This window comes from Hibiscus syriacus, unplaced genomic scaffold, assembly GCF_006381635.1.
Source record: "Hibiscus syriacus cultivar Baekdansim isolate YM2019G1 unplaced genomic scaffold, ASM638163v2 tig00110561_pilon, whole genome shotgun sequence".
NCBI classification, from domain to species: Eukaryota; Viridiplantae; Streptophyta; class Magnoliopsida; order Malvales; family Malvaceae; genus Hibiscus; species Hibiscus syriacus.
Genome location: NW_024062782.1, coordinates 245,942 through 297,668, shown reverse-complemented (window position 1 = coordinate 297,668; position 51,727 = coordinate 245,942). Strand labels below are relative to the sequence as shown.

The 51,727-nt window shown below is 34.4% G+C and overlaps 3 protein-coding genes and 1 pseudogene across 5 annotated transcripts; 1 reads left to right on the top strand and 3 right to left on the bottom strand.

Annotated features, from left to right (window-relative positions):
• The first annotated feature begins 7,317 nt into the window (after positions 1–7,317).
• LOC120132354 (protein BTR1-like) lies at positions 7,318–10,010 on the top strand. 2 transcript variants are annotated; one of them, XM_039149134.1, is made up of 8 exons: positions 7,318–7,470; positions 7,751–7,989; positions 8,062–8,168; positions 8,462–8,655; positions 8,996–9,057; positions 9,346–9,441; positions 9,521–9,582; positions 9,696–10,010. In XM_039149134.1, exons 1-8 carry the CDS (start codon positions 7,386–7,388, stop codon positions 9,808–9,810), a joined length of 960 nt encoding a protein of 319 aa, XP_039005065.1. In that variant the 5' UTR covers positions 7,318–7,385; the 3' UTR covers positions 9,811–10,010. The 2 variants fall into 2 exon arrangements, with proteins under 2 accessions (XP_039005065.1, XP_039005064.1); XM_039149133.1 differs by having other exon boundaries at positions 7,319–7,470; positions 8,933–9,057.
• Positions 10,011–10,847: 837 nt separating this feature from the next.
• Positions 10,848–16,628, bottom strand: LOC120132350 (annotated as a pseudogene).
• A 3,262-nt stretch (positions 16,629–19,890) lies between these two features.
• LOC120132353 (NAC domain containing protein 50-like) lies at positions 19,891–23,295 on the bottom strand. The gene is made up of 4 exons (XM_039149132.1): positions 22,926–23,295; positions 22,428–22,705; positions 21,492–21,725; positions 19,891–20,638 (listed from the first exon to the last, which is right to left on the bottom strand). The coding sequence occupies exons 1-4, from the start codon at positions 23,149–23,151 to the stop codon at positions 20,036–20,038; spliced, it is 1,341 nt and encodes a 446-aa protein (XP_039005063.1). The 5' UTR covers positions 23,152–23,295; the 3' UTR covers positions 19,891–20,035.
• Positions 23,296–44,042: 20,747 nt separating this feature from the next.
• On the bottom strand, positions 44,043–45,559 carry LOC120132339. Of its 2 annotated transcripts, none has more exons than XM_039149122.1 (2): positions 45,352–45,559; positions 44,043–45,253 (listed from the first exon to the last, which is right to left on the bottom strand). In XM_039149122.1, the coding sequence occupies exons 1-2, from the start codon at positions 45,400–45,402 to the stop codon at positions 44,603–44,605; spliced, it is 702 nt and encodes a 233-aa protein (XP_039005053.1). In that variant the 5' UTR covers positions 45,403–45,559; the 3' UTR covers positions 44,043–44,602. The 2 variants fall into 2 exon arrangements, with proteins under 2 accessions (XP_039005053.1, XP_039005052.1); XM_039149121.1 differs by having other exon boundaries at positions 44,043–45,262; positions 45,352–45,548.
• Between the last annotated feature and the right edge of the window lie 6,168 nt (positions 45,560–51,727).

Sequence of the window (51,727 nt, the reverse complement as noted above, 5' to 3'; positions counted from 1 at the left end):
CGAGGACACTTGAGTTACTTAACGACGCTAGCGTGTTTGTGTAAGGATTATCTAGATAATTCCAAATGAGTTATTAGGTACTCTAATGCTTGTTGGATGTTGTGCCGATGCTAAGTGATCCGGACACGTCCTGATTACTCTAGAGGAGTAGACTAGTTGGGTAAAGTGTCGATGCTTAGTGACCCGGACTCAACCCAATTATTAGGGAGTAGTTGATACTGTGTGACCTAGGTCTTTCTTAAGTGTTGTAGTAAGTAAAGAGGAGTGTGAGTTCTGTAAGGCTAAGTGACCCCAAACTACACCATGATATTTACTTATTGCTTGAGTGTTTTCGATTATTCATGACCATATTGTATCATGCTTGCATGTTGGATGCATGTAGTGTAGTTGGGTTATTTATGTCACACTGAGCTTGTGAGCTCAGTGTATGAAATGTGTTTCTGTGTACAGGTCCTTAGGTGATAGTTCGAGGAGTACGTCTCTGATTCAGAGCTTTCTAGACTTAGTCACTATCATAGTATGTCTCGAGTATTTAGTGGGCATGTACTATCATAGTCCCTTATATGTATTTGAGTCGAAAACTCTGTATTTTGTTATTATCATATTTTGGAGACTTATGTTAAGAGCTCCCCTGTGTTAAACTACTATTATTTTGTCAGTATATGGTACTTGATGATATATATTATTGTGCTTTGGATAAATGTTTTTAAAAAAATGGTTGATCATTTAGGTGGTTTCTTGTGACATCATAGTCCATCGACTTACGTGTCGGATCGAATTAGGGTGTTACACTCAAATTGGAAATTGTGCTGGAGTACAAAAATGATCGTGTCGTAAAAGGTGCATGCCAATTTCACATGTTATTTTGGACATTTCTACAGTGTGTTAATGCATTTCGATACTGTAAACCGATGGTTCAGATCGATAGCAGTTGGTTGTACGATGGATACACACAAATAATATTATTGGTAATGGCATAGGACAATAATAGGAAAATAATTCCATCGTATTCACAATAGTTGAAAGAGAAGATATAGACTTTTGGGAGTTCTTCTTTTAGCACTCGCACATATATGTTCTATCACATGTTTTGTGGGAGTGTCCTGCTAGGATATGTCTTATTTCTGACATAGGAGCAGGGATCAGATACACAATCGAGCATATGAGACTATTTTGGTTGCCTCTATATATTTATCACCGGTTACTGTTTACGCTATATTATCGCAAATTATTTGCAAAAATTTAGGAACGAAGATGAACGTCTAATGTACATCTTTCAATTTATTTGGATTCAGATATCTTGTCATTTATTATTTATAATTAACTATTGCATTTTCAATGAGTAGGCCACTCGTATTCCACAAATAAGGTTAACGAGCTATTTGAAGAACTGAGACACATGAATCGAGAAGGCTACAACTACCTTGCTAAAATCCCGAGTGTGATGGGGCAGATAATATTATCACATGACAACGAACTTGGCTGAGGCAATCAATTCATCACTGAAGGGAGTGTGACATTTGCCTATCATTTATGTTATCAAAGTGACATATTATTGTTTGGCAACCATGTTTGTAAATTTGGGAAAACAAGCAAATGAGTGAATTACAGGTGGTCACAGAATCCACCCATAACTCCATAGAAAATTGCAAACCTTTCTGCAACACTGAAACGTGATTAGTGTGACATGCTGCCTCTCACGAACAAAATCAATTCCGTGTTTTTGAATATTTGAGGCCATTCGAAGGCATACAACGTAACACATACGTCAATATACGAGATAGAACATGCCATTGTGGAGTATTCCAAACATTCAAATATCCATGTCCACATGTCATTGTCGTTTTTTCTTCTGTACGGATTGATTATGTGCAGTTCGTTGATCACGTGTATTTACTGGAAATTGTATTCAATGTGTATCGGTACGAGTTTCCTCTGATTGGAAATGAAAGGAATTTGGATCCGATTGATGATAAAGTAAAATCCCTTTATTTTATTTCTATGGAGACATGTTATTTAATTAGGGGAATAAAATCATTTAAAATCATTAAATTACTTATTAGCAAAGAGAATGACGCGTGTCACCATTTAATTTATAGAATAAAATTAATTAAAATACATCACTTAATTACTAATAAGAAGAGAAAAAGGTAACGTGGAAATTAAAAAAAATCATGTGATCATCATTTATTTTTTAACTTGTATGATTTTGAAAATAAAATAAAAGTTAAATAATCAAAATCAAAAATGAAATAATAAGTGGGTGACTAGATATATAGTTTATTTTGTTTAATTATTTTTATGTTAAAGTACACAAATGTCCTTCAATTATAAGATGTTGTTTTGTTGAGTCTCTGACTATTAAAAGTTACAAAATGGTATCTCGACTACAAGATGATGCTTTGTTGAGTCACTCGACTATTAAAAGTTATAAAATGATCATCCGATAATTCATTATGTTTCAAACTTGTCATTTCCCTTTAAAAAGTTGGCAGTCATCCGAGTTGAACATTAACATGCTGACTAAGATATGATAGTCGTTTGAGATTATATGATTAGATTTTATAATATTCCAGTCATGTCAAGTTCAGACTACCGTCAAATTTTTAACAGAAAAAAGATGAATTTAGAACATAATAAATAGTCGGATAACTATTTTATAACTTTTAATAGTTAAAGAACTCAATAAAACAAGACATATGTTGGAGGGATCATTTTAACTCAATACACACTAATCATCGTTTGAAAAATCAAGACTGAATGGATACGAGCGCTGTGCCGGAGGATGGAGTAGAACATGCCTCGGGTATCAACATTGATAAACAATTAATAGAAGTTGATTCAAATGTTATTATCAAGTTTGACTTCCAATGATAAAACTATACTTTTTTCTTATTTGAGTGCTTAAATTATTTTTTGATCAATTTATGCATCTAATGTTATAAACGTTACAATTTTAAGCGTCTTGATTGTAGCAGTCGTTAATTTTTTTTGTTAAATGACATATGTGATATTTATATAATTTTACAATTTTAATTTAAAATAAAAAAACTTAAAATTATATTTTTAAAAATCCAAACGTTTCTTAAATATTATAAAAACTTTGAAAACTTTAATTCCTCAATTCCTCAATTCCTATGCACACGTCGATCGATTTCATTTATCATCGTTGCCATCGATCAAACTTCCACCTAACGATAAGGTAAACTTGAAGAACCTAGAAACCTGATGTCTCCGACAAAGAAAATGGTGAACTCAAACACCAAAAATTACGACACCCAGATGATCTAACGGTGCGCACGACAACAGGGGCAAAGACGAACGACAAGGGAGATGCCAAGGGTGGCGGAGGCGAAAACAGTAATGTCCTACAATGGAGATGGTAAGGTTAAGGTTAGAGGTTTTAGGAATTTTTTTATTTTTCTTTGTTAATTTTAAAATTTTAAGGTTTTTAAAAAATATAATAATATTTTTAAGTTTGTTAAGATAATTTATTAAAATTATCTAAATGTGACCTTTGTTAATTAACGGACATTTTAACGGTCGTTACCGTCGACACACTTAAAATAGTAACATTTGTAACGTTAGACACCTGAAATGACTGAAAAAACAATATCATTTCATCACTTATTTTTGTATTAAGTCTAAATGTTTTAATATTTTTCTTACAATTTTAGTTTACTGGTATACATTAGTACAAAGCTGTTATTCTTAGGGTGTGCAAAAATACTTGACTCGGTTGACTCAATCCGTCGGCCCGAACCTAAAAAACCATGTAATTTTCTAAAAAAATTTACCGGCAGGGTCGGGCCCGGGTCACAAAATTGAATTTTTTCGGGTACCCGAGTACCCAGTTAGGGATTTTTTTTATAAAATAATATTATATTATTATAAATTTAATTATTAATAATATTATATAGCATTCCATAAAAACTATAGTATATATATAAAAATGTAATATAAAAATCACATGAAAAGTGTATACATATAACATTCCATAAAAACTATATAAGCAACTAAAAAACTTATCATATTTGAACAAATAAAAGAAAACTCATCATATGGGTCATCAATGCGTATATACATGGGTTATATATTTTAATTGTATCATAGTGTTAAAAAAATATATACTTATAAATTATTTTTATAATAATATTTATGAATTACAAATTTATATGGTATATATGCACCTTATGTTTCTACCATACAAAAGGCACCATATAGTCTTAGTCTATATTTTTACGTTTTATTTATATTATGGATTGTTAGATTTTATATTTCAAACTTTTAAATTTTATGCTTAGAAGTTGGACAATGTAATTCGAAGTTTCGAACATTTAAATTTTTGTGTGTGTTTTAATTAATAATTTGAACCAGGTACCCGAAATACGGGTCGGGACTCGGGCCAAGAAATCAATTACCAAAGATCTAGATATCCGGTACTTCGAGTACCCGAAAACCCGGATACTCGGATTTGCACACCCCTAGTTATTCTTACATTTTTATAGATATAATAAAAAAATATTCTCAACGTTTTCTTTTTATAAATAATCACTTTATTCATTGAATATTTTAGCCATAATATTTCAATTATCAGTCAAAACAATCCATGTTGAATGGAAACTATAAGTTGACTAACAATCAACACATGTTGTTGATGTGGGATTTTCACACGTGTTTAATTTCTTACGTGCACATCCACGCCATCACTTTAGATAACATAACACATTTCCTATCATTACTTTAAAAGATATAATATATACCACATCATCGCTTTAGATAATTTTACACATGTCACGTTAACAATTAAATACATGTGAAAATATCATGTCAATAATATATATTAATCATTAGTCAATTATCGACTTCCATCCAATATGGTTAGAGAATATGTTCTTTTTCTTTGTCCTCATTATATGTTTTATTATATATCAAAAGTATTTAATGATTATGTGATTGTCTTTTGATTAAATTAAATATATAATTATGTAAATTGAAATTAGATCATTATTGATATAATATATTTATTTTATAATTCCATGCGTAAATTCATTAGGTTATATAGACTATTATTACACCACCCAAGGACTAGAGAAAGTCATATGATCCCAAGATAATATTGGGAAAGCCCTACAAAGATAATGTTCACTAAATATATGTCTAATCTATCATCTTTTTTCAATGACAACCTAATACTTTTTCAAATTTAATTTCATCAAATGATTTGTTCTTATCAAATGACACTTTGCATCTCATTTAGTGTAGGTATTTAAAATTTGAATTTTCTTCGATTAGTTTATTTATTTTATTGATAATACCTATCCTGAAATTTTTCGTACTCACTCTAAAATTTGAGTGTTATTCGATTAGTTACTTATTTTACATATAGTGTCCACTCTCAAATTTTATTTGTACCTATCCCATTAAAAAATTTTATGTTGTTAACATAAGTGTATCTACTCTAAGAAATATTTCTAGATCCGCTACTAATCTCATATGATATTATTTAAACTTTGACTACTGTTGATTTTTTTAATTAAATTTTTAAAATTTTGACTCATTGTTATTTAAAATTTATTATTAATAAAAATATAAAAAATATATTTTAAAAACTTTAAATGAAGTAGTTTTCAATTATATATTTTATAAAATTTAGTTATTTAAAATAACTATGGTTAAATTTTAAAAACTTTGACTTTTTAAAAGTCAACAAGGGACACATTTAATGGGATCGTAGGAGTAATTTTTTGCAGTCCTTCGTGTAATAAATTAGTTAAAATTAATCATTCGAATCATTTTGTGAATTTAAATTAAAACTAAATTTTATTAATTGGATTCAAATATATTTTTAAATTGGATCAAATTAAAAATTAAGTAGGTTGTATTTTCTTTTCCTAGTACATATTAAAATGACATAGAGATGTACTTGTGGGCTGACTTTGTAGATCTCTTCAATTTCACCAACAGCCAATTAAATAAGGGTTTTCTCGCTTTAATTTTTAAAACATAGGGTAAATTATGTATTTAATTAGTTGACTATTCACACGATTCAGTTTTGGTCACTTAATTATTATAATTTTTTAAAATCATACCCAACATTGCATCTTGATTTTATTTTGGTCACCCATTGTTAAAAAATAAAGGTGACCAAAATGAAACCAAAACAGTGAATTATCAAAACGAAACCAAAACGTGACGATATAATTTAAAAAAAATAGTTGAATGACTTAAACGGGACAATGCGAATAGATGGATGACTAAATATGTATTTTACCCATAAAATAACTATACAGGATAAATTATACGGTTCCTCACTCTACTTTACTCTCCCTCCTATTTTGTTCACCGAACTTTCAATTTTTGTAATTTGCTCATTGAACTTTACAGATTGAATCAATTTGCTCACTATGTCGTTAACTTTTTAACTGTGTTATGATGTGGCATAGGAATCAAAACGATGCCATTTTGAAAAACTCAAATATATTATAAAACAAAGTCATTTTGGTGAGTAAAATATGAGATAGAGTAAAGTTAAATGACTCATGGTGTAATTTAGCTTATTTCCTTCTCTTCTCTCTTTTCTCTCCGTCGACCACCACGTCATTTTCATTCCAGTCACCGTCGACCGCAATAGATGGTGGTCGTTCGGTCCCAAAATTGGATGGGTCGGCTCGTCTCGATTCCCTAAGTCCGGATCTAGTGATTTTTTCACCGGAAAATGTCCCAAAACATATGAATTTTGACTGAAACGTTTATATTTCATCACTTTCAATCTCAAATTCGTGGACTTTGGAGCAACTTCTGACAAAATGGAGGTCGGATTCAAACTCACGACGTCAAGGCAAGGCGACCCATCCCATTTTAGGATCAAATGACCATCATATACGGTTGTCAACGGTGGTCAGTGGTGGTATCCGGTGACGTCATCAACCATTAGAGAGAAAACAGGGGAGTGAGCAAAATGATTTAATTTGTAAAATTTAGTAAGCAAATTAGAAAAATTAAAAGTTTAGTGAGAAAAATAGGAGATACAGTAAAGTAGAGTGAGCAACGTTGTAATTTACCCATACAACAAAATAAAATAAACTCGAACGATCCTGACTCGGCCAGTGAACGATATAACGAAAAAGAAACCTTCAGCTCTCAAGAGTATCATACCGAAGAAGAAGAAGAAGAAAACGCTATGAACTGAAAAGTAAAAACTAGAAACCAAATTTTGTATAAAAAAGGTACTGATCTCAGCGTTTTTTTCACATTGTATTAATTAGAGGAATCTTTTGATTATTTTTCATAAGCTCAGCGTTTTTTTTGGTATATTGATTTGCTTTCTGTAATGTTATTGATTTTTTGTTTTGATTTAGGTCTACAAGAGGAGAGAAGTAAGAATGGAGTCGACGGAGTCTTCTTACGTGTCATCACCGGAGGCGGCGAGGAAGAGATCATTGACACCCCCTAGATCGCTGACTTCCGGTAATTCCTGATCTGATCTTCCAATTTCTCCGTCGAAGCTTTTCATTCTCTGCTTTTGACTTAACGACAATAATCTTAATGTCATTCCTGTTTATAATATAATGATTCATGTGTGAAATTGTTTGAATCTGGATATTTTATGTTTCTAATGTAATGATTAACGTGTGAGATTGGTCTAATGGTTGAACATTTTATGTTTGCTTCCGAAATTCCTCATCAAGAACGAAATCAAGATCTCAGAGCTAAGTCATTAATTCTTTTCTTGCTCTTCTTATGTCAGAAAATGGGGAGAAACTTACATATATTAGATTTCTTGTCTCCAATGCCGCGGCTGGTTCTGTAATTGGAAAGGGTGGCTCAACAATTACTGATTTCCAGTCAAAATCGGGAGCTCGAATTCAGTTGTCACGCAATTATGAATTTTTCCCGGGAACATCGGACAGGATCATTATGGTCTCTGGAACAGTTGATGAAATACTCAAAGTTACGGAACTTATCCTTGCGAAATTATTGAATGAGGTGACCTTTATGATAACTTTTAACTCTATTTTTTTTTTAAATTGTTACATATGTATGTTTTCTCTTTGTCAGCTCAATCTTGAAGATAATGATGATACTGAACCAAGAACAAAGGTGAGGCTAATTGTTCCCAATAGCTCTTGTGGCAGCATAATTGGGAAAGGAGGGGCTACCATAAAGTAAGAAGTCTACATGGATACTCTGATTTTTTTTTATCGATATGATTTGAAAATTCACCTATGAAATAATGTTTCTTTTGCATCTTGTAAGAAGAGCTCATAACGTCCTTGCTGTCTTGAAAGAAAACTATCATTATTAACGTGTTATTTTGTGCTAATGCATCCGAGGAAGTGAGAATATATTACCCACACACAAAAATGATTGTTTTATGTGGTGTGCAGTGTTATTGCCCCCTTATTCGAGCATTCAACTGATATTGAAATTCCTTTTTTTTATTTATGCCTTTCCGTAGGACATTTATTGTGGATTCCCAAGCTGGCATTAAGATATCTCCACAGGATAACAATTTTTACGGCTTGAATGATAGGCTAGTGACACTGACAGGCACTCTAGATGAGCAGATGCGAGCAATTGAATTGGTTCTGTCTAAGCTTAGTGAAGATCCTCACTACTCACAGGCTATAAATGCTCCATTTTCATATGCAGGTGTGTTTTTTTATTTGGCCACCGAGTCTAAAGAGACTTCTACCCTGCATTACTTGTCTCTGCTTCATGAGCACCACTATTGCTTTCTATATCACGCCTTATCATGCTGCCTCCTTAACAGTTATATCTTAATCCTGTTATGAAATTTTCAGTTCTTGATGATCATGTGTTCTTTGAGAAATATCCTTAATGAGCAATTGGCATTAATCTTGGTATTATTCCTTTCTGTAATCATTACTGTATACTAAAGTAAGGTTTCTTTAACTTGAAATTTTAGGTGTTTTCTTCTCTGGTTTTCATGGTATTCCATATGCATATGTGCTTCCTTCCGCTGCAACAGCGACTTACAATTCAATGAGCTATCCACCAAATGGGACTGGAGGGAAGTTTCCGAATCAAAAGGTTCACCTCTTTCTATTGTGCTTTATCTATTTATGTGTGTGGTAACTGACGCTATTTACTCTGTTTACTGCTGAGAGAAACTACATTAATTTGTTTTATTTTGACTTCTAAATGGTTATATAAGACGGGCCTATGCTCTTTTTCGTTACTGTTCACGGACACATTTCTTTTGTATTGCAGTATTTGTGGTCTTATAATCATTTTGATATCTTCCTAAATCCTTATTATTTTTGAATTAAATTGAATAATGTATCGTGCTTGATCCAAGTCTTTCATATGTCTGTCCAGGAGGATCGTAGCAACTCTATCACTATTGGTGTTTCAGATGGCCATATCGGGCTGGTTCTTGGTCGTGGTGGAAGGAATATCATGGAAATTAGTCAGGTTTATAAGTGATAAAACACATACCATTTGGTTAATTTATTTTACTTATATTCCAAAGTTGAGCGCTTTGTCATTGCAGGTAAGTGGGGCGAGGATAAAAATATCGGACAGAGGCGACTTCATGTCTGGAACAACAGATAGGTATATAACAATCCCACTCTATCGTTCTGTTACCTAAGCAGTAAGTTAACGACGTGATTTTTCTTTATTTCTTTTCTTAAAAGCCATATCTATCTTTTATTTACCTTTGGCAGGAAAGTGACAATCACCGGATCCCAGAGAGCAGTCCGTCAAGCTGAGTCCATGATAATGCAGAAGGTGGCTAACGCCACTCAGAGGAATTGTGACTTAGTTTTCCGGCTATCCTAACCATTCTTGTCGAGTCTGTTGATAGAACTGCTTACAACTTCCTCATATAGTTTTGACTAGAAACATATCCTCATGAGATGACAAAGTCAACAACATTGACGCTAGCAGCAAGAACGGGAAATTTTTATCAAGCAGAGCTCTTATTAGGTACTCTTCGGAATACAGAGACTACATTTATTGATTTTTTTTTTCTTTTAAGGGAAAAAGGATGTTGGAATAGATTGTCGTAGCTCGACTGAGAATTCAAATTAGCATTATGTGATTTGGTTAAATAAATTGTAACGGGTGTTTGTAGTTACCTTGTGGTATATTATCTATGTTGCTTATGCTTTCAGTAAAACATCTGAATAATTATAGTTTTGAGAGGAACCCTTTTTGTAAACCACACCGATTTCCAATCTATTGATTGGTTAATTCAGATCGGACACTATAAGGGTCCATTATGGAGATTGGGAGTAACCCTCCCAACCTAGTTGCTCCATTCACAATGACCAACTGATACTTGCTTAAGAGATCTAATGTTCCATCTCACTAGACTAACTAGTTGTTGGTAGAAGATACCTTTTTATGACATTAAATATATGCAAATTTGAGTTTGATCGAATTCCTGTAGTGAGTTGGATGATGGTGATGTTGAATGAGGGAAAGTAGGGATGGAATGGATGATGGTGATGTTGATTGAGTAAAGTAGGGATGGAAATGGACAGTGTCAGATTATTATTTTTTGATAATAAGGAAGACCTCATTAAAAACCCCCTTCATATCCGTCAAGCAACAGGGACTTAAAGGAAATTGGAAGGAGGAAAAGAGTGCCTTAGAAATTTTATTGCATAAGAAACAAGTACAATAAGATTACAAGAACGCCAAAATCATTGCCCCCCGCAACACTGCGCAGAGATGCACTGCAATTAAGCATAAGAATTACCTTACATAAAACAACCTTCTAATAAGACTCAACCTGTAACACACTTAAACATAAACCTAAGTTGTCAAAACTTCCCTAGAAACAAGACAACAAAAAAATAAATCCCCTCCACTTAACCAATCCCTAGTTTAGCGAATTTATCTGCTTCCCAATTAACTACTCTCACCACATGACGCACAATGACACCTTTATCTACCACAATCTCTGCAATATCTTTTACTAAGGATAGGAACATCGGGGTGGAACTTAATGTATTTTTTATCCAATCGAATGCCACAAGACTATCTGTTTCCAAAATAAGCCTTTGGTTTGTCGACAACCCTAAATCCATAAACAAATTCAAGCCTCTTTTTACCGCCATCAACTCTGTCATAATAGGAGGCCCGGATCCAATACTTTCAGAGAACAAACCCATTATCACTCCTTTCTCATCTTTAATCATCCCACCAATGCCACCCTTCGACCACCACTTATCCATCGCGCTGTCAACATTCGCTTTAACAAATCCTGACGGAGGAGGAGACCAAGTAACTGGCTTTAAAGTCCTCTTAGCAGAGCACATCGCACGATCAGCTAACGCAAGGTCCCCCACAAGGCTATCAAAGGAAACCATTAGATTTGGAAACTTCGAAGAAAACCAAGCTGTTGCTCGGTATCTCGATAGAAAAGATAGCATAACACAATCCAATTTCTTATTATTAAAAACAATATCATTTCTCATTTTCCAAATCAACCATAAAACAGCTCTTGGGGTGAACCCCAAACCCTTAATTTAGGTACAAGATATGCCCAAACAGATAAAAAAAGCATAGGACACTCTGGAATTGCAAAGGAAACCTCCCACCGATGCAAAAAGCTAGTTCATAACCCCCAAGACATATTGCAAGAGAAGAAAAGATGGGAAACCATTTCTTGAGCCAACCCACAGAATAGACATAATGTGTCTTCTATATCTTGCACCCTATATTTTATTAACTCTACTTTGACAGCAATCTTCTTGTGCACCACTTGCCAAACAAAAGATTCGACTCGAGGAGGAGCCACAACAACCCAAACGTTTCTTTCCCACTTAAAACAATCAACAACTCTACTAAGAAAAATTTTAAGGCAAGATTTCACTGAAAAACACCTATCTCCTTCTCCTGTCCATCCTAAACTATCATCAATTAAAGGCATATGATTGAAGTTATACAACAAAGCCATAAGCTCATTCCATTGCAACATCTCCCAATCAGCTAAGTGTCTTCTCATGGCAATATCCCAAAAACAGCCTGACGAGTTAGCAGTCCTGAACTCGGATCTAGAAAATATTCAGATTAGGGTATCTTCACCAATTGGCATTTGAATATTTGATTTGTTGAATGAATTGAGTTTCTAAGTTTCTAAATGAGTTTAAATTAAAATTAAGTTGGGCTTGGGTGTTACTTATGAGTATTGCATTATAGGGTAAAATTTGGAGTAGATGAATAGAGCTTGAACGAGTAAAGTTATGTTTTTGTTCATTTGCTTATTTTTTAAGGTGTTCATGTTTGGTTTATGTTCGTTTAAAGTTTCAGTATTCTGTTTGTGTTTGTTTATTTATTTTTGAAGGTGTTCATGTTCGTTCGTTTAACTTTCGTGAACATGTTTATTTAACATTCACAAACATGTTCGTTTAATGTTGAGAATCAACACCAGCTTTTTATCATTTTCTTTGTCGGCCAAAGAAAAATAGTGAAATTACATCACTAGTCTTTAATTTTATTAGGCTTCACAGTTTGAACTTCAATGTTCACTTTATGTTCTATTTAGTCTCTACTTTCACCAATATTTAAAATATTAAAAAAATAAAAGGAAAATAGAAACCGAGTACATGAGTTTCTAAACGAGCCGAGAAATGAGTCGATAACGAGCCGAACATATTCTTATTCATGTTCGTTCTTTTATTAAATGAACATAAAAATTTTATTTATATTTGTTTGTTTAATTTAATAAAAAAAACATAAATAGATATTGTGCAAACGATTCACGAACAGTTTGTCAAATACTCTAACTCCTCATATTTAAATTTTTTATCAATTGATAAAATGTATAAATTTTATAGACTGAAACTATTACATCAAATTATGCTATCGTTTCATCTAACATGTTAATAATATTTTAATCAAATTATACCTTACTATGTATTGTGTTATAGAATGCTATTTTATTCGGGTTTTTAATTCAAAAAAATCATAATCGATTATCTGTTTAAACCAAAATCTTCGTACGTTTTAAACTTGTTTATTCTAACTTAAAATTTAAAAGGTAAAGTCATTTGAGTAATACTTTATTAAGTCTATCGACTATTAAAAAATTACAAATTTATCTTTTGACTATAGAATATTACTTTATTAAATTCATTGACTATTGAAATGATTTTTCGACTAGTAAAAGCAATACTCTATAATTAGGGGACTATTTGTTCATTTTACCTAAATTTAAATATAAATATAAAAACAAGTTAAATATTAAAAAAGTATATTTTAAAAAGTTTGCATATTTAAAAGGTCAAAAACAAAACCCCGTATTTTTTTTTGAAAAGTAAGAATTTTATTAGTGCGATAATACAAATATATAATTAGGGTATCGTTAAAAAATCTCCTTAACTCTAAGTGAAGGAAAAAGAGTATCCCGTAATAATATTAGAGAGATTAGATCCAAGCCTTACAAGAATAAATTGAACCCGAGATACAAGCCACAAAACCAACTACAAGCTAAAATAACAACTAGGGCTGTAAATGAGACAAGACATATCGTGAGCTATTCGAAATCGACTCGGTCAAGGCTCGATAAATACTCGGATCGAATGGACTCGACTCGAGCTCGAGCTCAACTCGAATTCTTAACGAGCCGAAACGATCTACTTGATACTCGACTCGAAAAGCTCGTGAGCAACTCGAAAAATATAATATATTAAGATTTTATTTTTTTTAAAAAAAATATTAATAATATTAATATTTATGTGTTGATTTTTTTAAATACATTAAGATTTTTATGTATTTAAGGTTCAGGTTTGAGTTTGAGTTTGAGGCTTCAATCTAGTTAAGTTTAAGATTTTTTTTTTTTCATTTTGAGCCTTTTTGAGCTTCTCACGAGCTTCAATTCATGATTTTGAGTTCGAGTTGAGCTTAAAAATTTTAAGCTCGCGAGTTTTCGAATCTAGTCAAGCTGCATTTTAGAGTTTTCGAGTCGAGTCGAGCTCAGCAATACTCGAACTCGACTCGGCTCGTTTACACCCCTAATAGTAACAAGCACCAATATCTTCTCAAAAATAACCAAAGAAAGTTTAATTTCTTCTCAAAAATAACTTTTAAGAAAAACTGCGCATTTAATACTTAAGCTATCAATTTTAATTTATTTTAGTATTTAAACTTTCAATTTTTCTTAAAACTATACCTAACATTTAATTTTTATTTCATTTTAGTACCTCATTGTTAAACTTAACGCATTTAGAACCTAAACTATAAATTTTTATCCATTTTAATACCTAAACTTTCAATTTTTTAAAAAAATTAAAATTAAATTTTGAACAGATTTCTAAAATGAAACAAAAACTAAGTATAATTAAAAAAATGAAAGTTTATATACTAAAACGAACTAAAACTAATAGTTTATATACTAGACACATAATTTACCCTAAACTTTAAAAACAATAATGCTACGTATCCCATCAGACAAAATAATAATCTGAATAGCCTACTATCAATGAACAATCACATTTACACCCTAATTCCAACAGATGACTAAATTCTAAGGAAAAAAATGAAAGCAAAAAGAATGCACCGATACTCAAACTTCATCAAAATCATTTTTTTGGTCGCCCTTCTATTTTTCAAAAGCTTTTCAGATTAATTCAAATCGATTCGGGTCGCACACCTGATTTTTGTTAAGCGAGTCTCCCAACGAGAATTTTATGTTTTCTGTATACACAATGACTCGAACTCAAAAGTTACATTCAGTTATATTAAACTACTTACCACTTAAACCAAAGTTTGTGAACATCATCAAAATCATTTATCTCGAATGAATTCACAATATACATTTCGTTGTTTTCTCGATCTAATAGTAAACGTCACACAAAAGGCCCCTTTTTGTTTCATTACTTATAATAAAAAAATTAACCGACCCTTATTCCTATATGTAATGGGGTAAGGGAGAGGCAGAATAGTAAAATGTCCCTAACGACAGGTTGAGAGCAGCTTCCGTAGGAGACTCCGTGGGACTCGATCCCACAACCCCAAGATTAAGAGCCTTGTGCTCTATCAACTGAGCTGGATGGTCATTTCATTACTTGTAATAAGATCACATTAAACATTGTACTATAGCATTGACATAAAAGCAAAACCCAAACATCAAAAAAAAAAACATAACTATCAATCAATGACTTCCTCATCTCCTCAACAATGGCAGTAGGCTGCGCTTCTGTCAGCTTGCACACACTCTCTATCACGGATAGCTCCATTGCAGTGGTGTCCGACCCGCAAAAGGCCGTCCAGTCATTTACGGTCATCCCGGCAGCAATTACTTCGCTCCCACGATTGATGGTACCAGCCACCAGTGGAGCTTGAAGAAGCGTCGAAAGCTCATCCAAGTCCTCAATCGATGTATGAGGATGGACCTTGCACCATTTCAACAACCAAAATCAGAATACATGCATACCTATAATTCAAGAGAAAATACGAGGTAATTATCGTTTCTTAAAGAAGAGATGCAATCTTACCAAGCCACCTCTGTTGGAAAAGGCACAGTAGCTCCCTACGAGAATATTACCGGCAATTTTCTGCCTGAAAACTTCTACACCAAGAACATCTGCAATTATCTACTCAGTTTCCTGATTCAAATTGCACACAAACAGATTTAATATCATAAAGATGCAAAAGAAACACATTCATACTCGTGCCATCTTACCCGGAAGTCGGAAGCAAAAGAGGCACCGACAGCTTTAGTTTAACATCAGGCTTTAAGATCAATGTTCAGGTATCTATCTTTAAAGGATCTTTTCAAACCAAGATTAAAGACCCACAACGAAAGAGTCATAGTGTCAATAATTTTGATGCGAGTTCAAACATGTTCTTGCTCCTTCAAATAAAATGGAAAGACGGTGTCCTCTTCACCGCACTTGGTAATAATTTAATTAATTATTAGTATGGCATATATAAGTTTACCTTGTCTAGATCAGTGTGTGACAAAGCAACATGATCATTGCAAGCGATACAGTTCCCCAGAGCAGACAGTTTCTCCTCTATGCGCTGAACAACAACTTGATCCGGTAGACTATTCTGCAAGTGTTGAAGTTCTTCGATAAGAAAGAATAAGCCAACATTAACGTTAGAAAGTAGAAACTGAGTTTAAACTTCAAAAAGTAGGACAAAATGAGATTAAAAGCCTCAAGTTTTAATATCCCACAGTTCAGATCCGAATCAGTAATAATAACAATAGAAGAAAGTCACCATTCTTCATGATAACTCATAAAATTACCTTGATCTGTGGTATTGTGGGGGACAAGTAGCCCATTCTTATTTCCTGCCGGACAAAGAACGCTCGGATAAGCAAAGTCAGAGGCATCTAACAGATAAGATCGGTAAAGCCTTAAAAAATTCTCACCAGCACACAGCCGTCCTATTATTCTAGTGCCAGCAATAGAGGTCTTAACAACTGGAATAACATCTACCAACTCCGACTCGAAAGCACTGCAAGGTGACAATATAACCTTAGCATATTATCTAGAATACAAAAAGAAAACCGTAGAAGACACTCACCTATAGAAGTTTTCGGACCCTCCAATTGCAACCAAGCAGTAAGCATTGGTCAGGTTGGAAAAGCCTCCAACTTCACATGAATTTTCAAACTGAAGCCCCGCATAAATCACCATATGAGATTAACGAAATATTATGACAATCTTAGCGAATCAAAAGAAGATTATATATAAATACTTATACATGCTGAAAGCTGAAATGACACTTACTAGTTGCCATTATCAAGCAGAAACAACTGAAAAGAAGAAGTTCTGCAACAACAAAAAAATATGGGTTTACCTTTAAATCAACCAGAGAAAAAAGAACCATACAGTTCTTAGATCAAAAAAGAAAATTATATTCTTCCTTTTGTCATGCATAATAATGTATTCCAACAAGAAACAATTTCTCAAAACTTGTGGTCAAGTTCAAACAACCATCTTTTCATCTCTTTCCCCACAAAAAGCTGCTAAAGAGAACATGCAAAACTGATCACATTGGAGACTCAAACAGAACTTCTCCAACGAAAGAGCACAATATTTTGTACTTTACCGAACGAGCTAATAGACATTACACCAAATGTTTCAATTTATCCCAAAATCTTTCAAATTTTAACTTATGTAACTTCGATTATAAAGAATAAAGACCACATTAGCAAGTCCTCACAACAAGGGTCAAAAGAAATTTGCTGGATATCAAATAACAATAACACATAAAAGTGCTCCGAAAACCTGATTATACATCTCCTCCGAGATCTAAACTTTGACCATCTAAAACCATCAAAATAATTTTCATTCACAAAACCAGAACAATCTTTCAACGAAAATCTAAACTTCAACCATCGGCATAAAACCAGATCCCTTGCATATATTGAAGGGCTCTAAAACCAGCTAAGGTATACATGATCCTATCATCGACTAAATGCTTAACCGAAACTGTATCATCTTAAATTAATTCCTTAGAAGCTTTCCATTTGATGACAACAAATCCAAACCGAAAACAATCAATTCAAAAGTGAACCTTAAACATCCCCAAAAAACATCAAATGCCAACAGAAACAAAAAGAACAAAATCATGATTCATCGAAAGAAAGTTACATATTAGCTGGTCCAAAGAAAGAACTAAAATACTTGAATTAAAATGAAAACTGAAGTCTCAAGCATCTTACATGTCTTATTGAACCAAAGAAACCCAAACTAGCAAACAGTAAACAAAGGCTCCAGTAAAGGGGTGATTCATTAATTAAAGCAACATCATTTAGGACAGAGAAAACTGCTAAGTTCCCAGAAAGTGAGGGTTCCAAATAGCGGTAGCGGATAAACATAGAGGGTTAGACAGAATAGAGAAAAAATGATCAAATATTAGCAGATTGATGAAACAACTGCAAATCCCATGACCCAATAGGGAAAAAAGAACACTTTTCGAATAAAGTTTAGGGTTTTGAAAGATTTACCTTGTTTTTTGTTGTTGGAAGTGCAAGGGAGAAGAAGACATAGGAGGTAGAAGAAAGGGTTGTTTAGTGGCGGGAGAATATGTGAAGAGAGGTTATTGTTTGAGTGGGATTTTTAAAGCAAAATATCTACTTCTGTTAGGATTTAGTTTTATGAAAAACAATAATTATTATTTTTTATAAATAATTATTATACTAAATTAAATGATTATGATTATTTTTTCTAATTATTACGATTACATTTAGAGTTAACTGCATCATATATCTTAAAAGTGTGACTCTAATTTCAAATTGATCCTTAAACTTTTAAATATTTTAATTTCATCCTTAAACTATGACTATCATTTTAAATTAATCCTCAAACTTTTGAATATTTCAATTTTATCCCCAAACTATGACCTTAATTCTAAATTAGTCCATAAACCTTTTGAACTTAAAAACTTGCTTAAGCGATATCAAACTGTTTACCACTCGAATCAATTCTATTGGTATCTATTCAATATCACAAAGACATACAGAAGTCGTTGTATTCGAAATTTTCTACATAAATAAATAGTTTTTAATAATTTAACCTTTACATATAGTAGTATCATATATCTTTCAGAATTTGTTAGAATTCTTTTATTTTCTATAATTACTAAACCGTTTGTAATTCTAAATCAGTCCATAAAATTTTAAATGTTTTAATTTAATCCCTATACTAAGATTATCTTTCTAGATTAGTCCTCAAATTTTTAAACATTTCATTTTCACCCTCATACTATGATCTTCATTCTAAATTGGTCCCAATGTTTTGAATATTTCAATTTCATCCCAAACTATACGTATATACTAATCACCTCCTTTATTGATAAAATCGTTAGACTAGGTTATATTATTATATGTTTGAAATAAAATAAAATTTAGGTTAAACTATACTTGAAAGTAATTACATATTTGGATGACTTTAAGGTTGAAACTGAAAGATTCAAAAGTTTAGAGACCAATTTAGAATGAGGGTCATAGCATGGAGATGAAATTGGAATGTTCAAAATTTTAAGGACTGATTTAGAGTGAAAGTCATAGTTTGGGGATAAAATTAGAATATTCAAAAGTTTAAGGATCAATTTAAAATAAAAAGTCATAATTTGAGGATATAAAGTGAAATTAACTCTAGATTTTATTCCATATATTATGCGTCGTTTAAAATTAAAGAATAAATAAATGAATAAACAATGCGCCGTTTAGAATTGGGCTGGGCCCATTTAAGTACTACTTAGATTTCTCCTTTTAAGGTTAGCGTTACAAAATATTCGAATATGTATAATAAGGATTACTATTAAAGTATGTCATTTTTTCATATAAGCACTTAAAAGTATTTTTTTTTATCAAAATAGGTATCTAAAGTATTCAACTTTTTTCATTTAAGTACATAAAATATTTTTTAATTAATACCACGTATAAACTTTTTTAGAATTTTTTTATTAATTTGGAGTAAGTATAAGATATTATTTGTTTAAAGATAACTCTCAACAATTTGATATTAAACACTCACACCCCTAGCATTCTTGGTGCTCGAACTCGGGACCTCAAGGAATAACGACAATTCATTTACTACCGAGGTTACTCCGCTCGTGCACTTTTCTAGAACTTATATGAAAATGATTGAATACTTGATATATTTATTTTGATCAAAAAGATAACTTTAAGTACTTATTTCAACCGAAAATTACTTTTAGTACTTAAATGAAAACGATGATATACTTTAACTACTTATTTGTGGTATAAGTCTTAAATTATTAATCGAACTATTGTTCAAACATGTGACAACTTAAGTTGGTATAAAATTAGATTCGAACCCACAAAAAAATCGAATTCAAGTCACCAAGAATGAATCAGACCAGTGAGATGAAATATTAGATTTTTTTTAAACAAAGTCGGATATTCGAATTTTAAATAAAGTCGTGAAATGAAATAAAATGGGTTGAGTTTTCATAAGCAGGAAAATGAAAGCTACAACAATTGTTCAACGACAATAACAAACAAACTCAAATCTAATGTCATCACAATTTTATTCATACATGGAATACGAAAATCTAAGGACAACACAAGTACCTACCCCTCACGGTTGCTCCTCTTCAGGCCCTCATTCTCCTTGCTAAGGTAATCGATTCTCGACTGGAGGATGTTTATCATTGCTTGAGCACTCATCATTTCGAGCTTCAACGTCTCCCTCTCTACCGAGATCTTATGGATCTCGTTCTGCAATTCGTTGATGAGCTTCATGCAGCCAGGAGGCACCACCGAATCCAGATTAGTAGTGTTGAATACCGGTGGAGGAACACGGGGACTTTTCTGTCTGGGTTCCAGAGACTCCATCAACGAGAATTCCAGGAGTGCAGAAATTGCAGTTGTTGTCGCGGATGACATCGTGACCGTCGCTGCTGTCGTCGTAGTCGATGAGCAACGATCCTGAGTTGTTCGAGTTGAATTCTCGGAAGCATTTGTATCGTCGGGAGCCGAATCATTGTTCCGTCTTCTCTTGTACTGGAGAAGAGGTAAGGGTGCTTCTCTATTGAGAACACATACCGGAGGGCAATCATCGGCTCCCTCGACCTTGCGTGGAGGCAATGGAATACAGTAATCTGCTCTCTCATTTGGCGAGTCTCTAGGAACCTCATCAACAGGCAGAGCATCCTCACCAGCATATCGAGTCTCCTACAAACCGAGACTTCAGAAGACGAGGCCAACGACTTGTTGATAATACAACTATATTTTCCAACTTACAAATAAACAGGGAAGAAAGAACTCAAACGAAAATCAGAACCACTCGAAAATAAAACTAAATCAATGGTGTCTAGCTATCAATAGTTCTTGCACCATTAGGGTCTGAATTCTACATTCTGTTGCATATATCATCAGTACAAGAAGGGGGAAAAAGAAAAAAGAACATACATATTAGTAGAAGAACAAAGTACAAAAAACGATTTGTTTTGTCGAATTTCGAAACTAGAATATGATGTATACGTGAAACAAGTGCAGGCAATCAATTACGCTCCGTACAATGCATCAAAAACACATCGGAATGAAACTGAAGAGGAAGAACTATTGAGACTTTAATCGATTAACTAATACAATCATATACGATCTGTAAATAATCTGCAGTCTGTCACACCGTACAGCCTTGTGTCTATCAAAACAGAACGATTTCTCTAACATAGGAGTGCAGACGGATGCTCATCCAAATTCTAGAAAAGGAAGTGACTAATTCGATCGCACAAAGGCTACCGTACCTAGTATTGCATCCCATCCTAGCTAGTCAAGAGGATTGCTAGGGAAGTCGGAACTCTAATTTCTCTAGGAAGGCACCAAAAGAAAGAGCAATCCTGGTAACTCCTACCTCAAAACTTACTGAAAGTTCGCACCAGTTCAGGACAAACTATAAACCGCAATTATAAAACTACGATATATACATTTATAATTAATACTGTAGTTGGGAACTCAATAGGCCATCTCAGAATCTTGTTCACCATTGTTCAAGAATTTTTTGAGAAAACAATAAAGCACAAACCTGCTCAAAACCAATCCTTTGAACATCATTACTTTCATTCACAGCCTTCTCAGCAGTTACCACATTATTGCTAGCAGTCGGATCATTTCCAGCTACACCATCATCCCCGGCATCTAGTCCCGGAACCAAAGCTGCCGATTCATCATCCCATTCCGACTCAATAAAGGGTGCATATCGGTTTCCACTGGGTGGTCCTATATTGTTCTTATGGAATACCCTACATAGCACATACCCCTTCTCCACTCGAAAGATAGAGAGAAAAAGAAAAAAAGAAAACGAAAAGAAACAATACATATAACATTAGTTCCCAAAATTGTACTAATGGATTCTGTAGAGTAAGGTATGAATCTTAATTAACTCGAGCTATATGCGAATATATTATCCACCGTATCAAATGATAGCATCATAAATGTGGTATCTGGAATCACATTTTACTATTTATTTTCTGCCATCCCATTCAGCAATGAAACATAAGCAAACTACATATACAAACAATTCAAACTCATATTTGTTTTCATCTTATTCCATATTTCATACTTTTCCCATACAGAAAAACGTCTCTCGATTATCAAGTACGTCAGTTCTTCAGTATAATCAGACCAATGCGGACTCATCCATCATCCAAATCGTAATGTACCAAGTATTTCGTGATAAAATTTGATAACTCTCGTCATCCAAAATCTATCTGAAATGTGCTGCAATCTCTTAATATGCATAAAAGTGTAGGCTGTAATATCAAATAAACACAACCATAGATAACGAATCATTATCAAAGTCTTTCATGATAAAATTCGATAACTCTCCTCATCCTAAATCTATCTGAAATGTGCTGCAATCTCTTAACATGCACAAAAGTGTAGGCCGCAATATCGAATAAACACAGCCATAGATAACGAACCATAATCACTACGGAGATTAGTTTGTATCGTCTCTAACCTGCAATGCCCCAATTCTTTCTAATTCTTCTTCGACAAGTCTATACTCGTGCATAACCCAATTGGTTCGCACACCGTCTGGGGCTCTCCCGCTATGAAATACGAGCGTCTTTTTCATCGCCATAAGCTTTTTGTTGTGTCGGACTTCTCGATCTTTCCCCGTCGCCTTCCAGTACCCTTGGCTCGTAGCCCTGTTCATTCTAGCTCCATTCCCATACTTCCTGTCCAATAAACTGAAAAAATACCACTCTTGGTCTCTCGTTTTCAACTTCGACTTGTCTGAAAAACAATCGCAGACAAGAAACTTTAGCACCATAGCTCGTAATCCACACGGTAAACCCATTCCAAAGCAGCATAAGAATAATAGCAAAGTTCTCCTAAAAAAACCCAAAACAGATAGTGCTTCTATTTAAAAAAAAACAGAAATTAAGAATTAGATTCAAATTTAGCCTCTAAAACCTTGAGCGAATTTCAACAGTCTATCCAAAATGAACTATACCTGAGAGTTCCCAAGGCTCATGCCTGTAAATATCGACCACAGCAATGGCGTTGAACCTGACGGGCTTGCTGGAAACCTTTCTTTTCAAGTAATAGCTAACCAACTCTTCATCTGTCGGGTGGAATCGAAACCCAGGAGCTAAAGCCGTCCCCGAACCTCCAGTATTCTTAGCCGCCGGGCCGGAAGTCGGTACCGGAGCTAAAGTTAAAGAAGTTTCACGACTCATTACGAAACTTCTCGAGGTGGAGAACAAAAAAAGGGGGTTTTCGTTGTTGAAGGAAGAAATGAAATGGAAGAACAAAGTAATTATTGATTGAGGGAGAAGAAACAAAGGGTACCTTCAATTGCAAGAAATTTCAACCATTTTATTTTGGGGTTTTCTGAGTAAAAATAAATAAATAAATAAATTATTGTACTTTATGCCTCATTGTTACACTGTACCGTTAACTGCTGGTTAAACATATATGGTAATAAATCATTTAATTTTTCAAAATATCCAAGTGGATTTAGTATTTATTAATATAATTATATAATTTCCAAAATGGGAAAAATAATAAGTTATTTACCAAAATAATGAAGGGTAAATTAATTATCTAGAAAAAAAAGTATGTTACGAAAAATCAATCATTATAAACATAGGGATTAATTATAAAATTAGTCCCTCTACTTTCTAAAGATCAATATATTGGTCAATTAGATAACTCTAATAAACTTTATTGTTAAATTGTTGGGTCAGAAATTAATACTCAACAATTAATATATAGAAGAATTAATAAAAACCAATAAGTTCGAGTTCATGTGTTTTATAAAGTATGAAGATCAAATTTTGAAATAAGAATCGATCTTCAATGTGGAGTCTTCCTCCTATAATTCTTAACGATGTCTAGAAAAAACACATTAAAAGTTAATTATTCGCGTCTTCGTGGGAAACTTGACACGTATTCACCTTGAATTATTGGGTACTCCATTATTACTCGAGGTTTGGTGACTCACCCATCATTCTCCCCTATAAATACCCCCGAATGCAAACATCACTCACACAAAAATTACTTTCACATTCTTCCTTCTATCAAGTTAAGTAGATTTTGTTATAGTTCAGGTAAAATTATTTTTTATTATATTATATTTATTTTATATGGGGTATTTATAGGGGAAGCAGTAGGTGGTAATTAAAAGGGATCGATGAACGGTTGAGGGTTATTTATAGAAGGCACAGATGGTGAATCGTACTTTTGTCGCATGGCATCAGCTCGGACGAAAACCTAAGAAAAACGTGCTTGATAATCTGCACCTTCTGTCCATGTCAACAAATAGGTGTTAGATCAGTAAAATTTGATCAACGAGTGCTTGAAATGTAAGTATTGATTCTTTGAATGATTTTTGGATAAAAACGTAAGATATTGACCGCGATGCACGAAGAACAAAAGGTTTAAAAAGAAATTATCGTGGAAGAAATAGAAAAATATTGTCGTACTTAGGTTTAAATAAAAAAGAGTTAAGAGATGAAATTCCTAATTAGACCTTGTAAATAGCGCATAGAAATTTTTTGAATTTTCACACTTACTTGTAATTTGGAAACTTAAATAATAAAAAAATTGGATAAAAGACCATTACCACCTATTGACCCCATGTGTCTTCTCATGTACCCTCCCAAGGCTTGTCCCGATGTGAACTCCGATCCGCAAATGAAGCATTCATGAACCTTGTTAGGCTTCATGTTTTTGTTGTAGGTGTTATTCAATCGAAGGGAAAGAGACGAAATATTGTTAGTCTTCATGAATTGTTGTCCTTTTTCCTCCAATAATCCTATCGTCGTCGTTACCGTAGTCTTCGGTTTCTTATGACTAGCACGATGACCGCCGAGGGCTTGGAACAAGGGGAACGTCCGGTTAGACGTCTTGCACTCATAAACGGTCGTGGAATCTTGTAGCTGTAGCTGTTGGTGGTGGTTGTCGAGTTGTAATAACTTGGCGGCCGGATCTCTCAATTGGCCTTGAGCCAAGAGGATCAAGCAATTAGCCAAGTCTTCTTCTTCTTCCTCGGTGGTGCTCCTCCCTTGGTATTCATAGGAGGAACAAGAAAGCGACCGATATTCGCCGTAATTGTCCTTGTTGTTCTCCGTATTTACATCGTCTCATCTGCCGTTAACTATCGAATCGCTTGAAGTGATGGTCAAAGGAAACGGAGAATTAAATTACTCTCACAACCAAAAACATGTGCTTAAAACGAAACGGAGAGAAAGAAGAAGAGAAGATCAACAAGGAACAATTCATTACAAAGCATCAAGGTTTACAATTATTGCACATGATAAGTTGTACATGTTTATACCTAGGTTATTGAATCTTTTTAAAGTTTATTGGAAAAATCATTTCACCCCTAAAAGTTTAGTGCTTAAAACGATATCGTTCTGAGCATCAATAGTAACGACAAAATGTCGTTTTATCCACGTTATTACAGTGACAAGAAGATTCACCCATGTCGTTGTGTCATTAAATTTTAACACCCCAAAAGTCAAAAATCAAAAATCAAAGTTCAATGATATAATTAGAGCAATTGAAAATTTAATGATATAAATGATACACCACCTAAAGTTCAATGATATTTGAAGTAGTTTACCTATAAACTTTTTATGATCAAAATGAGGTTAAATCGGGTATGGATTATATGTTTATAATTTTCTTAACCAATTGACAACACGCACACACCTTGTAGATGCAACTGTTCTGACTCAAGACATCTAAGGAAAACAACATTCTCTTTTACTACTGAAACCACTTGATCGGTTTGAAATCAAATACATATTTGTACTAAATATTAATGATATGTTTAATATCTAAATTTTCATTTATTAATGAGTTTAAAATGAAGCATTAGTTTCATTGCTAATAGAATGTCACATACAATCACTTTATAGCAATAAACTTCATATACCAATCACACTAATCACACTGACATGCCCTTCCTCATCTCAATGGTATATGAGGATACTGAATCTATATACCTCTTTCTCTCTTCTTTATTGATGAAATAAAATATTGGAAGGGGTCGGTTGTAATTTCACTGCCAAACTTGCTCAGAGTTGCTACCAAACATTCTCTCCCAAGCTAGTCCCCCCCCCCCTCACATTTCATAACAATTATATATAGATAAATTTAAATTTTGAATTCATTGAGCCGCTTGAATCATAAAGAAAAAGATTATTATTTTTAGAGATTTCAAGTTTGAGATGTTACGTCTGTAGGGTACAGTAGTGGATGCATGTATTGTTCAGGATGGGCACGTGTCCACCCTGAAATCCAAATTTCTTTATGTGAGTTGTTTATTTTACTGAAGGTACCCGTCCAGAAATTTCATTTGTGTTCACCCCATAAGAGAACTTTTTGTTATTAGTAGATATGTGCCAATCCTGAAAAAATATTTCTGGATCCGCCAGTGGTAGGGTGTATATACGTTGTCAATAGGTTAAGAAAATATTTGAACAAATATTATCTTATAATCATTCAAAATTATTAAAAAATAAATTTAAAACTTTTATATAAGGTGTATAGAGGAGAGGATTCTCTCTAAAGACATCAGGTTCGAACAATTGTGTCAGTAGAATGTGTGTGCATTGTTAATAGATTAAAAAAATATTTAAACAGATATTATCATATAATCATTCCAGATTATTAAAATGAGAGATAAATTTAAAATTTATGTATTAAAAGGTGTATATTAGAGGAGAGGAATTAATGAAATTAGTTGGATGTAGTAATAAAGTAAATTATATGAAGAAAAGAGTTTGAGTTTTAACTATAAAGGTGATATTGTTGAAATAAACAATCATAAATTATAACTATAAAATGATAATAAAAGATAAAAATAGGTAGAGGGGGGAGCCTATAGACCATGGTATAAAATAAGGGATGCACTTAGGAACATTACCCAATATTCTTTGATTTTGGATGATAAATAGAGGTGTTCAGATCTAATCCGATCTAAAAAAATAATCAAAAACCGATCCAAAAAACCGAAAATCGAAAAAAATCAAAACCGATTTAGTATGTTTGTTTTTTTTTAAAAAAATCGATTGGTTCAGTTCGGTTTCGGTTTGAAAATCTGAAACCGATCCAAACAAACCAAACAGATAAAATATAATAGTTAATTTACAAGTTTAAAACAAACATGTCCATAGCTTAGTGGTAGAGCATCTGACTGCAGATCAAGAGGTCACCAGTTCGAACCTGGTTGGGCTCCTAGTTTTTAATTTTTTTTCCTTTTGCTTTCTTTGATAATACAAACATTGGGTGTTCGTTCCTTTTCCGTTCTCCATCCTTTCATATTTAATTTTATGCATCAGTATTGGTATTGTAATAATATGTTTGTTTAGAGAATATATGCTATCATATTATAATATTTAAAGTCATTCTGTAATCATATTTATATAAATAGAAATATCTTTTCTTCATTTCAAATGGCAAGTTTTGGTTACAACAATGAAACCATGAAAAGGGAACTGGAATCGAATCAAGAAAATTTGAGTAATCCTGTTTTTCTTTCGACTTCAATCTCAAAACTGGAGGAAGCTAAACGATAGTACAATGAGGAAAGGTTTTTGCCAAACCGAACCGCACAAATCCAAACCGAATTAAACCGCACTTAATTGGATCGGATCAGATCGGATTTTTTTTAGAAACATCCAAACCGATCCAAACCGCAAACATTTATAATTTCGGATCGGATGAATTTTTAGCCAAAAACCGATCCAAACCGACAGCAAACACCCCTAATGATAAGTCAATTACATGCCTTACTTACCGCACACAACGAATCCTTCATTATAATAAGGTGGCGTTTGGTTCGCTTGAATGTTTATGAAGAAATTAGAATCTGTAAAGGAATTAGAATCTGTAAAGGAATTAGAATCTGTAGGAATTGGAATCTGAATCTGAAATATGTTTGGTTGGCAGAAAATTGAATTGGAATCCAATTCCATATTCTATTTGGTTCACAGAAATGTCAGATGAATTTGATTTCAGTAATGTAAAATGACAGAATTGCTCTTCTTATATTTTTTTCGTTAATTTTAGTTTTTTTTTATAACTTACATGTAGAAATATATTATAAAAATTATAAAAATATTAAAATTTCATTTTATTGATTGATTATTCATTTCTATAAATTATAAAAATCATACTAATAAACATCATAAGTTAAAATTATCCCAATTAGGGATGGTCATGGGTCGGGTTGAGTCGGGTTTTTGGTCCACTCGACCCGACCCGAGAACAAGGAAACCTCCACCCGAGACCCGACCCGACCAAAATAAAGTTTCACCATACTCGACCCGACCCGAATATATGAATTAGAAACTCGACCCGACCCGAAATAATAAAAAAATATTTTTATTCAATAAAAACAGTGACTTAATTGAAAAAAATTATATATAGAGAGGTATTATTGTAATTATTCCTAAATATATAAGGTAAAATTATATATATTTTTTCGGTCGGGTCAGATATTTTTCACCCTAAACTCGAACCCGACCCGAATATCACACTTAAAAAAAACCCGACCCGACCCGAATATTAAACTTAAAAAAACCCGACCCAACCTGAACTTTAATTTAATTTTTTTTAAAAAAAATCCAACCCGATCCCGAATTTTTAAAAAAAAAATCCGACCCGAACATCAAAAGATTAATGAGGGTAGTATGGTCAAATTTCACATTCCCTCCTCCAAAGGATTTCAATTCTATCATTTTATGGATAGAATTTACTTTCCCTCACTTGACGGAATTGGATTCTAATTCTCCCTTTGAAAACTTGAACCAAACATGAGAAAGTGATGAAATTGGATTCCAATTCCCCCTAATTCCAAGGGATTCTAGCGAACCAAACGTAACATAAGTATCTTGTACCCAAATACTTGCCTTTCTTTGTCCATCCATTATACTTATGGTCATGCCAACCCCTACAACTAAGGATCGACTTGTTTTCTAAAAGTTTTAAATTAATATATATTTTAGATATTTTATTTATATATTTAATTGATAATATATTTTCGTCTTTTTAAAATTTTATAAATGCATTTCATTTTAAACTTTTAAAAGTTCACCCTTATAATAAAATTTAACGTTCGTCTCTGCCTACAACTTAACTAAATTAAAAATAATAGATTAATGAATAATTGCCTGCTCCTACATCCACCATTTTTATGTTTAAATGACTCCTTTTCTTTTCTTTCGATATGGGTTCGAACACTCGGAATATTAGTGGTATGAACGTTTAATGTAAAATGATTTGGAGTTATATTTAAATAGATATTGTGTTGTATTTATCCGCATTAATTTAAAATATATATATGCTTAGTGCTGTTCAGTCTCTCTTTCCACTCTTGTACGTGCCGTTTTTAAGGATTAAATTTATATTTAGTCCCTAAAATTGTTCACTTTTTTTTCATTTTGTCCCGAAATGGATTTTAGAAGGATGCATATGTGCAAATTATGAAGTGTAATCACTCCAAAAAAGCGGACTACATTCATTGTTCGAAGTTCAATATTTTTATTTTAAAAGGGTCAATATACATTTTGTTATATAAACTTGACTTTAAAGTTTATTTGATACCTATGCAATCTTTCTATCATTCTCCTCGCCATTTCCAACCTAGTTGTTCTTACAAATGCAAACCTTGTACCTCTCCTACTCCTTTTAGTAGCGATGAACACATTCCCCACTTCTCCAAACCTGCTGAAGATCTGCCAGAGTCCCTTCCAGTGTAGCACCGGTGGTAGATTGTCCACAAACAGTGATACTGTTGCCGCTCCACCTTCCATGTCAAATTATTAATAAATTATATACCTAATTTTCTGCTTTCTCTTAGTTTATATCAAATTTTAAGTAAATTAAAATGTCTAACTATTAATAAATTATGTTAATGTAGATTTATACTAGAAAAAATGGAAAACCCTACTAAAGTTTTTACTCTCTCTTTTGGCTTGGAGCTGTCAGGCAATCATATGGAGGCAGACCACCGGAGGACGTGGTCATCGTGGATTCTACGGTGGCTAATAAGAGACCAAGGTCTCCCCTTAAAATTGATGAGGATCGTAAGACAGCGGTATCTTTTGATTTGGATCGTATGGAGGTTATGGTGGACAAGGACACGCATATGGGTGAGGAGAATCTCGAGGGATCTGTTGGCCTGCAGCAAGAGGAAAACGGAACCTAAGCAGTGTCTGTGAATCCGACTTTTGGTGTCAAGCCTTCGTTAGTGATATGGTCAGGAAACAAAATTATACTAGAGGCCCTAATAATCTGATCAATGATTTGGATGTGGATGTGATATGGGAAGATGTTACCCTGAAATTAAATGGGTCAGTTTCTGTGATTAGCTTCTCGGAAAGTGTTCATGATGCGATCGATAATAATCTGGCTAATTCCATGATTGTTCGATTGTTATGTAAATCGATAGGTTACAAGGCTCTCATGAACCGTGTGAAAGCCCTTTGGAAGCAAGTTGGAGAGATCAACCTGATCGGTCTGGATAATGAATATTACCTTGTTCATTTTGTGCATCCTGATGACTTTAATCATGTGTTAAGAGGAGGTCCATGGGTGCTTTATGGCAGCTACCTTACTATCCAGCCATGAAGTATATCATTTTCAACTACGGAGGACCATCCAACTGAGATTATGTCATGAATAAGATTACCCTGGTTGTCGTATAAGTACTATACGAAAAGTCTCTTTCGGTTTATTACAGGGGCGATATGAAAGGTAGTCCGAATTGATTATAATACTACGGATGAAAAGAAGAGCCATTATTGTTGATCTGACTAAGCCCTTAATTTCTGGAATTATTATTGATGGTCAGCATCAAGTGGTGGAGTATGAGAGTTTATCGAAGATATGCTATACTTGTGGCAAGTATGGTTACTCGCTTGAAAGATGTGAAACCTTAGGTGAAGCAGATAATGGAGGGAAGAAAAAGGAACATAATGATGCCCCATCGGAAGAGTTATATGGCCCTTGGATGCTGTTGAGTTGTTTGAGTGCTATAAATTAAACGTAAATTTGTGCAAGTATATACAATCGAACAAGTAATATGTTAGTGCGTGAATATCGTCTCCACAAGGATTGGGGGGATTTCCAAGTTAAGTTAATGCACTAGTACTATAAATTCTAATGTATAGATATATGGTGGTATTAACAAGTGATAAGATGTTGTGGAAAATATGAAATATGGAGTGTGAAATATTGTGACAAAAGTTTAAGGAAATTGTAAATGTATGCTGAAGCAAAAGTAAATTAAACTCTGGAAAATGAGATAAGACTGACGACCTCACACAATCAAGCTTCTCTAATTGGCATTGATTTGCTATGGCATTTACATTTTGTGCTAAGAATGGTCTCTTCTATGTTGTATGGCAGGATTTGCTGAAATTGCTCCTAAACTCTATCGAGAAATGAACCTGATAAAACTAATGCTACTGCAATACCTCTCAGTGTGAACTGCAACACTAGCCTATCGACTAAGTATTATCTATTTTAGTCGAATGAAACTCTCTCCTTATCTCTAAGACGAATTAAAACCTCCCCATCCTAGTTTGGCTTTCTTGCTCACGCAAATCTAACCTAGCTCTCTCAATACTAGGTACAATCTCTCAAGAACTCTTACAAGACTAAGCATATTACGCTACAACAAACGACAATCTCTCAAAGGCTCTTACAATGCTAAAGCGCATAAAGTAAAAACAGTGAGAAAAATAACATTTAAACATCAAGCCATCCATTAATAAAAAAATAAGATCATCCATTACAAATCCAATGCTAAATAAGTTAGTTCATGACATGGCTAAGTTCATCCAAAATCATTCAAGTTTTGTACAAACCCAAAATACGATAAAGAATAAAAGCATAAGAAGAAGAACACTCCCAATGAGCTACTAACGTGACACTTAGCTCAACTGCCATGCACCGCCCTAGCAAGCTCGCCTCTCTCAAGATCCTAGCTACTACACCTTCGAAGCTCGACTATGGAAGACACCACGAAAAAGTAGGAAATGAAGAAAAATGAAAACTTTATTTGCCACCCACCTTTTTCACTTTTCTCTCTTCTCTTATTTATATTCAAAATAAAAAAAAACTCTTCTACTTTCAAGAAACTCTTAAATTCTCAAAAACTCCTAACTCACAAGTTATTTCTCTTAATTCACATTAAACTCTTTAACTTCCAAGGAGCTATTAAATTCTCTTAAATTCTCTACTACTCCTTAATAATGGGATATCCTTATTCTTATCTCTTAAAAATGGAATATTCCCTTCACATGTATTGGTTGGATGGGCTAGCAGGTGGGATTCACGTATGAGCTAGATAACACCATTAAATATCTTCATATTTTTATCTTTTTCTACGCCTAGGAATTTTCGTCCAAAATTATTGTAGCATTTTATTGTCTCCTCATCTAGAATGTTACGACAAATCACTGCTTCTCCTTTATCTCTATTTACCTGCACATCAACACAAAAGCATGACCTTTCCCATTAAGCAACAAGGTATTAAATAATGTTCCGAAAATGTGATAGCGGCCGTGATATTGCGGTCGCACCACCGTCCGAAACTGTTAATCATGGTTTTTGTGGTGGGTCACGGATTCACACCGATCGCGGTCGATTGCGCCCGCAATTTAACGGGAAACGAATGATTGCGCCGATAACGGGACCCAATCACCATTATTCAACCGTGATTTCAGTTTTCAATCGTAATTTTTTCTTTGTTTCAAAAAATAAAAGGTCGGGAGGAGGAATGGGGAGTTGAGAGTGAAAGCAGATTTTTGTTTTGTTTCAGACAATGAAATCGAGGAGGAAGGGGAGGAGGATAAGAAAGATCGACAAACCTGAGGAAGCGGCTGGAAGGAAAGCAACTGGGCTAGATTATTGATCTTCTGGAGTAATCTTCCCCTGAAAAACATATTGTAATCGTCGACGAGAATAAACATGCAGGAGGAAGGGGAGGAGGAAGGGAGAGAGTAAAAGAAGAAAGTTGAAGGGAGAGGAGGAAGGGGAGGGTCAAAGCAAACAGATCGGGGAAAGAGAGGCTTTATTTCTTCTTTTTTTAATAATTTTTAAAATATAATTTTAAAGGATATATTAATTTGACATCCCTCTAACTTTTAGATTTTATAATTTAATCCCTAATTTAAAATGTAAACTTTAATTTTTATTTAATTTAGTAATCTAAATTTCTGCAATTTAAATTTTACAATTTTATTTTAATTATATTTAATTTAGTCATTTTAGGGTAAGTTGTGCGATATTTAAAAAAATTCACGACCGCGATACCCGCAATGACATCCGTTATGTCCGCAACCGTGATAAACACACCGCGACCGAAAACGTGACCGCAAACGCTATTTAAAACCCTGTTAAGCAGTACTAATTTACAAAATAAAATATTGCAGCAAAAAAAGAAAAGAAAAAATACCAACACATGCAACTATATGGATCTAAATGTAATTATATGCAATGAAATAAGATTTTAAGCAACCAATAACTTAAGTAAAAAGGCACAAAATATAGTATTTTTTTTTTTAGAAAGGTGGGATCAATTCTGGATCACGGTTCGCTGCCCTTTCGGAGCATCAGGAAGGGATCACAGTTCAACAAGCCGTTGGTGGTGAGACATTTACGGTGAGAAACCAGAAACATGGGAAGGTAGTTGCAATTGAGGTAGTGAAGGTCTCTGAGGTCCCCCGGCCAGTTCTGGGTAAACAAAAGGTGGATAAAGTACATAATTGAAGTGGACTTGGTGAATCAAGTAGAGCTCCGTTGGCAGCGATTCCATCCATCAGTAATGTTACTATCGCATCAGCAGGCAAAGTCACTCCTGCTCCGTCCTTGCTAAATTCAGAGAACCACGTTACCGTGCATGTTATTGAAAATGTTGAAAACTTATCGCCAGTGGACCGTAATATTAGAATGTAGCAAAGAACAGCCAAAGATTCCTCGCTGAAAGTTGTTAACAAAGGTATAGCTGCCACGAAGGGTTTGACTGGGAAAGGACTAAAAATAAGAATGATGGAGGATAGGGCGCCGAGCAAACCAGTTTTAGCCGAATGGATATCCGTCATGACCGCAGAACTGGATAGAGCTGGGTTCTCAACCAATCGAGAAAATAATGGGCAAGTTCAATCGTTACAGGAGCCTTAAGCGGGAGTTCAATTGCATGCGAACTCTGTGTTTGATCAGCAGGAGGCATCGGATATGCAGGTCTGATGGTTCCTTTTGCTCATTTAATAATTTATGTTTAAGATTCTCTTCTGGAATGTCAAGGGTGCTAAAAACCTTAAGTTCGTTTGGTATTTTAAGACTCTAATATCCCTATATCGTCCAAGCATCATAGCACTGTTGGAACTACTTGACATTCCAGAAGAGAATCTTAAACATAAATTATTAAATGAGCGAAAGGAACCATCAGACCTGCATATCCGATGCTTCCTGCTGGTCAAACACAGAGTTCGCATGCAATTGAACTCCCGCTTAAGGCTTCTGTAACGATTGAACTTGCCCATTATTTTCTCAATTGGTTGAGAACCCAGCTCTATCCAGTTCTGCGGTCATGACGGATATCCATTCGGCTAAAACTGGTTTGCTCTAGAAATTCGGGGTTTGAATTCTTGTATAGAGTTGAGGCCACAAGATTTTCTGGAGGTATTTAGATCCTTTGGAGGAGCTTTTTTGACCTTCATGTTCTTGCCATTTCTCGACAATTCATCCACGTAATGTTTCTTTCTCCGGGTACATATTCGCCTTCTTTCATAACCTTTGTGTATGCAATGCAAGTCCGATTGGAAGGATTAGAAGGCGACTTTAGGATCATCTGAGAGCCTTAGAACCGGATGTGGGCTGTCCGTGGGTCATTGGAGGTGATTTGAATGTAATCAGTAGTAGTGCAGAAAGGCAATGGGGTTCTCTTCGTCGAAATGGAGTTTGTACGCTCTTCAATGAGTTTATGTTTGACGCTGGTATGATTGACATTAGCTTTGCTGGCCCAAAATTTACTTAAAATAAGGGCTTCCTCTTACAGCGGTTCATAGGTGCATTTGTAATAGTCAGTGGTATAATTGGTTTAGTGAAGCAGAGATTCATCATCTACAGAAACTAGGTTCGAGTCATCGACCACTGCTCCTTGACCTTGGTGGAAGGAGGACGGATGACATGGTTAGACCATTTCGGTACATTGATACTTGGTCTGATCATCCTAATTTCCAGAATTTGTTGAATAGATCGTGGAAAGGAGATAGAAATATTATTGAGGACATCTCTGCTTTCTAAATTGAGAGCAGGCAGTGGAACAAGGAGGTTTTTGGCCACATTGGTAAATGGAAGAATATGCTGATGGCTCGAATAAAGAGAGTAGAAGAAGCAAATGAAAATTCAAATAATCCATTTCTTCTAGAGTTAGAAGATGCTCCCAAGAAGGAATTATATGTGGTGCTTAAGTAGGAAGAAAGTCTATGGCATCAGAAATCGTGTAGCAATTAGGTCTCTAAGGGGGATCGGAACACCTCGTTCTTTCATGCTTCCACCTTAATTCGACTTAAGTATAATCATATTGGTAAGTTACGTTTCCTGGATGGGTCCTGGTGCAATGATTCTGATCAACTCAAGGAGCATGCCGTGAATTTTTATCTCAAACTATTCTCAAGTGTGCGTAGTCCTTCTATTGATATGGTGAGTACTAGTCAATTGAGAGGAGAATTTGCGGCCACTGGTGATGGAGGTGTCTCTTGAGGAGGTCCGGGATGTGTTATTTAGTATGGTGCCGTTAAAGGCCCCTGGTACGAATGGGCTCCATGCGACTTTCTTTCAAAAGAATTGGGCAACGGTGGGGAACTCAATGTTTCAGTTTGTTAAAAGGTTCTTTGAGGATGGTTTCATGGATGATCGGGTAAATCAGACTAATATTACTCTAATTCTGAAAGTGACCAGTCCTACCTCTCTGTCATTTTAGACCTATCAGTTTATGTAAGGTTCTGTATAGGACGATCACTAAGCTCATGATGTGCCGATTAAAACATTTCCTTCATAGTTGGGTTAGTCAAAATCAGGCCAGTTTTGTCCCAGGTCGGCAAATTACTGACAACATAATCTTGGCTCAAGAGGCGATCCATTCCATGATGAGCAAAACAGGTTGGAAAGGGTGGATGGCAATCAAAGTGGATCTGGAAAAGGCATACGATCGCCTGGAATAGAACTATATTAAGGACACTTTAATTGTAATTGGTTTGCCGAGTGAGCTCAGGGGCCTCATTATGAATTATGTATGTACTGCTTCTTATCAGATATTGTGGAATGGGGAATTGACTGAGTCATTTATACCTTCAAGAGGCATTAGACAAGGCGATCCTTTGTCACCGTATTCGTTTGTCCTATGTATGGAGAGATTATCCCTGATGATCGAACGCAGAGTTGCCTCGGGTAGTTGGATACCTATTCATCTTTCGAGGAACGGACCAGGCTTATCGCATCTTTTCTTTTCTGATGATCTAGTTCTGTTTGTGGAGGCGAATATCCACCATTGTGAGGTTATTAAAGAAACCCTTGATAGGTTCTGTCGGGATTCGGGACATCGAGTTAATGGAGCGAAGACTCAGATTTTCTTTTCTAGAATTGCTCCGCTGCTATTAAGGGGTCGATTGCATGTAAATTTGGTTTTGAGGAGGTTAAAGACCTAGGGAAGTATCTAGGAGTTCCTTTGTTGCATAGTAGAGTGACGAAGGCTACTTATGTGTATTTATTGGATCAAATGAATCAAAGGCTTTCAGGTTGGGTGGCGAGGAATCTAGCACTTGTATGTCAATTAGTCTTGCAAAGGCCGTGCTTCAGGCTATCCCGGGGTATGTTATGCAATCCACTTGGATCCCTAAAGATGTTTGTGATGAGATGGAGAAAATAATTCGCCGTTTTATATGGCGCTCGAGTACGGGTTCTAAAAGCATATCTATGGTAAATTGGGAAATGATGAGGAGACCAACTAGTATAGGAGGTATGCGCATGGAAAATCTTTCCCACCAAAATAAAGCATTTTTTATGAAGGTCGCTTTCCAACTTGTTACTAGATCGGATATACAAACTTTGGGTGAGAATTGTCTGAGCAAAATATAAATAGGAGGGCGAGGTTCCTTTTTCTCTTAATGGTGCGCAGGGTTCGAGATTATGGAAAGGGTTGCGGTCTCTGTGGTCTGATTTTAATAAATGTATTTTATGGAATATTAGAGATGGCAAATCTACTGATTTTTGGTTTGACCATTGGTTATTTAGGAAGGAGCGACTGGTTTGTTACTATAAGGGTAACAATGGCCCGATTTCAACTCTGGCCGAATCCATGGTAACTCTTGATGGTAATTGGGACTGGGCAAGGCTCGCTCCTCTTCTTCCGGAGCATATCCTTTAGCGTATAGCAGTAGTAAATCCCCCTCATTTTACGACGAATTCGGATAGGCCAGCTTGGAGATGGGAAGCTGGCGGTCGTTTCATTTCAAAGTCTGCTTATGTGTTCCTTATCGGTGCGTAGGAAGGGGAGGGTAGTTCGAATTGGAATCTAATCTGGAAATTAGAGGTACCTCGAGGGTGTGAACGTTCATTTGGTTGGCAAAACATGATCGTCTCCTGAAGAATGTTGAACAATCAAGGAGGCATAATACAGATGTAGTTGGTTGCCAAATATGTGGCCAAGTAGTTCAAGATTTAAATCATGTCCTTCGGCACTATAAGTTGGCTAGAGGTGTAATACCAAAAATTTCGGGCTAGTAGTTTCGGTTTTACCCGAGAGGTATATCGCAAAAATTATAATTCAAGTTGTTGGGCTTAATTGGGTTGGACTTCGACCCAATTAGCCATAAAAGGGGCCTTTTACATAGTAGAAAGGTGAAGAGGGACCAACAGTGTAATTAGCCCATTTTCTTAAAGATGAAACCCTTATATTCATTTCATCTTTATTTTCTCCTCTTTATCTATTCCATCTTCTCCCTCTCCAAGTCATAACAAAGATAAGATTTTTACCCCTTTTTATATTTCAAATTCGTCCTAATTAAACCCCCAACAATACTGTTTTAAAGACTCAAGCTTGGGTTTGTAAGAGAAAACTGGGGTTTTCATACAAATTGCCAAGGAAAGGATTTTGACCAAGCAATGAGCTCAATTTCAAGATTCAATTAGCAAGGTAGTGTATTTCTAATCCTTTGGAGTGTTAAGTTTCCATAAATTTCAAAAATTTGCTAAAAATTGTATAGTTGAGCATATTAGGGTTAAACTTGATTTCAAGGTTATATCATATTTTAGGTGCTAAGAAAGTGTTTTTATGACACTTAAGAACCCTAAATAACTTACTAGAACATCAGAATCAATTTAGGAACCAACCCAAGTCATTTAGGATAATTTTGGGTGTTTTCTCGAGCATAAAATATTAGTTTCAGGGTTTAAGTATCAATACTAGGGTGATCAATATCGATGCAGGTTAAATTAGGGCTAAAATTAGGGTTTTCAGATGGGAGTATTAATAATGCTTCCCTAAGTATCAATATTGCATGATGCATTTTTGGTACTGGTACTCATAGGGGTATCGATACTATAGTTAGAGTATCGATACTAACCTCTTTTTATGATCAGTTTCGACCCGATTAAGGTCCGTATGAGTTTGGGATTGTCTGTAAGGACAAAGCTTAGTCCAAGAGGGACGTAAACAACTAAAAGGGCCCAAAGACAATTGTAAGAGTGGGTTACAACCAATGTAACCATACCAGTCGTGATACGCCCAAGTATCTTTTAAGCACATAATAAATATTCATGGATGGGGGATCAGTACACAAAGTGTACCGACGAGAGGTGTGACCTAGTGATCAGATTATGAGACATTTGTTTCGTATACCACAAGAACAACTGAGAGTACTGGATGCACATTTATTCATTTAATTCGATGGTGAATTGAGGAAAAGCGTAGGAATTGCGAATAGAACATCTCTACCTAAAAATGAACCCGAGTTAGATACCGGGCCAACCAGAACCTAGCAAGTAAGCAGTAAAAACGGTAATCGATGTGAAGTCTCAAAACAACAGAGTCAGAGAATAACTAGAATATCTTTCAGTAGTGTATAACCAGAATAGTACAGATTATCAGAAATAACAGACTAGTAACTCCTCACATTACATTCTAAATTAGAGAACGAGCGAGTTAACAACTAGGGTGAATAGTAAATGAGATTCTTAATAACTCATAACAACTAAAAATACTAACAATAACAGTTAAAAATAGTAGCAATAACAGCTAGAAACAACTACAACTAGGATGACATAAAACTAGCCTTTGTGTGACACTCGAGAAACAACCAGGACACCCGAGTTATTTTAGCAATAGGGCGATTGTCTTTTTGTCAGTGTCAAGGCACTTCTCTTGCAAGTTAGGCGCAGATGCCCCAAGACTCGAAAAAGTAAGTTGGCGAGCTATACGTTTTCGATGTAGCTCCAGATCTCACCCCACATATCCGAAGGGTCGGGTGTACGTCTACAATGCAGTTTCGGATCTCACCTCAGGTACCTAAGGATATTATGACATGATGGGTGCGTGAGCTCCGAGATGCAACCCTTCAGCCACACTACGATGCCTGTCACAGCTTCATGTTTGTTGTTGTGTATCATATATTAGTTAAATTATCGAAAGTAACTTTCTTATACGTTAAGACAGTTACTCTACGACAATATTAAAATGAACGAATATTACCCTTAGTCAAATTATTTCAATTCAAGTCAAGAAATGCTTATGAGGGTATCATGCAAAACTAGTTAGTGACTAAAATGAAATAATAGACAAGCAACATGCAAAAATTAAAATAGCATAAAATGAAAATATGACTAAAATAAAAATAATCAAATTATCATGTCAAAAATTAAAACAAAATAAAGTGCAAAAGTGACTAAAATGAACATTTTTAATATTAAGTGCTAAAATTACAAAGGATAAAAATAAATAAAACATGGGGACTAAATTAAAATAAAATAAAATTACATGGCCAATTAAATTAAATAAAAAACATATTATAGTTTGAAATATAAACATGCAGAAACTAAGGGACTATTTCCTAATTATTCCTTTTTTCCTAGCCTAAAACACGCTTTTAAAGAAAAAAAGGATAAACTACTAAATCAAACCAAAAGTATTTAAAAAATTAAATCATCACTACACATGACTAATATGTTAAAACACGCTAAACATAGAGGAATTAAAACATAAATAACCCAAAAATATAACATGCACAAAAGTGAGTAACTAGCATATTCGGTCCCTACAGGTGAATAACATGCAAAAACACACTAAAGTTAGGGGACTAAACAAAAATTATCCCAAAAATATATAGCATGCATAAGAAACGGGTAAATTATAAAACCAGTCCCTACAGATGACTATTTTGAAAAAACAAGTGCAAGTTAGGGGGACCTAAGTGTGATTTTCCCTAACTTTTTCTATATATACAACTTTTAGTTTTTTTTCATTTGAAACCGATTTTAAAAGAAAAAACTCTAGAAAGCTCCCTTAACTCTCTTTTTTTCTCTTCGATCGGCCCTCTGCCGACCACCCTACCTCGACTCCGGTCGCCGTTCTGGCCACCACACATGGCTGTCAGAACACTTAAATCTACCCTAAAATACTACTTAAACTCTGATATACTCTCCTAAATGTCGATCTAAGGCTAAAACCACCCAAAAAGCCTCATAAATACCCCAAAGAGCTTCATCTTTTCGCCTTCTCGCACACTCCAGCTGCCGTTCCGAAGACGAATTGCCCCTTCAGGTTCGACTCCCCTAACTAAGGTATTTCCTAGACCTAACCCTCTCTTAGCTTTTGTTACATGTAAGGTTTTTTTATTTTCAATTTTTCTTTACTTCGAAACTGTAAGAAGATAAAAGAAAAATAATACCTTAAAAATTATGTTTTTTTATTGCTTTCTAGAAAGGAACCCATTTTACAATGGTTGTCTGAGGTTTTTATAACTCCTTTTATAGATCTCTCTTTTTTCTTTTTAATAAAATCAAATGATTACAACTGTTGTTTGCGTGTGTGTTGTGGTTTGCCTTGCTAACTTGGGGTGAACTGACATGGTAGGAGACTGATGGGAATTGGTTGAAGCGTCGGTGGTTGGGGACTGGTGTAGCAAGGTGGTAGATCTAATTGGCTTGATATGGACCATTGGATGGGTCCAGATCGAATGATCCATGATGAGTGGTGGCTGGATCTCTCCCAGATCCAACGATTGTGATCGTGCGACGCCAAGGACATGACAAGAGACCCTAGGGTTTTTTACCTGGGCTCAAGTCTGGACTAGGTGGATCTATTGTAATTTGGGGCCCAATTTTGGGTTGGTTGTATAGGCTTGCACAAAGAAATAATAATAATAATAATAATAATAATAATAATAGGACAAAACGAGTATTGACATCAATGATGGTATTTTTGGTAATTATGATGATCTTACGATTAACAACACACTAAGGGTCAATATAAAACCTCTTATCAAGACCGAGAGACGAGATGCGACCTAGATGAAACCACCTCACCCTTATTCGTATTTGTTCTACCTATTTATGGAGACAGAGCACTTTGATATCAATTAATGATTGATTCACTACCGATTATAACTCTCCATCAAAATCAGAAAGAATAAATCACTTTCAATACCCATTATTCTCATCAACAAATTGTAAAAATAATAGTCTTCTTTATTTGAAAAAAATATAATTTTTAATTTCAATATGACAATAGACTTTTGCCCGTAACCCTACTTTAAGATCAGCTGTTCCAGACCAAAGTCAGAATGTGAATAAGATAAAACAAAGAACAGTTGGAGTGGGTGCCAATCACGCTCGAAAATCACTAAATTAAACAGACATCTCGGCCTTCAAACATGGCCAGAATGAGTTTCTTTCAATCCTTGGGGGCAATCTAAGTAGAGAGTGAAGCAATGGAAAACGTGTGGGGACCTTTTCACCGGTAAATGTTGCGCAAACCAGCATGTGGCCCTGCATGATTACGGATGTTGATGGAATGGCCGCTCCCATTGGTAAAGTAAACAATCGCCTTGACCCCTCCATGTGAAGCAACCCATTATTTATCTCTAATTCTTTCATACTTTTGTCGGCTATTTGAGGGAAATGGTAAAAGAAAAAAATTTAGAAAAGTATCGATACCAAAAATTAATAGGTAAAGTACACAAACGATCTTCAATTATAGAATACTATTTTATTAAGTCATTCGACTATTAAAAATTATAAATTAATTCTCTGACTATAGAGTGTTACTTTATTGAGTTCGTCGATTATCAAAAGTTACAAAAGTGTCACTCAATTGTTCATTATGTTACAAACTCATCATTTTCTATTAAAAATTAATGATTGTCTAAGATGAACGTTAACATGATAACTTAAATATGATAATTGTTTGAGATTATGAGATCAAATTTTATCATATCATAGTCACCAGGTTAACATTCAACTTAGAATATCATCATTTTTTTTATGAAAAATGACGAGTTATGAATATAATAAATAGTCGAGTGTTCATTTTGTAACTTTTAATAGTCGAGGGACTCAACAAATCAATAGTCTATAGCCCGAGGAACATTTTACAACTTCTAATAGTCTATGGATTTAATAAAGCAGTACCCTATAGTCCATGGGACCATTTGTGTACTTTACCCAAAATTAATTAGAGATATATGACAATTTCAACTATAATCACTAAATTTACTGACAGCTGAAGTTGATTTAGAAAAATTGTCATCTTTTAATAATTTTAGTTAATTTTTTTATCTTAAAATTAAACTGAAAAAATTACAAGGACACAAATTAAAAAAAATCATTAAATGAAACAATGTTTAAGGAAATAAAATTATATTATTATTTGAACTATAAATATATAGTAAAATTCTAAAAGATTATAATTTGATGTTCGGGTGTAGAAAAATCTCAAATTTGTTATTACATTTTGAATTCTAATTTTTTATCGAGATTTTTATATCTTTAACTTCGTTTTTAAACCTAAAAAAATTAAATATATATAATTATTTTTAAGGATTTGATACGTGTAATTTACTAAAAGTTTCTAGAATTTTCATTATGATCCCTATAATTTTGATTCTCTTTTTATTTACTCTCTGTCATGCAAACAAAAAGTATAACAAAACGAACTAAAAAATGATTTTAATCTTGGGTGAAGTACACAAATGGTCCCCCGACAATAGGATATTACTTTATTAAGTCCCTCGACTATTAAAACCTATAAAATGGTCATGACCATAGAATGTTACTTTATTATGTCCCTTGACTATTAAAAGTTGTAAAATGGTCACCCGACTATTATTATGTTCAAAACTCGCCCCTTTTAATAAAAACAATTGGTGGTTGTCTAAGCTGGACGTTAACATGATAACTGAGATATGATAGTCTTTGAGATTCTAAGATCAAATTTTATCATATCACATTCAACAGGTTAACGTTCAACTATGAATGTGTTTAATTTTTTAACGGAAAAGGACGAGTTTGGAATATAATGAATAGTCGGGTGACCATTTTGTAACTTTTAATAGTCGATGGACTCAAGAAAGCAACACTCTATAATATGAGGATCATTTTATAACTTTTAATAGTCAAGGAACTTAATAAAGCAATATCCTATATCGGAGGACCATTTGTGTAGTTTACTCTTTAATCTTTGTACACTCGTTTTATTTTAATTTAGCCTTAAACTAAATTAAAACCGTTGGTAACTAATTAGATTGATAATCATATGTTATTGGAAAAAATAACCATATATCCCGAAATCTTTGATAAATATGAAATATACTGACAGGGGTTAGTTCAAATAATAAGCAGCTTGATATCACTTGAGTAAGATCTCGAGTTCGAGTCTTGTTTAAGCGCAGATATTCGTCATTAATGGTAAAGAAAAAAGAAATATCATTGAAGATCTATGATTGCTCACTTTTTTCACCATTAACCAACTTTGCCATCAACAAAAGCAAAGGCAAATAGAAAGGAATGCCATTAAATCATAGGGCAAAACATTCAATTTAATTGCAACATACAATTTGGGAATTTTGGAACCCTTTGTCCAGTCCCATTAATATACATAATTGGGAAAGTCATGCATAAACTAGAGACATTAACTCTAACATTCTAAGCCTCCGTTGAAGTACATTGGTGGTGGGTAGTTAGGACATTTGATTCCTAAGACAAAGACTGGTCTTCCAAATTAAGGGATGGCATTGGGTAATTGTGTTGCAGTGTCAAATTATAGTTTTAGTGCTTCTGTTACGGTTAGAGTTATGATTTAGTCCGTATACTTTAATTTAACATCATTTGATCTTTCTGTTTTTATAAAATCATTAGTCAATCGAAACAATTAACCTCGTAACTATTCTGGTTAAAATGTTGACATGCAATTTTCTTGAAAATAACACCTCGAATTTATCATATTGATATGATATTCTTTTCTTGTATTCGGAAGGGTGTTATTAAGAAAAAGTTACCGTCATTGTTTTAACCGGAGTAGTTATTTGTTAATGGTGTTTAACTATTTGGATTAACTAATGAAATCAAATAATGTCAAATTAGTATAGTAGAGGGACTAGAATCATAATTTGACCTTCAATGAAGATCATCCCTGTGGTACTTGGAGTTGGGAGAAGATTCAAGGTCTTCATAGTTCTCTGGACTCCTCTTCTTGCTTAAACAACCATTAACATCGTTCAAAGCCTCTTGTTTTACGAATTGCTGTTTAGGGGAAGGAATAGCCACCGGAGGAATCTCGATGGAGGTAAGCTGAGGCGGCGGATGCTGCCACTGAGGAAGCGGTCCAGCCAAAAGAAGGTTCTGCAGGAGGGGACCGGCATCCTTCACAGCCTGCAGGAGCCTCCCTTTCTCCGGTAGCTGCCTATTAGTAGCCAATTTCAAGGCCTTTTGGGGAAGAGGAGACGATTCCGGCAATGAGTCGGAACCCGGTGTTGAAACTAAGCTCATGCTGGACTCATCATCACTGTTAGAAACACCAGAAAGTGAAGCAGTTTCATGCTGCACTTGTCCTTGATGCTCATTGCGCTTCAATTGTTGCTCGAGCACGAATTTCTCCAGCATTAGCGTCTGGCATCGACGTCGAGCTTCATCTCTCTCTTTCATCGTCTTGCTCAGAACATCTTTGATTTGAAGCAATTCCATGTCTCTCTTTGTAATCTCCTCTTTAGCTGATATCAGTGTATTCTCTAGCTCCAAAGTTGTGAACAAAAGGGTATGCTTTATATCTTCAATTCCCTGTAAATTTAATGGAAAAAGGTTAGAATTTAACTAAAACAAGACATACCCAATGTTGAAAGCAAGTTACCCTAGGACAAAGAGTTTACCTCTTCATTATAGCAAAATCCCCAGCTGAGTGGACTCAATTGGTCTTCCATATCCCTTCGCTAAAAATGGGAGGATTCTTGAGCTTCTTTACAAGAGTTGAAATATACTGTTTTCCCCTTATGTTTTCATGAGATTCTTAAGCTTAAAAAAGTTGAGTGGATTGCCCTTTTTATACAGTTGGATTCTGTGCAAGTAAACACAAAGACTTGAAATGTTTGGAGGTTGAAGGGAGTGTGAAATCAGCCGTAAAAGTGGAGCCAAAATCCTTGAACTTGTTCTTTTTTCTTGTGTGTGTGTGGCTATATGCATGGTTCCAAAGGTAAATTTATTTTCATGAACTTGTTTTTCAAAAACATTGGGCTTTTGGGTAACCCTAAAATACCAACAATCAGTTGGTCTAGTGGGATGAGGCACTAAGTCCCTTAAGCAAGATCAGGGGTTTGACTCGTGACGTTTGCGAACAGATCAAATTGGGTTGGGAGGATTGCCCTCGCCTCTGCAATACCCAAACTGGATTAGTCGATCAATAGATCAGATACCAATGATTAATTAAAAAAAATCATCCTAAAAAACAATTTAGGGTCTAGAAAGGTAAATAAAAAACGTTTTTCCTTCCAACATTTTTAGGGTACAAGTATTGTACAAGTCCTCGGTCTTGTATTTTTAAAGGGCATAAAAGGCTTTATATATCAGGAAAAAAGCATAATAAAAAAATTACCAAATTACCCCAACGTTTGAAGAAATAGTCACTTTATCCTCCTTTTGGAGTATTTTAGTCTCAATTCTTTTTTGGAGCAAATTGTCCTCTGGTTACATGAAAATCGTTAGTTGAATAACGGTCAACGATTTATTAACGTGATAAGTTCACATGTGATGCTACGTCATCAAAAAATTATTTTTAAATATATTTTTATAAGTGTAGATGTAATTAATTACAATTATAGTTTACTTTTAAAATATTTTTTTACTCACGTCGTATCACATGTAAACACAAATAAAACGAAAAAAATAGGTAAAATGATCATTTTTACAAACAATAGAGTAATTTTATTATTATTATTATTATTATTATGCCTTAGAAACACAAGTAAAATGTTCATTTTATGTTCATCTGACCTATTGTAACTTTTTTAAAAAAATTGAACTATTACTTTTAAACATGGAGTATGACATAAAATTAGGTTGGCTTGAATGTAATGACTCCAGCTTTTAAAGGTACAACGAGTTCAATAAAAATAACATGTCACTTAAAAAGTTCAATTCAGATTTTAAATAAAAGTTATACCATTTAATTAAGTTAATCATATAAAATTAATAATTTTAATTTTAACAGATACATAAATAAATTTTTATTATTTTTCTAACATAAAACCTCTTTATTCATTTTAAAATATAGAAAACATAATACATTTCGATGTATAGTATAAATATATTTGTAATATACTTAGAGATATACGACATTAATCATGCATCAAAACAGAAAAGGGATATCCTGAAGTTTAAAAGTTTTTGTGTTATATATCTTATCAAACATGTCTTTTGGGAAGACAGTAATAATCTCATAATAAGAGGTATCAAAGCAATCTTTTAATTGTTCAATCTTACATCAAGCGTTCTGGTGGACAACCATAACGATGATCCGTGACGAAGGTGTCATGAGATTGAATGAGAAGAATATCAAGTCTTAAAAAAATAGAAATATTAATCTCACGTTAAAAATGAAAATAGAGATCATGGATTTTAAAAGTAGTGGTGTCACACATCATATACGATATGCGTGTGTTTGACAAATTATAATTATAATCCTAATTTTACCTAAAAGGGAGGGGAAGAGGGAACCCTAGGAGAAGGAATGAAAATGATACTAGTAGGTCTAGAACTCATGACCTAAGGGAATATGATAGAATAACGATGAATAACTTTATCATACAACCAAATATACTTGCTCATAAGACATATTTTTAAAACAAGATAACGATCTCATGATAAATACCTTACTCAAATTTTAAATATTAATCTAAAGTTACTAAACCTAATTCACTTAGGTTATGCCTCGCATTATTGATTTAATCAACAACATTAAAATTTTCTTTTGAACTTTAATGGCATAATCATACATATAATCAACATCAATTTATAAAACACATATTAAACTTATGATTTAAACATGTAAGAACACTTGATAGGGTTAGGGTTCTATTATCTAACTTAGAATCCAAGTCAAAATATACTAGTATGAGGTGTAGATCAAGAGCTTTCAAAGACTTTAATTAGAATTTGCATGAACTGGGAATTTTAGAATTCCCTCCGGAGCTTAAGGTCTCAACAACGGTGTTTTTGTGAAACTAAGAAGATGAAACAAGGTAGTGTGAAGATGAATTTTTCCTACACAATTTTGGTGGGTTGTAACCTTTTATATTTGGTTTATACGTTACAACTGAATCTAGTGAATTATAATAAAAAAATTAGAAACATTTTCAAAATTATAATTAAAATTTATAAAATCAAATTGTTTAATTTAAAACATAAATTATCACAAGTAAATTAAATAACCAGTAACAATAATCTATACATCAATAGAAACAAAAAGTTTGTCATAAAACAAATTTATCAAAATATAAGCACATGTTACCAATCATAAAAGCAGTTCGGAAGATGAAAATATTATAAAAAATATATTGTAGGGAATATGTCGATCCTTCAAGTGTCAGGTCCAAGGTGCCTATCCAAAAGTATATAAAAGGAAAAAGTTTGGGGAAGTGAGCTAGGGGGCTTAGTGTGTTCCAATAAGTGCAAAATAAAATATGTGAATAAATTTCAAAACCGATTTTAGAATCAAAGTATAAAATAATGATATGATTTTTATTTAAAACACAGAGTTACCCTCCTAGCTCCAATTGGCATTGGGTAAGTCATTATGGATGTAGTTCTGTTCGTACACCATATACAGTTCGGACAAAACTACATCTATAAGGACTTATCCTAGGCTCATTGGAGCTAGGAGCCAAACTAAGGGAGCACCTTAGATCTGTAAGAACTTACCGTAGTCGAAGCGTAGGAGTCATCTAAAGGGTATGCCGCAAGTCCAAAAGGATTTACCCTAAGAACAAAGCAAATAAGTTATTCTAAAGGAGTGCCTTAGGATCCATAAGGTCTTACCCTAGGCTCATTGGGCCTAAGAACCCACCTAAGGGTCGTCTTAGGTTTATAAGGAATTATCAGCTTGATCGAAGCAGAACCTACAAAACTCCATGTCACATCCCAGAAAGTACCCCGATAAAATAGTCTTTACAATAGTTTCAGTAAAGTCAAGAGATAATAAAATCATGCATATTTAAAACAGATAAATCATTCAAAGGTCAAATCAGATAAAATAGTTATATTTTAAATTAGATGAGACAATCATGTACACATTATAATTTAAATAAATATTTAAAAATAGTTATATAGCACAAAATAAACACACTTAATAAAAAAGATCGATCTAGAAGATCTTTTGAGCACCGATCCCATTACGCTCTATAGTAGTACACGATCCTAAAACATATCATAACATATTTACTATCAGAGTAATATATTAAAAGAAGTATTAAATAGGTTTACCAAGTCAAACGACTAATCACGGGCTCAAGGGGACGATTAGATCGAGAGGTGCTGGGTTGAGCAGATGTACAATCAGGAAAATCACGAGTACCTTATATAATTAATAGAATAAATCGGTTCTCAGTCCAACCTTAAAAATACTTAACCAAAAATACTTAAATTCATATGCATGTTCGGGTTCAAAGATCAATTCAGAGATTTTTGGGTAAGAATATGGTAAAATAGACTTCGAATTCGGACACAGAACATCAAAAAGAATAAAATATAACTTTAAAAAAAGTCATTTTTTGTCAAAGTCAACAGTCAACGTTGGTCAAATTCAAAGTCAACGAGTCTGATCAATGGTCAAGTTAAAAGTCAACGGTCATGTCAAATTTAATGGTTTAGAGGGTCAATGGTTCAGTTCTGTCGATTTGGTTGTGCTGATAGATTCAAGCAGACGCAATTCAGACTGGTTTGGGTGGGTTCGGTTTGACCAGACCGGTCTTGTAGAAGGGTCTCATTTGGAAAAACTGCCCCACGTGTAAGAGTGGCATGTGGCAGCGGGAGAAAAGGTCATGGGAAGCAGTTGATTGCTTCTGATGCTCTAAATCACCAAGATAAACTCACAACAACTTGAAAATAAACCTAAATCATGGTAATTGGAATGAGAAATAGATCACAACACTTACCACGGTGGACGACGAAGACACAATGGTTAGACATCAAACCCAGTCAGGTTTTAATAGGAAAGACGAGAGGACTTCAACAGTGGTAGCGATGTGGCTAACGAACGTTGGGATTAGTCCAAAACGATAAAAATAGTGACAATTTACTTAGGTTTTTTAATGAACCTTCGATTGGTCCTCTACGATGAACGACGATGGTTCATGGATCTTGGTTGGTAGAGATTTGATAGGGATGAGATGGCACTTTGACTGGTGGGGGTGGTTTAAACACTGGTGATTGTAGCAATCAAAAATAAAAAAACTAGAGACGGTAAGTTGAGTTTTCAACGAGCCTCGAATGCTTTTCCATAACTGACGATCATGTTTATTGATAAGTGGCCACTGGGTTCTGGTTACGGGAGGTCGAAGGTCCACTGATAGGGGCGGTGTCAGTCACAGTTGGTCAGAGTATGGGTTTGACGGTGGAGCAATAGGGAACTATTGATATCTCTGGAAGATCTAGGGTTCGAACAAAAAGAATAATATGATTTTCTGTTAAATTAAATGAGTTTGAGTGTTGTTTAATCAGATGTAGAGATATTTTCAATATATCCCAACAAAAATAGTGACCTAGCCTAGATGGCTAAAGATAGTTGATGGCTTTGGAAGATACGAGTTCAAAACCCACAAACTACACAATTTGAGTTTTATCATTAGTCTCGCAACGATAACAAAACATTCGATACACTCAAATGGAATCTGAAGGTTTTGGGAGACAAAACTCAAAACATAACGGGCATAATCTAGTAATGCATAGTACGAAACAAAATAAATAATAAATGTAAATGCAGAAACCTCTGGCTCAGCACGGTCTTCAAAATGTCTTGTAACACCCCAATTTAAGGGTTAAAATTAAAAAATTATAAAGTGGTGGATTTAATTTGGTATTTTGAAAGAAACAGTGGGTTAAATTGCAAAATTTTAAAGTTGGCAGATCTTTTTATGAAGTGCAGGAAGTTCAATGGCTAAACTCTTGGTTTAGCCATTTTTAATTATGAGATGTTATAAACCCCCAATCTCCCGTATGTTTCTGGAAATTTTTCCAGTTTTCCTCTCCCGTCAACCCCTCTTTCAACTCCGATCTACTCGTCGTCCGACCTCCGATCGACGAGCCGAAACCACCATCGTGTTCGCTGTCAACCGAGGAACAAAACCCCTCAAACCTTTCATCGTGAATCGTCTCCGTTCGTCGTTAATTTCAGTCTGAAGTATCGTCGGTAATAACTCGATTTCAATTGGTTTTTCATCGATTCACAACGATCGGGTCATCCGTTTACGACACCTCCCGCACCATCGTGTTCTTTGCATCGTTTCGAGTCCTCCGGTGTCATCCTTGGTCTCCATTGACGGCGGCGCGTGAGGAGGTGAAGCGGTCAAAGTTTCCGATTCGTTGAAATCGAGCTCTCCGCCGTTCAAAAATTTGAACCGAGCTTTGTAAGTATCTCGAAATCATTTAAAATAACTTTTAGGAATTTTTCCGGGAAGTTTTCGATATCAGGGCACTGTTCACGCGCCCCCACGCGCCGCCACTGCGCGTGGAGAAGACAAAAGTAATCGGTTTGACCAGTTTTGGTGCATAGTTGACCAGTTTGACTGGTCATAACCCGACCTGTTTACCCGACCCGTTGACCCGACCCATTGATCGTTGACCACTGTTAACCAAAACTTTGACTAGCTTTGACCGGGCATTAAACGACCTTTGACTTTGACCGAGTATACCTATCCTGACATTTTTCGACGTTCCAAATCCGATTCCGCAGTCCATTTTTCGAAATTTGAACCCGAAGGCCTCGAAATTGTGGGTCAAACCCGTTGACTTTGATTTTGACCAAAAATTTCAAATTTCTGAAATATCATATTTTATGCTTTCAACATCATGAATCTGAATCCGAAGTCCGTTTCGCCAAATTCGAACCCGATAAGCTATTTTTCACTGATTTATCACCCGATTCGATCCATTTATCGCAATTAAGCTTCGTTTTTGATATAATTTATGTTGATATGTATCGGAGGAATTATTGGAAGTTGAATTGAAGATCAAAGGCGTTCGAATGGAAATTTTATG

What these genes read in the sequence shown, in the direction of transcription:
- LOC120132354 (XM_039149133.1), top strand. Translation starts at nt 7,386, where the DNA reads ATGGAGTCGACGGAGTCTTCTTACGTGTCATCACCGGAGGCGGCGAGG. An exon ending in TTGCGAAATTATTGAATGAG is followed by an intron (nt 7,990 to 8,061) that starts GTGACCTTTATG and finishes TCTCTTTGTCAG; the next exon opens with CTCAATCTTGAAGATAATGA. An exon ending in AAAGGAGGGGCTACCATAAA is followed by an intron (nt 8,169 to 8,461) that starts GTAAGAAGTCTA and finishes GCCTTTCCGTAG; the next exon opens with GACATTTATTGTGGATTCCC.
- LOC120132353 (XM_039149132.1), bottom strand. Translation starts at nt 23,151, where the DNA reads ATGAGTCGTGAAACTTCTTTAACTTTAGCTCCGGTACCGACTTCCGGC. An exon ending in AAAGAATTGGGGCATTGCAG is followed by an intron (nt 21,726 to 22,427) that starts GTTAGAGACGAT and finishes CGAGTGGAGAAG; the next exon opens with GGGTATGTGCTATGTAGGGT. An exon ending in AAAGGATTGGTTTTGAGCAG is followed by an intron (nt 20,639 to 21,491) that starts GTTTGTGCTTTA and finishes CTCGGTTTGTAG; the next exon opens with GAGACTCGATATGCTGGTGA.
- LOC120132339 (XM_039149121.1), bottom strand. Translation starts at nt 45,402, where the DNA reads ATGGAAGACCAATTGAGTCCACTCAGCTGGGGATTTTGCTATAATGAA. An exon ending in GATTTTGCTATAATGAAGAG is followed by an intron (nt 45,263 to 45,351) that starts GTAAACTCTTTG and finishes TTAAATTTACAG; the next exon opens with GGAATTGAAGATATAAAGCA.